Source organism: Strix aluco, chromosome 3 (genome assembly GCF_031877795.1).
Source record: "Strix aluco isolate bStrAlu1 chromosome 3, bStrAlu1.hap1, whole genome shotgun sequence".
NCBI classification, from domain to species: Eukaryota; Metazoa; Chordata; class Aves; order Strigiformes; family Strigidae; genus Strix; species Strix aluco.
The window spans coordinates 120,945,458-121,017,546 of record NC_133933.1 but is presented as its reverse complement, the minus strand read 5'-3'; positions in this window follow the sequence as shown (position 1 = coordinate 121,017,546).

The following is a 72,089-nucleotide window of genomic DNA, read 5'->3' as shown; positions in this document are numbered from 1 at the left end:
TAGCTTCTTGGATTTCCCTGTGTTTGCCCTCAAAGTAAAGAATTGCCTGCACTTCATGCCCATGGTACTTTGGGAAAAAAAAAAAAGGAATTCAGAATGGGAAACAGCAGCAAGAGCAAAGTCTTGCGAGGAGAGACTAAAGCAGAGTTTTCCAGAGCCATGTCTCAGGTCTGTGTCAGCACAGTTCAGGGTGGTGCAAGGTAACAGCAGTCGTCAGGCTCTGGGGGCCACCTGCGGTCTGAAGGTTTGCGGCAGAGCTGGGCACCCTACACAGAGTAGGTACTTCTAGGGTACCCTGTGGCTCATTTGGCAAGTAGCCGTTAAAAAGGGTCAGATTGTTCCCATCGTAACTGCACCTATTTTATCTCCATTGGCTATAAAGGACACCCAGAATGACTATCTCAGATGTAGGTGCCTACATTGTAAACAGAAAATTAGGAGAGGTTAGTTCCACACAAACTAGGAAATGCAAGCTAGGAAATGAGCTTGGATTTTTTTTACAAATTCCCAATAATACCTCTGTCTACTTACTTTTTTTTTTTTTTTTTTTTTTCCCCAAAACCACAGGCATTAAAAATGAAGCTAGAATACAGTGTGCTGTGCTGACATGTTTGCAAAAAGAACAAGGGTTCTGGTTTTGCTGCAGAAGAGCCATTTTGAGGAATTTCTGGACTGAGGAAGTTTCGTGAAATGGAAGGGGGGAAAAAAAGAACCAGAATGAAAATATAGAGGAACAGTAAACTGGACCACAAAGAACCATAACTAGGAAACTTTCAGACGCCCAACAACGTAGGTACAAGGCCCCGCCGCCCCCAGCGCCGCTCGCCCCGTGGCTCGCGGTGGCCCGGCCCCCGCAGGCGCAGCCGCCGCCACCAGGTGGCGCTGTCACGGCCCTGCCGCGCGGGCAGCCCCGCCACGCGCCGGCGGCGGGGGGACGGGCCGGTGCCCGGCGTCCCGCGTTCATCCCATGGAGCGGGCAGGATCCGGGACTCTTGAGGTTGTCTGGGTTTTTTCTTTTTATTTAATTTGTTTTCCCTTGGTCCTAGGAGTCCCACATTGATGTTTGGGTTGAAATTCTCGACGGCAAAGATTTGTGGCAGTGCTATTGGTGACGAGATCTTGTCAAGACTGATCTATATGGTAAAATTCAACAAACAACATTAAAAATAAACCCTGATGTGCCTTGCTAATTTCTTCTATGTAAGAAAAGATGTATTAAGGCCTGAAATCTGCTGCCTCTCAACAGACGGCCCACATTATCACAGCGCTCTCTTGTCATTAGATTTATGAACTTTCATGGGTTTGGAAACAGCCATTTCCAGGCGACATATATCTATATGGGAACAAAAAAATGGCTTCTCATTAAGTGCATAAAGATTGGAGACCAGTCAGAAGGTTACAAGGCTTAATACCTCAAATTTTAGAAGCTTATGAGTGAATCAGTGACATTAGCATATCTTGTGACAGCAACTTCTGTTAGGAAATCTTTGGGTATATTCTTCTGGTCATGGTTCAGTATGTTGAAGAAAACACTGCTGCAGACCATTTTAACCAGAATGAGGAGTAAAGAAAGAAAGAAAGACGGAAAGAAAGAAAACCTAAATAATTTCTTAACAACAAAATTCTTTCAAACCAAAGGTTTCTTTTAAATTTTCTAAAGTTCAAAGTGTTTGAGCCCCTGTCTACATTTTCAAATATAAAGCTGGAAAGAAATGGACTATTTCTCTGGAGGTGAAATTGTTTTTGCGGCATTTTCAATCATAGCAGTAGTATGTATTCTGTTGTTTATTTATACCAAGTCAGCCACGTAACTCTCAGGTACAGTATCCAGATGCTCCCATCTGCATTTCTAGACTTCTGCTCCAGTTCTTATGCCACCTGCTGAAAGAAAACGATCAGACTGTCTGAGGATTGAGCAGCCACTTCTTTGAAGCAGTTACCAGCGCAGCTTCTGACTCCAGTCCTCTGCCAGCACGCATTCAACCAGCCTGCAGACATCAGTAGCTGGCTTTCCCCCACTCTGAGGCTTCAAATTAAATTGCTGTTGAGACTCCATGACATAAATTAAGAACAGAAAAACCAGTTTTAAGCTTACGGCTCTGAAGAAATCACCAAACGAGTTCTATTTTGGCAGCCTGCTGCTCACAACTCAGAAAATACGACAGCAAAGCAAATCACATGTCCAGTGTGTGTTTTATAACCCTGCGCAGACTAAGCCATCTTGTAGGCACATGCTTGACTATTTTTAGTGGCTGTGCTCCCGCAAATATGGTAAAGTCCTTTAGCATTGGCGAGTCACTAGGGGCTACTTGAAAAGTAGCAAGAGATGTCAGTTGCTGGAATTTTGACTGAAAATAATAATACCTGGATTTCAGATTTGCTGCACAGATTTGCCAAAGTGCAAATGAAGTCAGCTCTGGCAGTGTGACGATTCACTGATTACTGCCTCCAGCCATGAAAGCACAGGATCTGCCTCTATTTTATTTTCATCACCATTGCTACAGCATCATTTCAAAGATACACGATTGCTCATGGGAATGTCAGTTTTCCAAGGTGTCCATCTGGGAATCAAACATTTCTTCTTCAGTTCCAAGCAGGCACTGTGGCATATCCAGAGGACCTATAACTGACACGGCCCATTAGTCATAGAAACATCCCACTAAAATTAGCGGCAGCTTTTCATCTTTATGGGCCTCATGCCTCGGTCCATATGTAGAACATACAGAATGGATTTTTCTTTTCTTGGCATGTAACCCCGTCTTTCCGGTACTTTGGTTCCAGACCTTCATGAGCAATGCAGGTGGCTTTTGTTGCTCCACAGCTCGTATTCTTGACAGTTACTGCATCTACACAATACTTCTGGATTCAGACAGGCTGAAACATTCTCACAAACAGTTACTTAAGATTACCAGCATTAGCACATAAATATAATAGTAATTAATAACATTTTGGCTTCTTGAAGATCCCTTGTGCTGCTCTGTTGGCTCTATTTCAACAGCACCTAAAAAAACAGCAGCAAGGGCTCCTCCCAGCTCCATCTTGTTTTTAAACTTTGCGTGGTTTGTTTTTAAGGTGTGCAGCAGAGGCACAGGGATAAACTACTGTGATTTTCACTGTCGGAGCCCAGAGTTTTCCTGATTCCCTCATACTTGGGACTGTATCTGTTTATTCATCTGTTGGGTCCCAGACAGAGACAGTTCAGACCTGATTTTCAGAGGTGTTGGGCAATTAACAGCTTCCATGAGAACCAAGGGGAACTGTGGCCATGCAGTACGGTGCTGGATGTCACTTCTGGTTTTTTGAAGAGAGCATGCATGAGAAGCCATTTCGACAGTGTTTACTCCGTGACTTCATTCTGAGTCTAAATTTATAGCAAATAGGGGCTTGAATTACTTCTGTGTCATTTACAGTGTTTATTAAATGAGTAAAGGATCCACACGTATTTTACATCATTAATATCTATCAAAAAGAAAATCCAAGACTTCTCAACCCTACCCTTCTACTTGAGTTTCATGCTTGCTTATAGGTCTTATAGGTCAAACACTGAATAAGACTCTACTTTTCTCATTAAATAGTTACTCTGAAGTAGGGGTCAGGCTGTCAGTGAGACCGTTGTGACACCATTGCTTTACCTGGCACACAGGATTTTATTTTCCAGCGCTGTTAATATACAAGTCATCCAAAGCATTTTACCTGTTCAGAAAAGACAAGAGTATGCCAGGTTGCCCCGTCTGAAGTGCCCAAATTTATATTTCCCATTTTGTAAAAATGAAATAAGTGAACTACCTGGATGAAACTCAGAAGAATACTCAGATCTGACTAATAGCATGGGTAGCACTTTTGTACCATACTGTGCAACGTATTGCAATGCAAACAATGGTTGTTCCAGTGCAGAAATAGAAAAGGTGATTCATTTTGGTTTGGCATGAAACAGCGGTGTGTCTTGGTGTTGCTAATAAAAGCCTTTAGGGTTTTGCTCCCTGCAGGCTTCATTGCAGTAATCAGCAGTGCTTCTGTTAGCTCATTATCAGCATTGCTGGAATTGCAGGAGGGAGAATTGGTTGCACATTTGGATTATTATTGTCATTGTAACACCTTATATTTTAAGACTTATTTAACAAAGGATTTACAAGCCACGTTAGAGAGAGTCCATCAATAGAAGCTGTTATAGAATTATACTGTTACTGTAAGGTCTGATTAGCCTTTCGTTGACACCCTGTGAAAAATTTACTAACTACCCATTAACTGTTTGTAAATGGAGCTGCAATATTTAGACACATGCATTTGAAAAACATGAGGGACCATTTTGAGGATTTAATCTGTTTTCCCACAGATTGCAGGTCACAACATCTTGCCAGAGGAGTCCTGCAGTGATCCAGCAGTTTCTGGATGAACTACTGCATCTTTCCTTGAAAGCCATCCATTTTGAACTTGAAGTTCTCAGGAATCCTTAATTACTCAATACTTATGCTTATAAAAAACAGTACTCATTTTGAACCTGAAGTTCTCAAGAATCTTTAATTACTCAATACTTAAGCTTGTAAAAAGGAGCACTCATGCAGTTCCAGATTTTAGTTATTGATTAGCCTGCTAGAGTAAAGATTCTTCCACTATTGCAACCTTCCCCCTTCTCTCTCATGCTTTCTTTCACTTCATTTACATTCTATGTTCTATATAAAGTAAAAATTCTTACTTAATATTTAGGTTTTGGTAGTATCTGAGCTCCATCCAAGCTAGGGATTAGTCATGCTGATGTTATATGAGCAAACACTAACCCATCCTTCCAAGAATTACATAGGCAGCACCTAACAGATGGATAAAAAATGTAATGACTCGGAGGCTGGCCACAGAGAACGGAGTAAAGAAGTAATGGGATACATGCAGCTCTTAGCCACTTAAATGCCGTGGTGAGATGTCTCCCCAGAGCTGCACCTGCAGGCGTATATGCCTTTGGAGACCCCTTTGGAAAAGTGCTCTCTCTCAGAGGGAGATGGTGGCCTCTTACAGGTAATTTGAGATAGTGAATTAAAAATAAAATTAAGCTAAAATAACAAAAACCAAAGAAAAATTCTCCCCATGCCATGTTACAGCACACACAGAATCACTGTATGTTAATGGAGTAGCAGATAATAAGGAGTGTGAGCTCTGCCCACACCACTGGTGTTCCTGTATTCATGAGCTCTGCGTCATAACCTCCATTTCTTATGAGACCACTCTGCCTTCCCCACTCTCTGCTAAGCTTCCCTTTAGCAAGCAGCCTTTGCTTAGCTTTTCAGAGCACACAGAGTGACCTGGCATAGAAAACCCAGCATCCTCCTCAGGTTCTCTCATAAAAGAACCTGGATCTCCTCTTGTTTTTCTTGAATAAATGCAACACATTCTGCCTATTTTTTTGCCAAGGTGTTTAGAAACGGTAAAGCTGGGAACTGGAGTGCTGGCAGGCGGGGTCGAGGCAGTGTGCTTACTGCAGCAGTATTCTCCCACCAGCTGGTTCTGCTTCCCTGTAATTTGTTCAGGATTTGTGTCAGGACCTCTAAGTTCACCTTCTGCAAAATATTTATTAATTTTTTTTCTCTCTCTCTGAGAGAAATGTTCCCCCCTCCCTCTTTTTTAGAATAATTTGCCACTGGATTGGAAACAAATTAGTACCATGTTGGCAGGGCAGGTCTGCCTGTTTCCTAGACACATCACTTGTATTTGCTAATTCTTTTCATCATGAAAATGGCTGAAAGGCGGAGGTGAAATCATATGTATTCAAGGAGCTCCTTTGATAGTTGTAGATCTAAAAAGAAATGAGGATTCATCCTCCATAGTTATAAATGCGGTTTATTCCCACTGGCTGCGGTACACTCCAGACATCCTAAGGTTGGTGACTCTTTGGAGGATTCACAATTTAAACCACCATTGACAGATTGGTTAAAAAATCTTCTTAATTGGAAGATATTGTTGGGTCTGCTTATTGCATACCAATTGCATATATCTGCCTAATTCTATCCCAGCCATCAGATTTAATTTTTGATATGTCCATAGGACATCAAGAGGTGTTAAAAGACTGTCCTGATGTGGGGAAGCTGCAGTGTAAGACTAATGATTCAAATCACAAATAAACCCTGTGGTTGAAATAAGAATTATTTTCACCCCTTTTTAGAAAAACAAAGTTCAGATTTTTCACTCTGACACATTTTGAGAGTAGGCCTACTTAATTCTAATGTAAAATTGAAATGCAGAAAAAAATAACTACGAGATAAATGAACTATTTCAAGTCAAGCAGTGTGTTTAATTTGTTCAGCACTGAAATATCTTTTCTTTCATTTTCATTTTGGCAAAACCAACAAAAAAGTAATTTTGGGTTGTCCTGAAGCAGTTTTTTTCTAAGTTTAGCCAGAGAGTAGGAAGGTTAGTTATTTAGACGGCACTACTCCTAAATTCAAATGCTGTGCCATTTCCAGCAGGCTATCCTTCCTGCCTTATATGAGCTTTTCATCCTTATATATATGGTTTTTATAACAACTGATGAGAGAAATATTGAGTAATCACATAGATCGCAGTCAAAGTTTCAAAATTCCTTTAACTATTTGACCTTCTTTTCTTGGAAGGGGATCCTATGTGTATGTAACTTATTCATCATTCCAGTTTATAATGAGATCTTTTTGTTGTTGATTGTGGCCATTTGTTGTTGTTTTAAAAATAAAATCTTTCTATATTAATTTGTTCCATCTCTTGCTTTGTGGGACATAATTTACAGTGATGTGCCTGGCCCTAAATTAATCCAGGTTAGCTTACAGTAGGAGGAACTATTGGAAAAAATACAATGAGTTGTCCCCAAAATAAACAAACTTTACTTTTCGATTTTGGTTCTGCCAATGGCTGTGTGATACTGAATATATAGGAGCAGGGTGTTTGCTGACCATCCTACAGATGTCTAATGTTTCAGTCATGTCGAATGAATCACTTTTGCTCTGTTGGCTCACAGAGAAGTAAATAGTCTTTTTCTGATTCATCTTCTGAAAAGATATTACTTTGGAGAAGCTATTTATGAACCTGAGTTCACCGAGCACTCTGTTTGTTCTTTTTAATTCCTTCCCCATTTTTCTATTATAACACCTTTTCTGACATAAGCATGTGGAGCATAAACCTTGTGTCATGTGTTATAGGGTAGAAAATCTAAAATGCTAAACACACTAGCGCTCTTTGGGTAACACCTACAATCATAATGAAGTGTTTCCTGGCACGCTGCACGCTGTACCTTAAATCACTTTTATATTGAGCTCTGTAAGTGTTAGGTCTTTTCCCAGTTTCACCTCTACATTAGTGCCTGAGGAAAGGGAGCCAGGCTGTGGTAGGCAGCCCCCTCCCGAGGCAGCGGGGCTGGTGGAGGTGGTTGCCACCATCAGCTTCAGCAGTTTGTGGTGTTGGGCTGAACTGTCCCCACAGGTGCTGCCCTATGTCAGGACAGGAGCATCAGCTCTGCCAGCAAAGCTGCACAGGTGGGAGCCTTCTGCCTGGAGCCAAGGAAGGAGGGGTGAGGAGCACTTGATGGCAGAAATATCTTTTACCAGCACGGCAGGCTCCAAGAAGAGGGGATTTGTCTAGAGCTTAGCACTAAAACCCCAGTTCAGCACCATATTTCAGTGCATGAGCCTTACATGCTCTGAGCATGTAAGGCACTCCTTAAACGTCAGTGGAATTCCTCACATTGTTAAAATGGGTATGCAGTCCAGAGGCTAGTTGGGAAGATTTGCAATTTTTTTAAGGACAGAGAATGCTGAGAGAGACTCAACAGAATAAAAGAGAAGAAAATTGAAAATAGAAAAAAAATCATAATGCAGGGAAGAAAATCACACAAATGTTGATAATTAACCAAAAATCCAACAATTCTGACAGAAACCTGGGAAAGATAATGGATATTAGATATAACATGAGTCTGAAATGTATTGGAAACACTGTGAGTGTCTAAAATATGTTAAAAGCACCTCAGCTGGGAAGATAATAATCTTTTTCCTTGATTATGTTGGAATTAAATGTGACAGCTGTGTATTTTAATTGGCCATGATGATCTTCATTTTCAAACTTTTTACATTTGCTGACTGCTAAACATTTTCCTAAACAGCCCAACCATCTGATATGCCTGACCGCCTACAGGCCATAGTTCCTGTTCAAACTAGATTGCATGTAATCTTGTCTTTATTTGAAAATTACCAAATTACAAGTTACCAGCCATAAGAGAAAGACAGAAAGACCTAAACTTGTGTCACAAGGCAATATGAGATGGGTAGATATTATTAGATATTATAGGTTTTATCAATGTGGTTTTCCATAGATATATGGCAAATTTATCAACAATTAATTGTATCTGCCATTTTATTTCTATTAAACTATTACTGTTATTATTCAGTAGTGCGAGAGCCATCCTGCAACTCTTTGCAGATAGTACTTGTTTTTGCTGCTCTGAATAATTCAGTAAGGCTGGAAAAGATTGTTTCACTAAAGCAACTCCAGGAACTACTTGTCTCTGCCTCCTCAACCTCATGTAACTGATTTAAAACAAATGGACTTTAGTATCAGGATTGCACTGCCAAGCAGCAGCAAACTAGCAAAAGCTAGAAGTTAATCAGGCTCACAGTCCTTTGTGCTGTGGACACAAAGCAAGTCTACAAGATTTCTCAAGAATCTGGGTGAAGAAAGGGACTATCTGTCCAGAGAAAAATTGTGTATAGTGGGACACATAGAAAATAACAATTATTTAATTGCTATTAATTATTAAATATTAAATATTGTTACTACATTAAAGGAAAAAATAAGCTGTGGCTAGAAGGAAAGTTATATGAATTTAGTTAAAATAGTTTTTAAAGCCTGTGAGTTAAGCAGGAGTATATACAAACATTTGATTGCTTCCTTTGGTTTCAGTGGCTTCCATTCATTTCTCACAGAAATGGGCTCAAGTCACTGGTGTAAGCTTCAGTGAGGTGAGCCAGGGTGTGGATTTCTGGAAGATCAGCCACTACTCCCCTGGATGCCCTCACTCCATAGATAATGTAGGTAATTTACTTGACGTAGGCAGGGCGTTGTATGTCAGCTGAAATGAATGAAAATCCAGGTCTACAGCTAAAAAAAGCAGTTACACAGGATTTGAAATTATTAGACTAAATCAGTTTATATTTACTGCAGATGCTACATTTTCGGGTAAACAAGCTGTTAGGATTAAGATCAGAAAAGAGCTTTGTCACTGATAAAAAGATTCTATAAACTTATTTATGGAATAGTCTCCAAAATAATATCCATTGTTGTGCACATTTCTTTGAAAGTTTTACCTACATAAAAATCAAAATAATAAGAGGCTAATCTGTGGATAAAAATCCAGCACAGGCCAGAAGATACACTAAATAGAGTAACATTTTTCTGTTATTTGTATCTGCTGTGACTATGAGTGAAACACTGAATATATCCTTCATCTACTTAAGAATGTCTGTCTTTTTTAGGGACTACTTCTAAAGTGAACCTTTCTCATTCTGCACATCTTCTGACTTACACTCATCTAAACCAGGGACATTCACAGACAGCTTGGCACAGATAACCAAATAATATTTTGCTATTTATTATCATTATGGCTTCAGTTTCTTCTCTGAAAGGGTTTGGATTTTTTTCTTTAAAATGATCATTTCTCACCTTATCCATTATCCATGCATAGTTCTTGTGTGAGCTCCAGTGAGGACACATATTTCTTCTCAAAGTTTTTAGAAATCTCCAGTTGAAGAATCCTGTATCTGGAGTCATTTTTATTACCTTAACACTCTCTTCTTCAAGCTGTAGCTCTCCAAAGAAAAGCCTAAGGCCATTCTAACAAACCAGAGGATCCTGACCCTTTAAAAATTATCTCTGATCTTGGAGCAGAGCTTCCATGTTTCACATGAATACGGCCTTCCCTCCCAATCTATTTTGGATTTTTTTACAATCCCCATGTTAGCCAGGAAGTCTCTGAAGCTCAGCTCCTACCAGAACAGTTTTATACCTTATACCTTTGACAGGAACTGCTGGCATTTGCCTGCAGGAAGCTGACATGTGATTTAGGAGGGGATAAAACATGTACATGTTTGTTACTTGAATTTTACAGCTCTGCAGGGAATGAAAATCTTTTTCACAAAGGATTTAAAACCTTGGCTTTCTTCCCCACTTGAAAATTTCAAAAATTCTCTGAAGGGAAATTGCAAGATGAAATTAATTTAGGGTCAATTGAAAGGTTTCAGTTTGACCAAAACCAAAATCCTTTTAATTTTGATTTTCATATTTATTTTTTACATTACATTATAATATACTGAACAGCATAAAATATGAGATGCTAGTCCTAATGCTTTGAAAGAAAGTCTTGAACATATGGCCCTAATGTAACTGATACATTGATGTCTAGCTGAGTTTATGGAAACCCTAAAACAACAACTGTGGGAGACGTGAAATGAGCTATTCATTCTGACTTGTGTCCAGGAGTGATACTTAATAACAATAATATTTAAAATAGTTTATCAAAAGGGATGAGAAAATAAATGAATAGGGGAAAAGGGTATGATACAGGAAGACCAGGTATTGTAAGAGACAGCATTGTTTCGTGCCAAAACCAAACTATATTTGCTAAAAAATATATTCTTACATAATTATAAATGTTCTTATATCCTTACACCCTTATATTCTTTCCAAGTCAAGACAAATCAAAACTTCAGCAGCAATGAAGTTCTGGTAAGGAGAAGTAGAGTCTCAGGAGCTGAATTATTTGGAATGACCAAAACCAGCATTGGTTTAATGTGCAGTCATACTTAAGCATTTGTACTGAGTGGTAAAACACTTTGTGTATCATTTGACTGAAATCTGTTTCATCAGAGGAGCTTTCCATCCCGTCCTCCACCATCACATTATCACTACTTCCACAAGCATGAAGGACAGGATCAGGAGCAGCCAACATCAGCAAATCACACACTCCACCAGTCCAACTGCTTTTGATGAAGAAATGAGTGTCTGTCCAGATAACATGTAATACACTCTGACTTCTGTAAAACTGTTAACACCATCCCACCCAGTGTTTTCATGCGTAGGCTGAGGAAATCTGGGCTCCATGAACTGTCTTCAACATGGGTTGAAAACTGGCCAGAGCACCTCATTCTACTTAGTGGTTCAACATCAAATTGACAGCCAGCAACAAGCAACCAGTCCAGGAGATGATACTAGGACTGGCACTGTTCAGTATCTTTATCGATGACCTGGGTAATGAGACAGAATCCACCCTTGTCAAATGTGTGGACAATACTTAATTAAACAGAGAAGGCAGGGCTTGATACACTCTACAAGAGTAGAGTTTCAATCCAAAGAGACCCCAAGAAATTTTAGCATTAGGCTGACAGAAGTCTCACAAAGTTCAGCAAGGATAAATGCAAAGGTTTATACCTAGAGCAGAGGAAAGACAAGTCAGGGAGTCAATTGTCTGAACAGCTGAAAAGGACCTTGGGCATCTAGGGATCACCAGTTAGGCTAATAACTACCAGGGTGCTCTTATCACAGGTACAGGAAACTGCATTAAGGGCTATGTTAGGAGGAGTGTGGCCAGAGGATGGAGGGAAATAAGCCCTCTGTTAAGCAGTGATGTGGAGGCAAAGGGGTGATTTAACAGCGGCCTACAGCCCTTAGAAGGATAATTATAAAGACAATGGAGCCAAACTACTCTCAGGAGTAGCAGATGATTTAACAAAGGGCAAGAGCAAAGTGTTGCAGCTTGAGAAGTTCACCTTGGACATTAGGAATTCTTCAGTAGGAGGGTAGTCCAACACTGGAACCCACATCCAGGTGGAATGTCTGTCTTTGGAGGGTTTCAAGATTCAGCTAGACTTAGCCTCAGGTGGTCTGATCTACTCTTGTTATAGTCCTCTAATCAGGGTATTGTACTAGATGACCTCTAGAGATCCCTTCTAGTTTCCTTGTTTCTTTGATTCTGTAATTTACTATATTCCCTTCCCTTCCACATTTTAGAAAGGTCAAATTAAAGTTCAGAAAAATTTCTCTCAGAATATGAAGCCATGTAAAATGACTTCAGTATACTCCTTAATATAGGCAAGGATCTTTGAAAGTGTAATTTGAAAATAGCAGGACTATACAGGAGTGTGTAGTTAATTGCCACTCATCAGTGCAGTATGCAAAGACTGGGAATCACCAAGACTTATTGGGAACTATTTCAGCTAACTGAAGTCCTTCAGGCACTTTCTGGCTTGTGAGAGAAGATGGTGGAGTACACAGTCTGGCCACAATCTGGAACTTAGGTGCCAATATCCTAACTCAATCCCATTTTATACAGAATTTGGGCATGATTACAGACAGACTACACTGTCCTTTTCTCTGATTGTAGATGCATTTAAATTCTCCATTAAGAAAAAAAAAAGAGAAAAAAGTTATGACAATCCTGCTGAGATAACATCTTGCCATCTCAGAGTCACAGAATCACAGAATCATTCAGGTTGGAAAAGACCCTTGGGATCATCGAGTCCAACCATCAGCCCTACTCTACAAAGTTCTCCCCTACACCATATCCCCCAACATCTCATCTAAATGTTCCTTAAACACATCCAGGGATGGTGACTCCACCACCTCCCTGGGCAGCTTATTCCACTGTCCAAGTGGAATCTCAATTCAATTCAGCTCACTTCTAGTGAAACTCTGCTGACTGAACAAACATGACCAAGACATTTACCCAGAAATCCGTAACTTCCCAGAAACTCAACTTCACATAACCTTGTTTCTCAGACTCAGGGAGCAGATCAGTGTTACTTTTTAAGATACATGTAAGATAAAGTTAATATGGTGGGAAACACTACCTACATATGATTTCCCAAGTAGACAGATAATAAACAATACAGTGAAACAGGAGCCACCAGAGAAGTTTGCTCAAACAGGGAATTGGAAGTTGTTAACACAGAGATTCTGAAAATGGGCAGTTCTGGCCTCTGGAGAGACTTTTTTCAGTCTGTGTGGCCCTTGGAATATTTTCATCCAAGAGGAGTTCCCTTGGATGAGATCCTTGGAAAATATTTCCCTTTGATCTCTGGTGTATTACTCTTCTTTTGCAGCCAGCCAAAGTTTAAAACTGACTTGACTCCCCTTTGACTGATACAACTTCTACAGTCAGATACGGAATTAATGTAGCAGTGATCAGAAAGACCCCAAGGAACACTGTAAATAATCAAATGTTGCTTGTGTTGGGAACTGGTTAGATGAAAATTTTGGAGATGTCCGGAAGAGGCTTGTCTCATCAGCACCAGATGCTTAGACAGACATGGACTATGGAGAGAATCATCAACCAGTGAAAAACTCACAGTTGCACAGAAGACAATGCAACTGGATCAACCCATACCACCTGGGAATCTGGGCCCTACAGACTGAAATTATAACAATAGCCCTAAAAATAAGTTCCCACAAACTGGCCTACTCGTCAGCACTGTTTCTTGCCTTAGTGAAGCTGGAGATCTGCTACTAATACAGGCTTTTCTGCCCTAAATCATTTATTTTGGCAGCTCATAAAATATGGAAACTCTAACACTCAATATTCCCCACTCTCTCATGATTACTGTTCAGGGACAGACTCTTTATATCAAACAGAAACTTAAAGATTGTGGCATGTTATCAAAACCATAATGAAATCTTGTGCAAGCACAGTAATCAGAGAGGGCTATATGTCAAGACATACTGTAGAGAAAAACAAAATCCCACAGTAGAAACAGCAGTGCATGCTCTGCTGAGAGATACTGTGAAAATGAAATGAGGGTCTTTTTTTCCTCCTCTTTAATCAAAACTCAGTATGAAAACAAAAACGTTACCAAATAACTTTTGCTGATAAAAAAAAAAAAAAAAAAGGTTGGCTGGAAAGGAGCAGTGAATAATTTATACAGAAATAACATTAAAAGGGGAATTGTTCACAAAGATATTTCTGAGTGTGTGATCAGAAATTTTGGCCTTGGGGGGAGCTCATGTTACTGCCACTACTGGGTTGAGGCTGGATTTGACTCTCTCTGTGAGACAGTCAAAACCTGGGAAGTTGCACAGGGAATGAAGGTGCGGGCAGATCTGATATTACTTAGGAGGTCCCTGGTGAGGGCATGCCTGTATTTTGACCCCACCTGCTGCTGGAGGTTACCAGTTCTATCCACAAAATATCTGTAGAGGTTTAAACTTGACTCATTGCTTAATGATGAGAGCACTGGAGGGGGAGTTACATGCACTGGGATCTCCTTCTGGCTGTGCCATTGATTTGTGAGCAAAAGGCCTACTCAGTAAATCAGGGATAACATTATTAAGTTACTTAAATGGACTGTTGGGATGTTAATTACCCAGCACATTTGTGGTCAGTTTGCCCTTCTGAAAATTAAGCCACTTTGCTGTCTAAATGATGCTTAACTCCGGGTGCAAAGATCAAACACTTCAGCTTAAATGTCCCCATTCTCAGCTCTACAGGCTTTCATAGTACCATCATATTTTCAAATACCATCCCGCTTCAAGAAGAGGAGGGCAATGTTAGGTCAGGATTAAGTTTCAACCAGAGATCTGTAAGGAAGATCTTAAAAGAAACAGTGCTATCTAGTGTTATTGGTTGCACAGTTTCACAAGCACTAAATTACTGAATGTGTATGTAAATACTGATGAGTAAAGGGCAGAAAGGGTGGGTGGCTACAGGTATATAAAAGGATACTTTATTTTTGATCATAAGTACGATCTATTACTGAGGCAGAGCAACAGAAGGTTAGTACCTGTCAGCAAGACAGCTGGAGGTCTCTTTTTTGCTGATAAATGTTGAGTGCAGCTGTGCTTGGCACATACTTTTGCTGTAAACAGAAGCCATGGCTTTAAACATCATTCTAATTTTTCCACTCCTGCTAATTGCTGCTTCCACTTCATCAGGGGTGGCACCCAGGCCACATCCTGAAATCTATTCAAAACCAGAGAATAAATTAGTTCCTAGAGCTGCCTGGTCTTGTAGGCACCTGAATTCATTAATTCATCTGTACCAGATGAAAGAAATATAAGTCTTTAATTGTAATTACACTTAGACACTCAGAAGTTGCTTTTGTTGGTGGATAACCATAGACAGAGCTAGGCTGTTCTTCATGTTCTCCACAGTAACATGTAACTCTTGCAGTGACCCATACTCAAGCGAGGGAGTGAATATGATTGCCTAGGATGGTGTGATGCTCTCACAGTCAGTACACTTGCCAGAAGTGCAGTTTCACTATCTTTAAGCTAAATAGTTCATGACTGCAGGGCTCCTATTTCTTGGATTTCAGGGTGTTATGGAAGAGGTAACAGCTGGAACTAAACCTTTCCAATTCCAGGAGCTGTGCATCATAAGAAGAAAGCTATCACAACTAGAATTAAGTATTTAGTATTTTCTATTTTTAATAGGGTCCCTGACCCATGGTATTCCTGTAGTTTTGCCAAATGTAACTTCATGTGTAGGAATAGTCTGAAATATTTACGTGAAAGGAGAAAGATGTTAGAATAAAATTAAGAGAACATTTGGCAGAAGGTAGCAGACAGCAGCTGCCGCCTTAGTTCAGAGCACTGTGGCCAGGAAATCCATCAATAGAAAAGGTCTTTACCTTCACTTATCTATCTCAAAATGTAAAGATTAATAGGTTGCAAAAAGGAGCAGAAGAAAAGGATAGGAAGACAAAACCTCCTGTATTTATGAGGGTTCACCAGCCTGTTGCCTGTGGGTTAGAGGACTGCAGTGCTATAGCATGTTTCAGGCAAACCTCTCTGTTATGGGAAGTTCATCTGCACCTTGTCTGTTGCCAGAGCACCATATCCTTTTCCAACTGAAAATCTATTGTATTCTCCTTACAATGTGTTCACAAAATATCTTTACCAGATTGTAATATTTTTCAATTTCATCTACTTTGAGCTCTTTCTCTTTGACACCCCAAAGACACTTGACTTCCCTACAGAATCTTCAAAATGAGACAGCTAGGATCATCCTCCTCACTTATTGTCCTAAATCCATACCTGCTTTTCTTTCTTTGAAAAATCTTTAATTTGTTTTACTTTTCTCCACACTAAACTCTATGACCAGCAATGCTGCTTCTTCATATCAGCTTCTGATTCTACCTTTCTGCCAGTTGTACAAGCCTTAACTACCCTTTTCCATGTCTTAGTCTCCATCTATCACTCTGGATGCCTTACCAAAGAGCAATACTTCTTTAAGTCAAAATTCTGAAGACAGTTTATCCACAATGACCAAATTAGAGACTAGGCTGAAAAGCAAACAGATCTTTACTGATTTTTTAAAAGCATGTGATTTAGGTATGCTATACTTATCAAAGCTGTAAGCCTTAGTTATAATGCTCTCCTCAGATATCCCAGGGATGCGACTAGGAGGCCTTTGAAGTAAGTTGTGAACGCACTCTGCCTGAGACCTATACCAGCTCAAAGTGAATCAGGTCCAGATTCAGTGTGCAACCACAACTAATGCTGCTGATTTGAAGCTGACTACTGTTCAGCTGGCTTGAATCACAGGCAGAGGCACCCCATAAGACTTGTTTGATCCAGTGTAGGTATCTACAGCACAAATGTCAGTATCTGAGCCAGTCGTCTAGGCTGTCTTTATAATCAGTGGAGAGATAGAGCTGCTGCTAGGGTGCAGTTCAGCTCATCCTGAAGTTGCTACCTTAAAAATCAGTTAAAATTAGTTAAGCCTTATTCATGCCTATTTGTCTCCATTAACTACGAAAGGATCTTATGGTAGTTTAACTCAGATGCAGATGTCTGAATTATCTGCCTGAAAATTAATAAATAAATTAATAACCTGAACTCAGTTTGAATATTAATAGCTTTTTGGAGATCCTTTGCTTCATGACTGTATGCATAGGAAGCCTGTGCAAACCTATGTCAAATTTTCCAGGTTCAGATAACAGTTTCCTGAATGTGAATATGTCTGGCATCAAATGGTTACACAGCTGGATCTTCATTTATAAACCATTCACTCAGAGACATTATCTGTTGATGGTATACTAGAATCCTTACAAGGATTTTCTTCACCATGATAACTAGTAAATTTTAAATGTACAGCAAATCAAAATGACATGACTCTTGCTGCAGCTGCAATAGCAAAGTGGCAGTTTCCATCACCCTTGGTGGTTACTATACAATTCCTAGAAAAATGGTGCACTATTCCTGTTGTGTGGTGACTTGACATTGTATCACCACTTTATTAAAAATATGTGATACACATGAAAGTTACTTAATACTTAGGTATATTAAAACTACACTTAAATTTCCATACTATTTAGTAACTCATCACAGAAACTATTTTAAAAGATGTACAGGTTTATCTCTGCAAATAATCAAATTATTTCCTCCAGTGGTGCCCAATTAAATATTACACATAAATCTGGAAGCATTATTTCCTTTAAAATTTTCCTTCATAGTGTTTTATTGATCTCTTTCTTGTCATTGCACCACTATGAAACATCTGTGTTTTTCCTTCAGCTCACCATCAGTTCCCATTTGAAAAGTCTGTAAATTTTGTGCTCCTCTAAAATCTATAGATAATTGATTCCAGGACTGTGTGTCCACAGAAAACTGTGTAGCTGCAGTTCCACTTCATTTAACAATATACAGTTCTTTGTTAGATAGAGATCAAAGAATATAATTTTATTAAGTTTTATTTGCCAGATTGGAAAAGAATGGGCTTGCTTTATTTAAAAAAAGACCAAAAAAAAGAGGCAGGCCAACCATTTTTCTTATAGAATATAGAGTGCAAAGAGAGGTAAAACAAAACCAAAAGCAATTCATAAGTATCTTGAAGTAGTTTTCAATCAACAGCCTTAATGTCTACTGCATTCAAAATATTTTTACCATTAGTATAGAAAAGCATCATTACCAAACAATAGTGAGGAAGAAAAACGTCTTGGGAAATTCAGAAGTAAGCAATTATTTGCTACAATTTGTAGCTTAGAAAAAAAGGAATTGGATAGAAAAGAGACGTTATTTTTAATTCTGTGTTATGTTTCCATTCTTCTGGACTTATGCATTTGAGCAACTTTGTGTTAACCTATGACGATCAGAATTAGATATTAGCATGTGTAAATGTTTGCAGGATCAGGTCTTGCATGTGTAGCAAATGATAATGTTTAATTGTCACTCCACTGTGTCGACTCCTGAAGCAATGAAAGACCTAAGTGAATGCCTAAAGCATCTTTTAACAAAATTGCCTAAGGCAATCATTTAACAAAACTATGTACTCGTAGGCCTATGTGAGGAAGGAGCCTCAGTGGCATGGGTTTTGGAATGGTCTGAACCATGCAAAGGGCTTCTTTCCTGGCTACAATGTCCCCTTTTTTTTTTTTTTTAGAAATTAAGAAAAAACACGTCCATGTTGGTTTTGAGTTAAATTCTTTACTGAAAGTGTTTGAAAAACAGTGGCAGAACAATTTCACTTCAAATAAAACAGAAAATGGTGAGAGAGAGGTGAATTAAGCATGGCAAGGAAGGATGAAGATGCTTCAGATCGGGCTGGAAAAGAGACGAAAAATAGATGAAATAGAAAAATGAAAACAGGATGTCCTGGAAAGTAGCTGCCAATAGCAGCAAGATTTTATTTTGGAATGGAGAAGTTCTCATCTTTTCTTTGGTACTTTATTACTTCTGTTTTAGGTTTTGGGGGTACTGTGTATTTGTTTCTTCTTGAAAGCCTGGTGAAGATAGAAAGCAGAGTTCAGTCTTCCTTCACTGTAAATTAAGTGGTTTTGGAATGTGTAATCATCTAAAAAAAATGACAGTGATGGGTACCATAGAACAGCTTAAATAGTTTTGAATACTTGACTATTGATGGATAGTTGTTTATTATTCTATGTGACAAAACAGCACAGTCCCTGATACTTATTTATTTTATAAGGTAAATTTTGTACCTCTGGTTTCCTTAAGATGAGGTTCATGTTCAGAGTATGTAGAGTTAAAAAATGGCCCTAATTACTGTACAATGGGGCATTATAATTAGAGCAGATTATAGCTTCTTGCCCAAGAGTTTTAAAACAAACAAACAAACAAAAAATCCCAACAAATAAATCCTGAAAGTGCAAATGTTTGGAAAACAAATTGTTTTTTTGCAATTTTGTGTTGAAAATTCTAAACAAGATGAAGAGAGTACACACTTTGAAATGAAAATTTTGATATTTTACATTTCTTTGTGTTGAAATGACTTCTTAAAATATTTTTCAAATAGTTCAAGATCTGAATGTTTCTCAATTTTATCTAACCAAAGTGTTCAAAGTTAAATATGAGAGAAGGATTAATCTTTTTTTTTTTTTTCAATTTAAGAAATATTCTCTTTTCAGATGTTAAAATTTCCAAGTAGTGGAATTTCCTTGAATTTGTTTCATAAACTTCATGAAATTCTTTTCAATAACTTCATGAAATGCAAAATAAACATCGAAAGCAAGACCAAGATATTGCTTTACAAAATGTTCTATGAAAATACCCAGATAACTTTATCATTAATAACACTGTGCCAGGATGAAAACTATTACATTTAATGCACAGTAAAAATAGGTGTTTGGTTTTTCCCCTAAGGTTATCCAGAAAAAAACAGATTTTGTTGTCTTTTGTTTAATTTTTTTTTTCTGATTTGTTTTTGTTAATCAGGAAGTTAAGGTATCTGGTTTTGGAGGCACATTTAACATCTCCATCTAATGCTGGTATTTTCCATGTACCTTGCCTCTATTTTTCTCAATAAAAATGGTAGAAGAATTGGATAATTGTGCCAAAACTCGAGATAATCACACTCTTAAATTTTTCTAAGTCAAGTATGGCTACTTAATGTAAATAATCATATTTGACATGGTCCTATTACAATTCTGTTTGCATGTCTCCCAAGCTAATTTTCATAGTATCCTTTGGTGTTTATGCACAACAAACTGAGAAATCGAAGTCTGGAATAATTCCTCCTCATTTTAGAAATTTAAATCAGGGTGTTTATGGTGTGTATGCCTTAGGAAAGCAGTTTCCCTGAGTTCTGTCTATAGCCAAAGAAGACAAACAGGAGCCACCAGAGGGAGGTTGAGCCCATAGAAGGTATATAAATCAGAAAACACTTCTGGAAAGGAATAGAGGAGAAAGGAAAGGAAGGAAAGGAAGGAAAGGAAGGAAGGAAGGAAGGAAGGAAGGAAGGAAGGAAGGAAGGAAGGAAGGAAGGAAGGAAGGAAGGAAGGAAGGAAGGAAGGAAGGAAGGAAGGAAGGAAGGAAGGAAGGAAGGAAAGAAAAAGAAAGAAAGAAAGAAAGAAAGAAAGAAAGAAAGAAAGAAAGAAAGAAAGAAAGAAAGAAAGAAAGAAAGAAAGAAAGAAAGAAAGAAAGAAAGAAAGAAAGAAAGAAAGAAAGAAAGAAAGAAAGAAAAGAAACAACACAGAAACTGTCATTATGTCATGATACAAATCTTTGGTGCATGTGCAGCTTGAACATTGTGTTCTCATCCCCTCATCTCTAAAAGGTTATAGCAACCTAACAAAAGAGAGAGAAGGAAGATAGAGATGGTTACTGATGTGGAACTACTTCTACCGAAGAAACAAGTAATTTGGCTTAGAGTCTTCAGCCTGGGGAAGATCTTGTAGAGGTATGTTACAATTATGTCCCTCAAAGAAGCTGAACTGGAATCAGATGGTCACTGTCTCTTATTTTTTTCAAGAGTGGGTTTCACCAAATGAGATAAACCCATGGTGGTTTCGAAAGAAACGTGGAGGGTACAGTGAGAAATTAAATGGCAGAACTCATTGCCCTGGGATGTAGGAATGGGTTCAAGGAGATCAGGCGCATTCATGGCATAAAAGTATTTCAAAGCCTGCTGTTAGATATGGAACTGTGGATAGTGTGGATGTTTAGTCTGACCCAGTCTTATGCTCCTTTTTTTGTTCTTCTGACTGGGTCTCCATGAGCCATCACTAGAGGGTCATAGGAAGCTTGAACTCTGGCCAGTCATGCCAGTAATTTTTCTAAAGGTGATGTTAAGGTCTTAAAGCATTGCCTAGCCTCATTCAGGAAATCTGTGGTGCAGCAGGGCAACTCAATACAAGTCTACAGCTAGCGACCAAAGTCATCCATCATGTCTAAACAACATTTTTTTGACTTACACAGCTTTTCCCTGGAGTTCAAACAATTATTCTCAGACTGAAAACAGGACATCTGCAGTCACTTGTAGGATTTGGTCTCCTGCATGGCCATATGAGACACTTCAGTCAACTTATGTGCACAAATATAATTTCTGAATTGCATGTGTATATATCTATGTTATCATATTCTTTCACTGTGAAAGCAGTAACTACTGTATGTGGTAAAATGATATATTGTTGTCCGCAAAATGTCTTTGGCAACAGGATGTTCACTAGCCTTGGAATTTTGCCTTGTATAAATATTTTTAATCTACTCCATGTAGGCATATTTTGGCTGCAAAATAAAGGGTTTTGGAGATTAATATATCCAAGCTAAGTTCTGCTTATACATCCTACATACATCAAGGTTTTATTGAACTCTGCATCTAGAAACTTTGCGTAGCAGCTGTTTTGGGGGCTTTTTTTTCTTTTGCCTGTTTTACTCAAAGGAGGATTATGACTATATCCTATTTTTATACTCTACAAATGTAGTAATTTAATCTACAGATATATTTTCATTCTTCAGATGTAACCTATATAAAGCATGTTCAAATTTATGGTCATTGCTTTTCCTGTAAAGAATATTACTGGCCTCTTTTCAAATGTCCACATTTTCCCAAGGAATGTCCAAATAGCTATTTATCAATGAATAACAAATATAACAATTATTTGACAGTATCAAGTACCTTTCAGCTGAGTATCTCAAAGCTTTTTCAACTATTTATTAATCCTCACTGTGCTCTTGGGAGATATCTTTCACTAGTCTGTTTTATTGGCACAGCAACTGGGTCTCAGAGAAGTTGCATGCCTGGTTTCAAGCCTTAGAGTCCATCAGTCACAAGCAAAAGCACAGCCTAGAGTTTCTGCCTAGCACTGCTTGGTGGAGGAGTGGGCTCTCTTGCTTGTTAAAACTTCTGCAAGACAAAATTTAAAGGAAGGCTGAGATGGTTATTCTGCCCAGGTGTACTTTGCCAGATCTTTTCCAAGAGAAAGTTATACATATACGTAAGTATGCACATGTTTTTCATGTAAGCATTTAACCCAGTTTTGTAGGTTACATTTCTTCTGCACTGAGCATGATGTTGGTTTTCCCAGATTTTCAGTCTCATGGTGGAGAAGGTGACAAGTAATGGGTGGGTCCCCCCACAGCTCAGCCCTTGCTCACTGAGCACAGGCAGCCCAAAAGAGAGGCTTACAACAGGAAAACAAAATTGCTGCTGGTGGAGGAGTGAAACAACATACCAGAGAGCGGGAGTGTTTCTCTAATTCAAGTATCAACAGTTCTACTGTGAATACAGGAATAGCTTTCAGATGGACCATGGACATTCACATCTTTGTCCAATATCTGCCTCAATCTGGATGTGATAAGATGTCTGCAAATGCCAGTTCAGAATACAATTTAGCAGCTGCCCAAAGTGCCTTTAGTTAAAGTCAAACCCCATTTGAGCAAAAAATGTGTTTCCTGCTTCTTACAGAGCTGGAAGTTGTTGCTCGCACCAGTTGTATGTGCTTTTCTTCATGTGGCACTGTATACATTTCATGTGCAATATGAGTAATATTAATTGAAAGAGACTGTGAGATCTTTTATTTATGCTCACTACCACATGATTTTTTTCAGAACTTTGCTGGCACAATTAGTCTAGTATTCGCGTAAGTTTATATCTCATTACGGAGGACCAGACTGTCCTCCATAACACAGACACACATATTAGCTCTTTAATTGGAAACGAAAGGCTGACACCGGCACCAGCCTTTGCACCTTCCAGACCAGCTCAATGGCCTTTGCAACGTGTAAGTGCGAGAATGCAGGGGTGGAGGTGATGCCTCCTACTCTTCTGCCCTAGAAATCAGCAGTGAAAGCACCTATTTCATGCTTTCAGCAAACATTTGGCTGAGATCAGGACCATGAAAATGACTAGATGCAGGTTTCTAGAAATGCAGTGTAATGCAGAATGAGAAATATGGCAGAGTCATTGCTTAGCAGCTGATGGGGCTGGTTGGAAATATAATGGCAACCAAAAGATGCTGTGTCTCAGAGATGGCATCTGTCGTCAATTTGACATTGCCATTATGCTGTCGGGCATTACTCAAAATCTGTCGTTGTCCATAGACTCATGACCTAACATGTCCACTAACCTGGAAAAAGGATCAAGTGTAATCCAGGTCACACTGGAGTGACAGATGTTGTGCTTACACTGTAACTGGAGCCTCCAGTGGAAAGAGCCTCACCTAGGTATCTTTACCAAACAAATCATGGGTAGTTGTACTGAATTACTCATCATTGTTGTAGAGCTGCTTCTATTCTGTCTGAATGTGGAAAACAGTTCACTGCTTTCCTTTCCAAAACTTCCTGTATTACAGACAGGAACACTGCATAATACACTGCATTTTCTTTCCTATGATAGAGAAAATAAACTCAATTCTTTCAACTTTTCTTCAGAAATCACATTTTTTAAATCTTCTTTCACCGTGTTTAACTTTCTCTGTATTGAGCTTACCTATGTCTTCCACGAAACCCAGACCTCATCACACCACTTTATCTGAGACCTCATCACTTCCAACTAAATTACCTACCACATCTTATAAATTACTTTCTGCTTAACTTCTCCTGGAGTGAGACTTGCAAGAACATCAGGTTGCTGATTGATAAGAGGCACAAAAATTCACTCTAGCCCCAGAGTTACCTTCTGCTGTACTGCTGTGATGCAGAATCATGAGGGTTTTTTTATTTTGGATCCTATGACAATCTTGCAGGTATACCAGCTCTCAGGTTCAAATGAGCTGTTTGTTATGGGCCAGAGAAATATTATCTCCCCTTAAGGAATGCTCTTGAAAATTTTCACATTCCCCAGAGACTCACCCTTCTCTTCTGCATGGTTTCCCACAAGAAGGGAGTGATCTGGCCCATGAAATGGATGCTATTTTATGAATAGTTAGCTTCACGTGTTTACAATGTGTTAATGATAGTAAAGCATAGGAAATCTTTAACCTAATGCTATTGCAGACTGAGCCACTGTATACATAGAGACTTTTTTCTTCTTGCCACTGCTTTTTTAGAAAGTGATTTTCCCTCTAACTATTTTGTACCTTAACTTCACCACCAATAAGAGCTAACTGCAAGCCTCTGCAACAGACATGGACCATTTCCAAACACAGAGACCCGTCTCTAGCAAGTCTTGCCACAGAATAGTTTCTCTTCCCAAAAGAGAGGTTATAACAATATCATATAACCTCATGTGACCACTGCTGGCTTTTTAGAGATGGCCACTGTTATACACTACAGACATGGAAAGTGTTGGTGGTAGCTCTCCTCCTTGATATCTGTGTTCCTCCCCACCTCTGTTTTACCACCAGAGATGATGGAACTAATGCCCTCACACTCCCATGGTGTGATAATCTGAAATGAGATCCTTGGTCTTGCCTCACAGGTTTTTCTGGATACATTCCTCTTTAGCTTGACTTCACTTACTTCACCCTTCAGGATATTATAACATTTGATCTTCCACAGTTTTATTTATTATGTGACAGTGCTGGCTTTGCTCCTTTGGCTGCACAGGAGACACAGTTTGCGTCCCAGGAGTCACCAAGGATCGTGTGAATGTCCCAGTAACAGAGAATGCAAAAAGTCCAAGATTTAAGTACAGAAATGGGGATTATACTCATAAAGAGCCTGTTTTATACTCAGAATCCTTCAGCTAACATATCAGTGCTCCTGGCTGGAGTCTAGTAGTAAACATTTCTGGTATTTTGTTCAACAGGAAAGATTCAGAATAATACTGTCTTTTTGGATATACATGTGTAATTGAATGGTGCATATTTCTGTGGTTTAGGTAGTCATGTTTGACATGATCTGTAATAATTAACAAAGACTTGTTGACCTATAGCACTCTTAGCTGCAAAGCAGAGTGTGTGAATTGGTCCTTGAGGAAAATTCACTCTTAATGTAATTCCATTAACTTCATGCCCTTGAGATTTATACTGGTATCTACCACTAACATCAAAGGGTTTGGCTAATTAAAGTGGAGAATAAAAATTACCCTTTTCCATCCCTTAAAATTCCACCCAGGCCAGAAGGGAAATCCCCTGTGGTTTTTATTGTCCCTTCCCATAAGGATAAACAACCTTCTCTGAGAGCTCTTGTCTTTACCCACTGTGACAGTTAAATGGACACTGCTGGGTTGAAAGTAATGCTCCCAATTCTGACTCTTATTTGCACTAGTATAAATCACTAGTAGCTCCACTGCAACAAAGGGAATTACAATGGTAAAAAAATCAGTATAGGTGAGAAGAAAAACAGACCCTCATATTTACAGCAAATGAAACAGCACTATTTATATGTTATCTATAACCTGTCAGACTCCCAGAACTGTACTTGTTCTTAAAATCCAATTTAGTTATCAGTCTTACGGTGTTTTACTCAGTGTTTCCATAAACTTACAAAGTTTACATGCTTCAATTATATTTTGTTTTCACCACGTACAATAAAAAGTATTTTCCACTAGTTCTATAGTATAATGAATAACACTGTTATAAACAGTAATATCAGGTAAGTTTTGTACTATGACATTAAGTATTCTGCTGCTTTAAACAGTGAAATACTGCTACATGTTCCTGTCCCAAATAACATGTTGGTGTCAAAATCTGAGTAGTTTATGTAAAACTTTGGAAAGTCCGTGTGTAGCATCTCAATAAATTTCTATACCATCAATTATATGAGATTGAGATTTTCCTTTCATGGGAAAATACCTTTACTTAAAATAATTGTAAACCACAACACTGCCTTTTAGAAAACTAGAAATATGAAAATGCCCCATTGAAAAGAAAATTAATGTAAAAAAGTTGTTTTGTCATAATGGAGATATTGTTTTGAAATTTTCATAATTAAATAATTCTTGGAAGCTCACTCTCCAAACCTCAGTCAAGGTTTCCATACTGCCCAGCCTCACCAGCGCTAGGGAGGGTCAGGACCTGTGGAGGTTGGGGCAGCCCTATCAACATGAACCTTAGAAGAATAAGCAATTTCTGGTCCAACAACAACGTGTGCACAGGTTGGCAGGAACGTGGTAGACTTCCATCAGAACTCTGTTTGTATTTCATCAAAACTTCATCAGACCTGACACATTCCTAGAACTACTTCTGTTTCCCCACACTAGCTTTTTCCAACAAAAGAAGCGTTTGATCGCTGGCTCCCAACCAACTCTGCCCTAAAGTGCTCTGTACAACCTGGTCCATAAACAGTAACAGGTTATTTCCAGCAGTTTACACCTGACTGGCACATACTCAGCTCTCTTCCACTATCCAAACTATTCTTCCAGGCACTTTTGTTTACATGCATATCCTTTGGATAAGAGCATAATTTAGTCTCAGTAAGAAAATATATCAGTGGTCACTGATCAATGTAATATACTTTAGAGACTAAACCAGATTAAAGTGAGTCTATTAATACCAGAAAATACCAATCAATATTTGAACTGTTTATCTATATATATGCTAAAAGTGCATTAGCAAAATAGCAGCTTATATACAAAGCAGCCCATTGTACCCACGTTGGTCCATTTTTCTTCAGTCTACAGCTGTGCACGTAGCCCCAGTGGTTGTAAAATGCCAAAACACTGCTCCTGACAGATCACACCTGCTTCAAATAACACATCTCACCCCACACTAATCTACAGCTATAGGCTGGTTTTAATGATTTTAAAATGCTGGTATTAACTCTTAATGCTCAACTGGTTTTTATGGAAGCAGCAGAGTCCATTTTGTCTAGTTTTAATACAATCCCAATAAAACAGCTGGGAAATTGCAGTGCCAGGGAAAAGACATTCAAATCCACCATTTCCCCTATTGTAATAATAATCAGCTTGACAAAGTCAGATAGTAAAGCAGATTGTAGCACTTTGGGGCTTTTTATACATATATTTAATTATATTGTTAAGTTCCCCATTTGAAAGCAATTAAAAAAATACTTTCAGTTCAAGATTATAAAACTACCCACTTCTGATTTCAGCCTGACATTTTTATTGGTAATCTGAGTTATAACATGCTCAGGTTCATTCCTCATTGATTGGCTGCTGAGCTTTCTGCCAGAGTTTTATAGCTTTATGGGAAAGTACAGTATTTAAAACTCCTTTAAATTCATGGGCTACTCCTGCTTCTGAAAAAGCTTCTTTTGACTTCTCAGAAATGCATAACAAGAGCCCATGTTTACTTAAAAACATCTGCTTCATCCTTTTCGGTGTAACATAAAAGTGGGCTGATGTTTTCCATGCTTTCCCTTTACCCTCGTGTCAAACCATGAGATGATTTCTTTGGGGCCAGACCTGGCTCCCCTTCTATCCCAACAAAAATAGTGGAGTTGTGTGGTGAAGTGGGGTGCAAAATGGGCATCGCAGGGGAAGGGCTGACATACCAATATACTATATACCACAGTCCTGTAGGACTTTGACCTAGCTCTTAGCTACAACTTGAGAAGGAGAGGATGTGAACAAACAGTGGGAAGGAGATCTCATTGCCTGGGTTTGTTGTTGGTTTCCAAGCTGAGAATAAAAGGAGCATAAAGATCACTGGAAAAAACATAGAAATCAGAAAAGTTCTTTTTGTAGTCTTATAGGAAAACTCAGATCAGGTACTGCTAGTAAGTGCGAAGGACTGCTCTTTACACTGGAGATAGAGATTAAAAAGTACATTGAAATGGCTCAATATTCGTTATTGTTCTGTGGCATTTCAGTTCTGTTATTCTATTCTGAGCTATTTCTGAGTTAGTTTTTTCTTTATTCAGCATGTAGGTGGCTATCTCACTGGAGGCAGGGGTTACTGTGTGTGGAAGGGAAAGATGATGCAGGGCTGCTGGCCCACCTTGCTGGGGACAGGAGACGGGGCCCAAAGGCTCTGGTGGCCATGGAGCAGCTCAGTAGGGAGCCACCAGCATGAGCCCAAGTTGCTCCTTCTGTCATGCCCTGCCCGTACAAGCCTACTTCAGCATCTGCAGTGGTTTGCATGAGCGGCTTGAAATTGGGATGGGTGAAGCTTTGGCCCAAGACAGTACAGTCATTCCTACTCTATAGCAGAGGATGCCCAGATAATGTTGTAGTCATGTTATTCTCAGAAGAATGAATTGAGTACCATCTGTACTGAGGCCATCTCAATGTCAGGCACCTGGCTCTGTTTCTGGTAAATACATGAGTGGCTACTGATGATAGACAATGCTGCAGTTTGGTGAGTAGAGCAAGTGCGTTTTGTAGTTGCTAAGCCGCTGTCAACAAATGAGGATTGTCGCACCAGACTTTCAAAACATGCTTTTGATGCCTGTTAGCCAGAGACTGCTACTTCATACTTGCCCACACTGATGCAGGCTGAACGTTGGCAATGATTTTTATGCCACATAAATGCAAGTTTGTTTTTCCAGAGCCCTTTCTAAGAAAGCAATGATTCGCAGCTAAGTCTCTCCCAAACTTAACACTGTACTTAGTGAAGGAACACAGGGTGTATGAAAGCATAACAGTAAGAAGCTGTTTATACCCTTTAATATTATAACTCAGCTTTCGTCATAAATCTCTCTCCTTGATTGCACATACCTCCCGCATGAACTCATGCTCCTTTTGATTTTCCTCTTTATTACCCTTAGCCAACTGAGTGATGTGTGAGTTCCTGTCATGGTGCTGACTCTATTACAAAGTGCAAAGGTAATTTACATCACGGGGCTGGCAGGGCAACCAATAGCACTGTGCCTGGGAGGTGTGCAGCTCCAACAAGCCTCTCTCTTTTATGGATGATGGAGAGCAATATTTTTTTAAAAAACAAACTATAAATTTCTGTGCATGGTCAGAGGCAAGTCCTTGAGTTGGGAAAGTGGATTTACACTCAACCCACTAGCAGCATCATGAGGAGTCAGCATCTTCTTTCCAGTGAAAAGCCCCAAGAGCAGAGCCTGAGGTGCCCCCTCCCTGGCTGAATTCCTCTGTCTCATCATGGAGGGATCAGAGAAGTGGGGCAAAAAAGAAAATTCATGTTTCTTTTCTGAAGTAGTTCACTGTAAACCAAGACTCCCTGGAGTCAGATCTGCAGTTTTCACACAGCTCTATACCCTGAACTATTTGGACATTTTCATTCATTTTGGATATAAACAAACCTTCACTCTGTCTGAGTTCAGGCAGGGGCAAAAGCTCTCCCAGGAGCACAGCCTGAGTGAACAGGGTCAGTCTTTAGAGGGTTAGGAGGAAGCAAATCCTTTCCAGGTGGCACTCAGCAGATACTCACAATACCAATGGAAGCAACTAATTTTGGAGGCCAGCCACCCTACACTCTCTTTATGGTCATTAAGGAGAGATAGCCACCTCAAAAAGTTCTTTGGAGAATCCTAGTTAGGCTCTTGGTGTGATCTGTGCTTTGAAGAAAACTCGCCTTTCCCAGTAGTGTATAAGCTTTACTCCTACCTGAGATAAGAGCCCACAGTTAGCCTGCATGAATGCACTCATCTGCTGCTCTGTGCAATTCCAAGACTGGAAAATCCCAAACCTCCCTGTGGCTGGGGACACAGGGACAGGATCAACCCCATCCTAGGCCCTCAGACAAACAGGAATGGTAACATGCACTCTGTTGCCTGTCAATTTTGGTTCAGAATACTGCAGGATACACCACAATGCCCCAAATTTTATAAGCACTAAAAGATATGTATTTTCTGGTGGAAAAGTAATTTTTAGAAACACCCCTACAACTCCATTCCAGGCCCTCTTCTGACAAAACCCTCCTTCTGAGCCTAAACTTTGCACTCAGACAAATTTGTTATTGCTCTTTTCATGCAGAGCAACGGGAAGGGAGGAAACTTCCTCACCTCCACACACATCACACATTTACATGTGGTAGTCCTATGTTACTTTTTAAGAAGGTCAACAATAAGACAGGCAACAATGACACATGGGAGCCCTCATGTCACTTCTGTACCACATAGTGAAAAGGTTTTTTCTGCATCTTCCTGGGGTAGCCCATGGGCACACTGTTTTCAGGCTCCAGTAGAAATTATGAAATAATTGTTGTTAAACATCCATGTGAAGAGCTCTTTCTCTGGTGTTTGACAACATTATAATATTATAAATATGCTTGGAGATATGATGAAGTTTGATAGATATAAAATTTGGGTCTATCTGATCAAATTTATTCAAGGCAACCAGAGTTCCTATTTCAATTACATGGGAGTTAGGGGCCCAGATAACTTTGGGAAATAGGCTTCAGCAGCCATCAAACTCAAATTCTGATGTTCACTGAAGTTCAGAGGAAATATTCTGTGGTGACTTATCTTTACTCATGGATGTGTTACACAGTGTTACCAGCTCAATTTCCTAATAGCTTGCATTATATGCTCAAGATGATTCAATCTAAAGTTTCCTCTACTGGCTTTCAGTGCACAGTGCATTCAAGTCCTTTCATAAAGGGGCTTAGTTTAAGCTGGGGATATTAGGATTGTGGATCTTTCCATAAAAGTATAACTTTTCAACCCTCTCTAAGCAAAAATGGAAAAGAATTATGCTCAGCATAACTTTAAGAGCCTCAGCATTAATATGAAAGGAACCAGCGTAGCCTCTCTGTAAATAATCTCACACCAAACATTTCTACGGGACTTGTTTTTGCAGCAGTAGCTTAATTCCAAAGACATATAAATCTACCTTGTTTGTAAAACTACTGTAGGGCAATACAACACAGGCCAAATCTTCATCCACTGACATCCAAGAGACCGATAGCAGCAGAAGAAACCAACACTCCCATATGTTTATTATATCGTATTTTATATGGCTGTCATGCTCCACTAGCTTTTCTTCGAGCTGAAGTCTGACCTTCAGCTTAGTACTAAAATGCAGGGCAAAGTGACTGTACATAGACTGCTTTATTTACCAGCCATAGCTGGGTGTTGCATTATCTCCCCCTGGGGCATGTTCTACATCTGCTTTAAGGATGTGTTTACACTGGAGTGAGTGTAGTGTGAGTAGACATTCCTGAGCAAGCATTTTAAGGAATATCTGAAGACTGTTTGCAGCACAGCTGTGATAGCACAGACTTCAGCACAGACTGGGTACCCCCATATTTGCTTAGTTTTAGACCTGGCCTGCCTGAGCCCAAAACTGCTAGCCAGAACAATCTCCCCAAAGTCCAAGGAACTCAAAGACATTGTAGGTTCACTTCTGCTCTCGTTCTCTGATCCTGTGCACAACACAAGATGGTGAGACTGCAGAAGCCAGAGCAATGGTCGATCAGCATATCCAGCACCCCACTGTCAGCAGACACCAGGTACTAAACATACTTATTAAATCTATCATGTCCTAGACAGCTAGGAGAAAAATGTATAAACATGCACTCATCCCTAGGCTTCCTGGACTAAGACAATGGTCTCTTTGCCTTTATCACTGAGATCAGCCTGAGCCCTTAAACTTGTCTTTGGGAGTGTTGTAATGTTAAAGTATCATAAGGTCATACTTTAAAAATGCGTGACCTCAGCATGTATATCTACTGATTAACTTATGGTTGCTTTGACTGTTATGCATGTCCGTTCTATTCCTTTGGCACCTGGTGCATCCCTCAACCCAGGCAGAGTGAAGCAAACAAAATCAAGGGTGTTTAATAAGAAGCAGAGAGCAGACTTAGATGCTAAACTGACAGGAGGAAAGACCATGAGCACACTTCTCTGCATTGTACTGCTTTCCTCTTTCTTTTAATTTGCTGTTCTGGTAAAATAACTTTTGTGCCCTCTTCTCCATAACTCATACATCCCTGTGGTTGGTCACTGTCCATTAAGTCAATGAGCTGTGACTGTGACTGAATCTGTGACTTAGAGACTGCATAATTTTTTCTGACCTTCTTATCCATGTTTAAGTAATTGTACACAGGAGGAGAGTATTTTCATGTATGTGATAGGGTCTGCCTGTTGTCCTACAAGTCTCCTCAAGGTCAGCCAGGCCTCCCAGATTGAATTGTAGATGCTATTTGAAATGATGTTCGTTGTTCTGAGAAAAATGCACAGAAGGCATCACTGCAATCTGATTTGAGGACACTGTCCCTCTAAAAGACATCTCTCTAAACAGAAAGTGTCAAGTGTACATTCAACCGCTTGCATCAAGTATAACCAATGCAATCAGTGCTATCATGATCCTGTAAACACAGTATTGAATTGGACCTGAGACATCTGGGGTCTGACTAGTTGGATGGTGCTGAATAAGCTGTTTTACTTATGACTACCTCGATTACTTCATCAGCAAAACAGTGATAAAATGACTTTCCCCTGTAAGTCCTTTGAGATCCATTAATGAATAAAGATATCTATAGAAGGAAAGTTTTATGAGTGATTATATTTAATATCTTTATACCCTTTTGGCAAGTCCACTTGTGTTCAAGATCTGCCGTACTGGTGAAATTAACATCGTTGTGGTTCAAGTGATTGTATAGATTTTACAAAAGATTTGTTCAATGCTTATATCTTCATTTTCCTTAAAATGGAAGATTTCTTATCTGAACTTTGATTGTTCAGCAAGCCTTTGAATAACTATTTGGATAAGTGACAGTGAAGCTTGCACAGAGGAGAGTTCTGTCTATACCTTCAATATTTGTAATGACTTCTTTTTATGTATCGTAACAGCTCCAAACAGTAAGCAGCTTATTGCTATAACTGGCTATTTATTACACCTACTGTAGAAAAGAAAGCAAGTCCTTTTTACTTTTTTATTCATATAGATGTTCCTATAAACCAGATAGTTAAATGATGTATTTATTTTGGTTGAAAGCCAAGCAGAAATATTTAAATCCTGCTTTTGGAAGCAAGAATTATCTAATCACTCACTAGCTTTTATAATAAAACGTTTATCATGGAACATTAATCCATTAGTACTTATTTTCCATCCCATCCTTTCACTAGCACCTTGCTTTGAACAAGGTTGAGTTTGGCTGTGATTTTTCCTTTTATCATATATCATAGTTACATGATGGGACACACCAACATTGAATTCAGAAAAAACCCTTGCACTTTGCTTGAACTTGGCACCCAGATGTTCTGCTTGTGCTTCCACTGCTAACAAAATAGTGCATGTGTGAGTTCTGAAATTAGTCTTTCATCGTTATGTAGCAGGGTTTCATGGCTGTAAGGAGGCATGTGGAAACAGCTAAGAATAATTACCTGCTAAAGAAAAACTTGTGTTTAACTAGCTTTGTTTTTTCACAGCTTTAATTTGCATAGCACATCACCAAACTGCCATGCTTAAGCTCTCTGGCATTAAAGGCAAAAATGAAATGCTTCAGGGGGATTTCTGCTTTGTTTTGTTTTGTTTTGCCAAATTAGAGATTAAAGGTAACCCCTGACTAAAAAGTGCAGTCCCTGACTCTGTGATGCCACATCACCTATGGTGCTGTGTGACTGATCAAAGGTTTGCCTTCCTCGGGCTCTTGCCGGACCTGGGTTTACAAAGCCACTGCTCAAACCAATGTCAGTTGAGGACCAGAGGATGACATGTCTTTTTATAGCACAAAACTAAAGAGAGGAAGGGGAGCACTCAGGGAACTCCACAGTCTCACTGCATTTTCTTCAGCTTCCTCTGAAAAGAGAGGAAAAACAAAGAAAAGGAAGCTGAGAAAACCAAGAAAAACCAGGAGGGAAGGTCCTCAAGGAACCAAAATCTCCCACAGGATGTCTGTGCAACTGGGAAGTCTCAGCTGATCTATGGCCCTTGTGTGCTGCTCTGCCCAGCAGCAGTTAGATGCCCTGGTAGATATCTCTGGAGACATTGCAACAGCTGGATCTCTTCTCCATTCCCTGGTGTGTGCTGGGACTGGGAACAGGGACTCAGGCTACAAGACTAACGGACTTGGAATCTCTCTGAACCCAAGATCATTCCCCTTCATGCATCTCAAACATTGCAAAACATTGATAACATGTGCCTCAAAATGGGGTTCTGCAGCCTGGTGTCAAAGGGAGGCTGCTGCATTTGTTTCCCATTTCTGTGAAGAAATTTCCCATTTCTGAGCCAATAAAACACCCCTTTTGTAGCATGCATTACAGAATGTATGAAACATCTGAACCAAATCCTGCAAACTCTGGGTGTAATATTTACTGCTGGAGTAGACCCCTTGCTATCCATAGGTGTAATAAATACTATGTCAAGTTTCTACAGGACAAGAGCCAAACTGTTATTAATTGTAACACTGGAAGACCCTGATTCACCCCACCTCTCTTTGCAGATTTAACTCAGGTGCCTGTGTCAAGTGCTCGCTTTAGGCAGGCTACAACTTGGGAAGATTAGTGACTGTAGTCACCAGAGTGATTAGTGAGGCTGGGATAAGACAAATAAGATGCATGCAGAGACAAAAAACTGACCACTAAAGCAAATGACTTCTGGGAAACAGGGAATAAAGAAGGAGATTATTTTGAAGGCCATACATTGTTTCAGTAGTTAGATACTTATTTTCCTTGTTTGCTGATAATAGATCAATGAGAGCATTGTGGTCTTTGTGATCCCCAGAGGAAAGTCCCTATCACCCTATGGGTGCTTTACATGGCAAAAAGCAGCTGGATACAGAGACAGGAGTAGTTCTTTATACGTTTCAGACTTGATGATTAATTAGAAGTGTCCTCTATGATTTTTGAAGGGAGGTACTTTCTGTCTTCTCCTGACTGTAGGTTTTTAATTCTCAGACAATTACTGTGCATCCTACACCTGTACTTCTTATAAAGCTTCTTTGGACATTAGAAGATATTTTGTGTGCAGAGGAAGATGAGGTGTGGGTTCAAAGAAAGCAAGCTAGTCATTAAGCAAAACCCCCTTAAAATATAATTTTAAAAATTCTTTTTACTGTCCAAATATTTAAAAGAAGACCACAATATGTTAATCGTCGAAACATGAAAAGTAGACTATTTAATTAAGCTACATTTTCTCTAGTTATTTGAGTAATTTCTTTCTACTAATTTATGTGGAGGATTTATCTTTGCAAGATAGGACACATATGTACAAGACTGTATCGCTATATTTCTAAAAATAGGCCTGTCCTTTCATAGTCATATGTATTTTCAGTAAACTAATCTAAGATTTATATTTAAAGACACCCTTTCATATTTTTCATGCATGCTTCCACTTTTTTATTAAAAATAGCTCTTAAGATTTTTTTAACATAGGTAATTCAAAGTTATGGCAAAAAATTTATCTGGATTGAATATCCAGATATTGCAATTAATGGAAAAAAACTATTTTCTTTCTTCACATTGGGAAAGCATTAGCTGCATTCTCAGAACCAATTTATCAGCAGAAGAATCTGAGGATTTCTTGTCATGAAATGGTATGACCTCATCCTTTAAGTTCATTAAGCTGTCAGTGCAGGTGTGTTTAAGGGATCTGATGGAATTCCCTCAGCACCTACTGAGCCAAAGATTAGTTCAGCACTTGTGTCAAACAGAGTAGCATCAAGACAACTCTAACTTTGGAAGCTGGGGGCTGTTCCAATGGGCTGCTCCAGAAGCCAGAAAGATGTAATGAAGAATCATATGCATATCACCTTTCCTCTTCTAGAATCAGATTTACTTGATAAATAATAACATGTAATATAATAACATGTAGTGTAATATAATACAATGTAAAACAATAGAATACAATATAATAATAATTAAATCTAACATTGTTGAACAGTTATGAAATCAGACACTGAACTTTCTATCAGTTTCTGATATGAGGGGACTATTAAGACAGCCTCTTTTGACAGAGTCATCATATCTTCTGATGAGCCCTCTGTACCTCCTCATTTGTTGGGAGACATTCTGCATCATACGTGTCTCATCCAGTATGGTTGTTTGCACAATTGTTCTTATAGAGGCTTCTAACATATCTGTGCATTGGAGAAATAGACTTCTTTACAGTTGACCTCCACGAAGTACAAAGGTGAGATTTACGAGCATGCAAGATGGGCCTCCTGCTAATTTTCTTATGACAGAGAAAGTTAGGGGCATATAAGCACAGTGACAGACCTCAGTGTCCTCTGAATAACAATTCAAATACATGTATTTGACTAGCCTTTTGCACTTATTACCTACATAATTAAAGAAAACTTTACAGATAGGCAGATGTTTTTGAAAAAAACCCTTATTGTGTCCTCCTTATCATAGGGACGGATATGGTGGCAAGGCAAAAACTGATAGGTAAGGTATTTCTGTCTTCCGAGAAAATTTAAATATATTTTACTTCTGTGGTTTCCCCTACAGGAAAGGCAACTTCTTCAGTATTTACCCTTTATTAGACTACCTAATATGACTACAATGATGGGGAATACTGCATACTTTTGATTGTATGTACATAAAGACATCATAGGAGTTCTTATATGGGGGTTTTTGCTAGCACTGGTAAAATATGAAAAAAAATCGTTCCACTTAGAAAAAAGCTGCATAGAAAAAAACAATCAAAATTGCCTAAGCAATACTATCACATAATTAGATTGCCTGGCATAAGCTTAATACATGAAATGTCTTCAGTTCTCATACCATTCTGTCTTGATTGAGGAAGGAACTAAAAGACCAGACTTTTTCCATTGCTAAATTTTCCATTGTGAAATCTGACATGTTCATGACTGCAGAACCTCTGTTAATCAATAAATCACTAGACAACTTTGATTAATTAACTAGTCAACAGCTCATAAGACAGTTCAGTCAGAACATCTGCATTTCCTTTTGTCCTGTGTGATTTTTCAGTGAAGTAAAATGCGGCTGTTTCTGTTCCCAGACTGTTTGCTTTAAATGTTCTATGGAAGAATTATGGATTATTTTTATTTGTACTTCAGTAGCAACTAACGGCCTCCTCTAAGCTCCAGGCTCAATTTGTGCTAGTTTTTACATGATCCCATTTTAACAGGCAAGGCTCGGGGGGAAGAAGAGATGCACAGTAATTCCAGGGATGCTTGCCCATACCCCCACACAAGCCTGGAGGCAAAGCCAGCACCAGAGCTCGGATGTCTGGAGTCCTCACCCAGTGCCTTGCCAGCCACACTGCCTTTCCTGCAAGAAAATACAGAATGCTCTGGTCTAAGCAAACAGCATTGTTTTCAAAGACAATTTGCCAGCATGAGGTTTCCCGTAAAAGGAACCATTTTATTAGTGCTCTGGGTGGGATGTCATCCTCCAACGGGATGTCTCCCATGGAGCCATCTAACCTGCACTTAAACATTCGGTGCTGCATGCAGCCGTTCCTACACAGTACGTGCCCCAGCCCCCTTTGGCAGGGGACATGGTGTAGGGGAGGGGGGAGGCAGTGGCAAGCAATGCAGAAGCACATGTGGTACGTGACAGCATTTTCACCTCTGGAGAAAAATAAAATTTACATGTGTCTTAGTCAACACAAAATAATTATGACTGTGAACGTGGCTGGGTTGGTGCCACTTGGATGCCTGTCACAGGAAACGGCTTCTGCATAACGAGACAAATTTAAACATAATCTGACTTCTCACTTTGATGTTCCTATTAAGTTACCTCAGATTTTGAATCTCTTCAAGGTTGCAGCAAGGAAACCCTGCATTTACTATTACTGACAGATATTGTTTACTATGGCAATCAGGCTCATCAGTTACTTAGTGTTTCTTGCTTTATTTCAGATTTAATGCTCTCTTTCACCCAGCTGACATTTCCAGACTCTCCTGATCAAGGAAGTGTTCAAAACCTTCCTCCTGCTCCCAAGCCCAGCAGAGGCCTGTGAGCCATCCTCAGCTGCCCATGCATGGAGCATTCATGGTCCCATAACCTCTGTACTTAAGATTGCACCATGTTCTGGTTTATTTAAATATGAAAGTTGCTGCCTCTGCTCTTATTTCCTTAGAGTGGTTCCACTTTGTCTGTATCCTCTCCACTGTTTTCATCACTGTTGCTCATGATAAACCCTCTCCTCCATTTCTGTAATTCTCCCTCACAATCCTTGTTGCAAATATGAAACGTTGGGATTACCTACTAGACAGAAATTCCAGTACTTCAGGCAGATCTGTTGCTGATCTTCTCAATTCCGACACAGGCATGAGTTTTCCTATCATTTTCCAGAACACATGAGAAACAAAGTGGAGACTAGGGTGACTTCCCCCAGGGCACAAAGTAGTAACACAAGTTGGTAGTCATTAGCCAGAACACCATTTGAGACTTTGATTTCAAATACACGATAGCTCAGTTTCCATCTGAAGCAGCCAACAAACAAGAAAACCAGAAAACATTACCCATGATGCTTTATCTTAATACTTTTTTTTTTTTTTTTTTTTTAACTTGCCTCAGAAACAAAAAACAGAGGCCATGGAGCAATATATTGAAAAAGTTGAACCATACCAACCTTTGAAGAATCACATACAAAATACTACTTTAAATCAAAAAGTATGTGTGTTGCACTTTGGACCAGGTTGCCAGCTGATGTAAAACAGTTCAGCTCCTTTAATCATATGGGGCTATGCCAATTTACATCAGCTGAGGATCTGTCTAATAATAATATGTGAAGCAGGGCTTCACCACATACTGTACTGAATGTTGGAAAACATCCTGTACTTAAATGCATGCAGCTCTTTAACTCAGAGTATGAGACTGGCCACATTGTTTGACATAAGGGTTAGTTTTCAGATAGTGAAATTTCAGTTGCCAGGTGCCAGAGGCAATTTATCAGACACTCATAAAATAAAGATCAAAAAGCCCATCAGTCTCCCACTGCATCTGGGATCTAGGAAGGAACACTTACAGCCCCCTATCCTTTAAACAGCTCTCACTTAAAGAGCTCACTGTTTATAATAACAAGAAAAGGAGAAAGGGGTCAGGTCAAAACCAGCAGAACAGCAGGTGGTGTTATAAAGTTTTTTTCTGCAGTTAAAACTTTTGTGAAATAGTAGTTCAAATGTACTCATACAAGCCTGTTTCATATTTTTAATTCGTATTTTTAGATAATTTTTGGCTATTAGAATACAAGTCACAAATGACTTGGCCTCTTTTTCTCTGCTGTTTATTCCAATATGTTACAAAAATAATCCTGAATTATTTCCTTTCATGCTTCCCTTTTGACTGAAAGCTCTTGTTACACACTACTGAACTCAGGTTTTAGATCCAGAACCAAAATTCCTCCAAAGTTCAAAGGGGTTTCAGAGCAGTGTTCCTGTTCATAACCAGCTTAACTGGAATGGTGCAAGATGAGAAGTTTGGATTCAGATCTGAACCATACTATTATTTAATATTTAATGAGCACTCACGCTTGGTCTTTGCTGAAGTCAGAGATGTGAAGCTTGCCTTCTGAAATATTTCAGTGTCAAGGTTCTGGTGTTGCCCTCAGGTGTCCTTGGTGGGAGGGGAGAAGCATCTCCCCACATTCATGGAATGCGTCACATTCTGGTTTGAGTACATCTCTTACGACGTCCTTCTTCAGAGTCAAAATAGCCAGTCTCCGTCAGGTAACAATTAGCCACACATGTTGAAAGTTGTCATCAAAAAGTCACATAAGAAAATCCCTCAAATGAGATAAAGATAAGATATTCCAGAAGAGTCGATGTGTGTCCCATGAAAGCCTCATCTCTAGTCTGCCACTGACAGTGACAAGCTGATTAATTTGATCTACTAATTAAAATATAGCATTACCACTGAGGACACAAGATCAGAGGAGATCTCCCCCGATGTACTAAATACCTCTATGAAGTATGGAGCATACACAGCTCCCAGAGACCTCAGCAGTTCATGGCACTGACACACTGGAGCAGAGGGAACGGAATTTGTCTTGACTAACTCTAATCCCTTAATTTAAGGACCTGCCCAGACTCTGTGTGTAGTAAATGGAAAGAAGAAGGTATATAAATTGATATCTTAATTACAGTCCAACTCAGATATCCTGCATCATCCTCTACAGGCACTTGCCTCCATCAGTCAGCCTTGGGAGCCCTGGCTCCCACATGAAACACCTAATTACATCCTTACTAGAGGCAATGTGCGTGACCTCCCTGATACAAACAAAATCTGCTGTAGTTTTGCTGTTTGCAGTCATGCTGTTTGCTCATGCATCCTTTCAGAAGTGTTCTCTGTTGCTCTTACCTCCACTGAGTCTAACAGTTTCTTCACCACAGTATTGATTAATGACCAATTGTTGGGAACAGAAATGCCGCCAGGTTCACAGAGTGCTCATCGTTTTTCAAAAGTGTACATATTTGTCAGCAGTTACTGCACAGAGGTACTGAAAATCCATGGGAAAGAAGTGGTGTGTCTTGGATACAAAAGTAAAATGATTGTTTGCTGGCAAATGTGACTTTTTTAATAGTGACCACAATATTGTTACTATACATCAGCATTCACTGAGGCTAGTACCTCTTAATTTTCTGACTGCTATCAAGCTTCCCAAACACCTTGTCCCAGAAATCATTTTTCTATTCCAAAGCATGAGTCAGGTCTCCCATCTGCTTTGGACATCCATTCAAAAAAGCTTACTTGGCCTTAATCCCAGTCACTGAATTCTGTGTGGTATCCAGTATAGTGTATGCATTATTTTGAAGTGCTGTAATATTGACTATGTTATCTTTGCTTTATAACTGTTATCCCATAGAGCTTTTCTTTGTATTTCCAGCATTCATTTCCCAGGCAGTTTTATAAAAATGTAATGAGGTGCTATTATTAAAGCCTATTAACTTATACAGGCTTGTTGCCTGATGAGAACTCAATTTTATTTTCCTTAAGCAGCAGGCCAGATTGCAATCAAGTAGTTTCTCCAGTGAGTATCCCAACAAATTCATCACCCTATTTCTTATTCTGAGATAATGCCACAGTAGACAACAGGCCAAAACTTTCTTTTTTCAAAGTTCCAACAAAGACATATTTACTCTTTTCACACTAATTGGCTATAGTAAGGTATTTTTTTCCTTCATTTTATTGTTTCTTCTCCTGTTTTTCAACTTTAGTCCCAGAAATAACACTGAGATATTTATGGATTGTGCTGAGCTCATGGGTTTTGATTAAGATTTCTACATAACTGAATAATTTCTTTAATTTATCTTTTCTAGCAAGACTAGCATTAGGCTCGTGCAGCATGTATAGGCATGAGACCACACAAAGGAGGAGGCTTTGCATTCCAGGTCACCATCTCCAGAGGCCAGAGCAGAGCAAGGGCTGCCAAATTGGTTAGATGGGCCCCAGCTCCGCCCTGCAGCTGTCAAAGCCCTCCCACGCACTGACAAAGCGAGATTTTCCCACCCTTCTCTGACCTCCAGAGATGTGTCGAGTATGGAAACCTGCCCAAAGCATCAAGGTGTTAGGCATTTTTACTATAAAGGGCTGGAGGAGGAGAAAGACCTTGCAATGAAAGCACAAGGTTGTCTGGCTTCACTTCCTAGTCCTGTTGCACATTGCTTGTCTGACCTTACAGTTTACTCCCTCTATTTCTATTCTGTTTTGACTTTGTGTTTCATAAAGCATGAGAAAAGAACATTTAGCTGTGATTAGTGGAGAAATACGGCAATCAAACTGTGCTCAGGTCATCAGCAAACTTTGTAAAAGTAGTGCAAAATTAAAAAAAAGAGGGGAGCTTTTCAGTATAGACTAGGGAATGCAGACAGCAGATTTGTTATGAGATAATACTACACATTCTGCAAATATTAATAATTCAGCAACTGGGATATGTGATTCTGCTCTTACTCACCAAAAATGATATTTCATACATTCTGGGCTCCTGAGAAAATATCATCAGCCTGAATCGCAAAGAACAACATCTTCTGGCACTGTAAATATCTCATGAGATTCCTTAATTGATATACTTGTGAGTGTCCAAAATGTACAGATTTTTGGAAAGCTACTTTCGTTGAACTGGAATTCATCTTAAATTTCTTTGGCACCCATCTAATGATATCTGAGGTGATTTAGCAAGTATTTCACAAATATCAGACCTAAGAGAAAAATGCTACTTCAAGTTGTCTCAGTGGATGGGACATTAATAGGATGGCTGAGAAACCCTTTCATGGCAGCCCTTTCAGCCAAAGATCCAGTGAACTTAATGTGGGCATCTAGTCTACAACATTAGATTCCTAATGGGGCAGTCACTCTAGAGGAGGTTTCTAAATTTCCCATGCGGTCAATGGGGAAAAATTAGTGCCTGTGAAGGTCTCTATTGAGAGCCTCAAGCTCCCTAGTTTTAGGCACAATAGAATGGCAAATGGGACTCCCTCTAGAGCCGGCACAGGTTACCCAGGCAGGTGAGACCCAGCTTCAATTACCAAATGAAATCTGACCTAGTTTTATGTAAGGCCTTTCTGTGATACCAAAGAGTACTGCTTCACATATGAGTCTCTCATATCTATTTTTAAACTTGGGTTTGCCCATGCATCTCCTTAAACCAGCTAAGATGCCAGTCCTGAACAAAACAACAAAACCTTCAGTGTATCAAATTTAGATCTCTATCTATGATTTTTCTACATACTAAAGACAGAAGAGACCATTATGGTCACCTGATCTGCTGTGTAACACACTACCTACATTTTCTCTCATAATATTTTTTATGATAATATACTGGATTTTTAAGCAATTCATTTTTAATTATACACTTTAAAACTCCATGTTTCCTTAGCTTAGCTGCTCCAAACTTTTATTAATTATAGCACAGATCAAGTTTCACATGTCATTAACTTGGAGGAGTATGATTTAAAACAGAAACTGTGAGATTACCACCTGTATGGTCATTGGTGCAAAAAATATAGCAAAATAAAGATAGCAAAAAATATGTCTCTATATAAAAATTGACGTATCTATTTCTGATGTGAATCTTGTCATTAAATAAAGGCAATTATTCTTTTTTGTTATTCAAAATGCTACCAATTCCTCCCAGTACAAGCCAGGTTCAGGTCTTGGCTACTTCTTTACGCTGGCTCTGTGATTTTCTCATCTCTATCTTTTCCACTCATTAAAGTCATAGCTAAATTATCCTTTCCCTCCTGCCCCTCTCTGCTTCTAAATCCCTTCACCAGCATGTCTGACATGTCATATCATGTCAGAAACAAGCTCCCTACTCATATCAACCAAAGCTCTGGAATACAGTTCCCACCTACCTCTGAAGCCTTCTCTCTGCCCATTCCCACGGTCTCTCTCCAAGCACCTCCCAACCCTTTAGCCTATCTGCTCCAGTTGGCTCTTTTCCTGCTCCCTGTGGTCCTCAGGAACTGCCAGCTGGCCTGCTCTCTCTTCCTCAGAAAATTAGATACTCTTGCTGTCCCCACTACCTATTGCAGAGTCAGGTTCATGTAACTCCATCTCAGAAGGAGAGCTCTAAACTCATCTTTTTGCTCTTGTTTTGCTGTTGACACTATTTCTGGGGCCAGAGTCTGGCAAAAAGAAATCAGAAAGTTGTGCACAGTTCTGATTTAAAGGCATAATGAACTGGCTCGTGAATATCAGCTGGTGGATGGACTCAAGTTCCTTGATGCTTTTATGAACACATCACCAAACACTGATTTGCCTGCAACTCCAAGTCTTCAGTTTCTTGTTTGGGAGGCAGAAGCATCTTAGTTCTACACAAAGCTAGTGAAAAGAATTCTAGAGTTGTCATTAAAAAAAAATGGAAGATTTTTCTAAGAATGTTGTCATAAAAACATTTAATTTAGAAATAAAGCTGCCTTTCTCCCTCCACAGTACCTGAAAGTCAAAACTGGCCATGCAGTTTGGTTGTAATGTCTTAAGTAGCCATTGATTTTTTGTTTCAGAGTGTTAATATCTAGTTTACAAATTGCCAAGTGTTGAACTTCTAATGATATGGTTATTTAATGTTTCTAGACAAAAGGAATTACTTTTCTCATATGTTATGAGAACTAATCATCATGGGAACAAAAGGAAAAGTTGGCTACTGAACTAGAGGAACTAACAGATCCATTACTTTCCTGGAAATGTTTCCTTTTAGTTGGCTAATGTGCATTATGAGCTAATGATAATGCTGCACATGCCTATATGGAAAGGATGACCTCTTTCTGTCTATTCTCTGAGCAGGCAGACAAAATCTATCTCCATTTCAGACACCACACAGCACATTAGGATGTTTTAGCGTATATTTACACTAGAACTGGGTGCTAGGACAGCTCTGTGATTTTCAAATTGCAGATGGTTCATGTCTGGGCCATTCAGTGTACAGCCTGCACCCATTTATATGGACATACCCACACATAAAAAGCTCTGTTCTTTGAATATCTTTCTCATCGTTTTTGATTATCTACACAGGAAAGTTGTCCTCTTAGAAGACTTATTTTCAAACCTTCTTCTGGGAGTAAACTTCATTTCATTTGGCAGATGTAAATGAAAAGCAATTTAATATCCAGTTCCCTCTGTGCCTTTCTCCCAGATGGTGTTCTGAGCCTGTGTTGCATTTATTTCCCCCATTCTGACAGAGGCAGCTCATTATTACTTGTCCCAGAATCCTCTTATTTTTGACACCCGTGATATGTTGAAGAGTTCAGAGAACTCAGTTCAGTCTGGTTTTGTTCCCAATCAGTGGGGAAAATTTGTCTCATTCTACAACTGCTTTGTCTCCTTTCTTTCACTCCCTCCCAGCACAAGCACAAACAGAGGAGAGGACAAATATCTGGTAACAACTCAGGACAGGATGGGGAATTTGCTATATGATTATTACCATTACCTGCAAGGTTTAAATGGCACTACGTGTCCTGCATACTTAAAAGAATCTTTACACCTCTACACCTCCTAGTTTGAAGTATCAGTGTGCTTTCTGAGGATAAAGGGAGAATTTTTTTTAAAAAATACTTAAGAATTATTATGGTGCTGAAATTCCGCCCTCATCACACAAATCACACAAATATGCTGTGATGCAGATCCTGATGATTTTTGAAAATGTGCTTTGTCCTTCAGGCTGCTAACCATCTTTTAGAGCTGGATCTCTGGAAACTGAGGCTGAAGCAGCATCACACCTTTTGTAAAGAAAAAAATTTTAGAGAAGATATTATACAGGAGGACAGTTAAACACAGGCTTCTGTATTTCTCTGTGTGTGGGAGGGCTGCACTTGTCATTGTATGCCAGCAAATATCGAAGATGAAGCATAGGACAGTTAGTTTTTTGGTTATGTCAAATTCTGTATAGAAACAAGAGATTAGGGTAAGGTACTATGTGAAAAGCTGCAGGCTTTACTTTCTCATTTGTTCCCTGCTTTAAAGCACTTGTGAGTCAATTTTTTTCTGGAAAACACAGAAAGAAAATTTTATTCTGCTTGTTGATTGACCACCTCTGGCCCAAGACAGTAAATGAAATACAGCTACTCTTGGATTATACCCAGTTTCACCATTACTGATTGATCTTCCACTAAAAAATCAGCACAAAAGGCTTGTCGTCTGCTACTGCTTGGCAGAGAGGAGATAGCAGTGTCAGGATGGGACCATTATGTCAGGAAGGCAAAAATAGACTTCTGAGAGCAACTCAGATTTAATGTTAGTTTTGTAATTCACCCATGGTGTTACATCCTTTATAGTTGCAAATGCTTCATGAAATACCATGCATTGTTTAAAAAGCAGTTTGCCAACTTTTTTTCCCTTTTCTTTTAAGTCTAGAGCCAGCAAAGTAACTGCTTTCTAGACAACACAGATAGATTAACTTCACAAATGTACTAATGCTGATAGCGTCAAAGAAGAAACACATCTCTGACAAGCACTGAGCAGAGGGTGCACAGCAGATAAGGAAATTATTTTTTTTAAATTAAGCCAGAGGAAAATGGAATAAAGATAAAAAGAGTAATCAAGCACTTTATAGTTGGGGTTTTTTTGGTTTGTTTTTTTTTTTTTTTTCCAAGTGATAGAAATCCACTGGATTAATACAAAATCAACAGGACTGCCCCACTAAGGAACAAAGTTATCTTGAGACTTCTTTATCAAATGAAGCATTCTAAGAATCTGGTTTAATTAAAAGCATTACTTCTATCTTTTACCAAATGCAATCTTCTATTTGGCACAGCTTTAATAACAAATGGCAGGTATTTAAACAAATGGGTTTTTAGCTGTGGAAGAGGGATGATATCTATCCATTTCGTTTGTCTAGAGTCCATTCACACCTTGACTGATGTCTGTAGGTCTTGCACAGATGTCCCAAGGGAACTGCATGCTTTGTTTTGTGTTGTTTGTTCTCTCCTACATAGTAGTGACTAGATATCGCACTAGCAGAAACCTGCTTACACAATGCCACTCTCTCCCCCTTCTGGTAGGTAAAGCAAGGCTGGATGCAGCCCCACAGTGATGAACAGCTGCAGAATTGTCCCGTCTCATATGACACAAGCCCCACGTTCTGAGTTAATGAGGAGTTAGTTCCTTTTAATTCTTCTTTCTTTTTCTTCCCCACCTTCCTTCCTCTCACTGGCAGGTTTGCCCCAGCCAGGCACACCTGGGGAGTCTCACGTCTCTTACCAGCTTTGTACTGCTGAAGCAAAAGAGTCCTGGAGTCCTCTACTCCAGAAAGGTAGAAGTTTAGCTGTGCCATTCCAAACATACATTCTCATTTAGAGTAGCTATCTAGTTACTTCAGTAGTTAGACTTCAAGTACTATTTTGGAGAAAAGTGTGAGAATTGAGATTTGCTAGATGTGCCCCAAAGGAGAATTTGTCTGGTTTTAGACTGTGAAAAACTCCAGCTTCTGGTATTGTTGTTCCTTTTTATTTCACAGAATAAACACATATTGCTACTCTGACATGCCTGGTCCTTCAAATGTTAACACACAAGAGTAAACTTTTATGGTTACACAGATCAAAGGGTTGCACAAAATTAAGAACATGCATTAAGTGTTTGCAAGATCAGGAATGTAATCTACTGTGCCCAAAATAAAAATTCAGAGAACTTAGAGAATACTTTGTAGAGATTTTCTTCATCTTGAATTCAAATGAATATGTTAGAATGGCCTGAAGCTGAATACGAAACCTTTGAGTTCCATTCTGCTTCATGAGATTTCTAAGACAAAGAATAAACAACTTATAGAAAATGAAATTTTGGTTCTGGCTCTGCAAAGTGAATGTCTGTACTTAGTTTTATGAACAAAACCTTTGATGTCTGTGGGTTTACTGTATAATGGTTTGTCACACACTGGATCTGTGTGACTTACTTATGGCTTGGCATACTTAAATGTACTTTTTTGCAGAGCACTAAAAGCAGTCATTGGTCTTATATGTGTAAGCTTTCCTTCTAAGGGATTTTTTAAATACCTGGATTTTGTTAAGCAATCCATAATATAGCAGTTCTCCCTTGCAGTTGAAAAACATAGCTTCTCCAACACTAGCTGCTGTACTTCACATGCATATAATATTGCTATCAGCTGCCTATTGACTTAAAAATGTTTGATTTCTCTCTCTCTCTCCTACTTAGCAAGATTAAAGGCTTTAATGTTCTGTTAAACCATACCATACCATATGTTAAGAGCAAAGACTCATTTTGGCTGCCTACAACATTCCAAGCCCTATTTAAATAATATTAGCTAAAAGCTCAACTTGTATAAATGCTTAAATCTGCAGATGTAAAGCTTTGACTAACAAAGTCCTTTAAGGACCAAAATCTGCAATTTACTGCTCTTGAAAGGTCTGCCATGCTCCAGGGAGATGTACTATTTCTTGGTGGAGTCCTGGCAGGGCTTAGTGATGTATTCAGGGGATCCATTCACACCCACTGAATTTCACTTAGGAAGAGATCTATGCAACTCCCCTAACCACATCATTGTGATGGTTAAAAAACTCACAATTAAAGCCAATTCCTGATTTTCACTTGCTTAGCTCACAGACAAGTACAAGTAAATGCTTCCATTCTTTCTGTATTTTGTTTCTCTTGCTATTAAACAGGGCCTTCATGAAGGTTTTCTGTCTGCTGGGTGAGCTATCATGCCATGCAAGCGCATGGGTGAGAGATGAGAACTGCCAACATAAGCCTTCTGTCAAACACTCACATCTATCCAGAGCTGGAAGGTCAAATTAGACAAATCAGCCCTGTTATAAGAGGAGACATTCTCTGTGTGAGGACAATTAAACAGTATAGATACTAAGGGGAGATGATCACATCCTCATCAATTGGAAAATTTCAGTACCTTTTTACAGTGTGTTTTCAGGCAGCTGCTGGGATTAAGGTTATAGGCATTAAATTAAGGGTTTATCGTTCTCTTCTGGGTGCAGATTCAGTAAATCTCCACTCTGACAGAGTTAGGGGTGTGTGGGCTGCTGCAGCAGGCAGAGTCTCAACTGCTCTTGGGCTCAGACAGTGGCTGAGTCTCATGCTTCAGCTTGTTGCCTGAAGAAATCAGAAAAATATTTTTTCCATCCCAATGAACAACTTCAAGAGCTCTTCTGTTTATTTGCTCATTTTCTGTTTAGCTGGCGGGTTGTTATTTTGGGTTGTTTGGTTTGGTGCATTTCTCCTCTCTCTACGACATTACACATTGGCTGCTGCTGGAGATGTGGCAGCCTGAGGACAGAACAGCACTCTGCAAGGATACAGAGGATTCCCTCGGCCATCTGGGTCTTCTGCGTAATAGTTAATGCACTGGAATACACAGAGTCAGACTGAGTGATACAATCATCCCATCTAGCATTAAGCCTTGTGAGATATATATAGATAAAAATTCACATTTATATTGGTATTGTAAATTATGAATATGCCATTAAACAATGATTTTTTATAATTATTATTTTAAAAAAAGAAAGAAAAATATAAAACCTATGAACTTTATAGCACATCCATTTTTTCTATCCAGTGAAGTCATTATGCTTACTTATGTACTCCTCTTTCCATACAGATTCACTTGCCATTCCTTCCATATCTTAACTAGATGTTGTATCTGCCCTGCTGGATGACTGATCCACATCTATCTCATGTGCATGTAAGCTACCATCATTAGTTACGGGTGAGATCACGTCAACGATCACAGGAAGCCCATTAATTACTCTGAAATTGCTTCAGTCTTTCACTAGAAGTTGATCTAAAGCTCTGCTTTGGAACATAAATACATCCTTATGGATTTTTCTCTTAAATCTTATGTCTTGCTTACAATGAAATTCTGAGAGTAAGCAGCAGCCAATTGAGTTTTAATGTGGCACTGCAAATATATGTGTTCCACTATGTCTTGTAAGCACGAAGCCCTCCAGCTGATGATCTACATCAGACTGTACATATGGCAAGCATCAAGAAGCTATTAAAGCTGCTGCCTTGAAGAAAACAACACCAGCAAACCCTGATTGTATTAGGTGTTGCATACAAATATCTATTTTCATTTTGGTATACAGTGTATTGACTCTCCTCTCAAATCTGGACTTCTTGGCCATTCCACCTTCCAGCCCAGCCCCAGACACATATGGTGGGTGACTCTTTAAATCCCACCTGTCTGGACCAGTCCGTTTGTATACTTTATTGTATAGCCAGAAAGCTACTATCGGGCGTGTTGTCAGGCTACCTGAGATGGCTCCCAGGAAGATGGGAGATGTGTTGATGAGAGAAAACACATGTTTCTGGCCACTCTTGAGAATCTTCATTACAATTCACAGACACAATCACAAATGCTGGCTTCTTACGGAAACAATCACTACAGGCTACTGGAGAACAGAGAAAGATACAATCACGCCTTACATTACATATTAGCATCGTACTACATGTTGAACAATTCTACCCAGTCAGTCTGTGTTTGAAATTTCTGTGTGTAGTGCTTTCCAGCTTTCTTACAAGTACTGAAACAGATCTAGGCACCCACTGATTATTATATTTTTTTAATTAATTGCATATGGTGGGTTTTGAGTGATCTGCAAGAAGACCAATAACTTTGTTTCCCATTTAAATTAATGATTTTAAAGGACCATATTTGTACTCAAACCTGTACCTTAACTATTCATTATTGGATATCTTATCAATTGCTTACTTGCTTTTCTGGATTTTCTTCAAATTCTTCATACCTGGTCCCCTAAATCATGTAGTACTTGGTTTAGTAATTAATTTTTTTTCTTTGTTTAAAAAAACAAAGGATATCTACAGTCATGTTATGGTGACCATGCTTGAATAATACTGCCAAGTGAAAAGATAGTACTGGAATCTTGAAAGATCTCTCATATTTCAAATACTTAGATGTATTACATTCCCAAAAAGATTAGGAGTTCAATGAGGTAAAAAACCTCATCTACTGATTCAGCTAGGCATGATGTGCACAGCAGAGGCTGAGCAGAACAGGTTCAGCATTACTGTAGCAGCAGATGCTGTTGCCAGAGAAGAAAAGCTGGACAGGGGAAGGGAAGCTGATCAGTACCACTTCTCATGGAAAATGTTTATGTGCTTCCTTACAAAGCCCAAATGTGTATTCTGTGTGGAGCCTCAGAAGGACATTTCTACACTGCTCACATCCACTGATGATCTATCTGAAGGGTCCAAACAGGGCTTGCTTCTTTTCTATCTAGGGAGAAGCTTCACCCTGAGGGAAGAAGCACCAAAGGCTTATGTTTGTTTTATGCTGAGTTCTTTCTTTGCATATGGCAAAGATATAAGTTTATCTAACAACGGTCTATTATGATATGTCAAAGTCATAAGATTATCATAGGCTGGGCTGTTAGGATATGTTGTGCTGATCTACGTCAGTATCGTGTTAACTTGCTGTCAATTTTAGAGGTGCTTTGGACTCTGATAGCAAGACACAGGATGGGGGATAGACAAACTGAGAACAAAGATGGGGTTGTTTTAAAGGAGTAAAAGGCAATCAATAGCAAAACAGATATTTCTGGTGATAAAAAAGTCTTTGGAAGCCAGCCATTCTTATTCTAAAGTATGTGTAAGAGGGAGAACCTCAGAGTGGTTCCACTTCATCTATATACCTCCCACTGTTTTCATCACTGTAGCTCATGATAAGCCCTCTCCTCCATTTCTGTCAGTGTCCCTCACAAACCCTTATGATCTTTCTTTCTTTTATGGTTTTATGCTTTTAAATTGCTCTAAGTCTGCTGGTAAAAGAGAACGCCAAAATATATAACAGATACACCCATTCACCTTGGGATGAATGTTTTATCCGTTTGGATGTCATCATATTCCTCACAATCACATGTTCCTCCCTCCAACACATATGGCAAGCAGCTGTATCATATGGGCACTACTACAGTTTAAACCTGGGAGACTCAGAAGTTCAAAATTAAAACAACAAAATAAAAACTCTGACGTCTTCTTAGAGTGTGCTACTTTTAATCAATGCAGAAGCAAAGACATCAATGAGAAAACAGAAATTAAGCAAGGAATAGTATTTTGCCTGTCTTCAGTAGATGCTATTCCAAAGAAAAGGGCCCTATTAACTCCAGATCTGTGTCCAAAGATGCTCAAGAAATGGCCCAAGTTTCTGATCCCATCTTCTCCAATTTTTGTGGAAGGAAGAGGAGTGAATAGTGAATATTTGCATCTGACATAATCACGCAGCAGAGTGCTCTAAAAAAAATATCCAGTATGTAAGTAGCACTTTTCATTCAGATATCTTAAAGCCTTTACAGGGATGGGTAAGATTTATTATCCTCATTTTACAAGACAGAAAATATCAAGATACTGTTGAGTTAATTCACCTGCCCAAAGATAACCCTTAATTTCACCTAAGGGACAGGATCAGATTTATGACAATCCTTCTCTGGCATTTCCCCACTGAGGCACATTTCATGTTACACAATGAGGTTGAGGCCTGAGCACTGTCCAGGGCAGCCTTCTGCCATTCACACCACAGCTGCATCTGGCCCTGTGGACTAATAATGCCCCATGAGCAAGGGCATTAGTGAATAAATGCAGAACTGCTGAACACTTAGCCTGCAGGAAAGCTTTAAAGTCAGATGTTCACCTAAACTTTCTCCTTTAAAGACCATGAGCAGAGATTGCTAAGGCTGCAGAGATTGCAGAGACTGAAACAAAGCCTTTACCTACTGCAAGCTCTTCACACAAATTACTCAATACAAGGGGAAATAATACACAGCAATGCATAGCAGTGTAGCGCCTGCTTGCAAAAAGCTTGCCTCCCACTCACATGGCCATCAGGACAAAAGCCTTTCAGCATGACTGCACAGCACATAGCAATCAGTCAATGCTATATTTAGACTGAGAAGCCTTCTTTCAGTCCTGCTGCATTGAAAGACTGGAAATTGCATTGCATACAAACCCCAGAATTAGCTCCTTGACTTGATTCACCCTACTAACATACCACTTGCTTTCTCCTTCCCTCCTAACACCCTGACTTTTGTCAGCCACAACATAAAACTTTTTCTCTAGTTGAAAACGGGGCGTGGTAGGTGGGTACTTTCTTGGCACATCTATCCATTCACGCTGGGGCATTACTGACACATCACATTTACTGACAGGTTTTTTTCCTTTCTCCTTTTTAAACTTTAAACCTCTGTCAGTTCCAAGATGCTACACCTTCTGTTAAAGCAATGCCCTAGCCATGGAAATGCAACCTTTGTTTATTTTTTTCTCACAAAAAAAAAAAAAAATCATGTCTTTTCCCTATTTTGTTTCAGTTAATAGGAAAAAGAGCCCCAAGAGATACTGAAGACTAGTGAGCATCAGTCAGAACCAGTCATGTCCATCACTTTTCAGGGTAAGCACAGAAATGGCTTTAATCAGAACATTTTCTCTCTTCCCAAAGCTTCCCTGCTACCATTTCCAATGGGACTGTTCAATGCAGTCTACAGCAATCATTATTAAGAAAAGAACATGCTATTCCAGCTCACAATACCATGGGATATGTCATAGCTGAGCTGTTTGCTCTGCTGCTCACATTGGTGCTGTTTGTCATTTAACATTGTCTTGCTATAGCGTCAGCAATTGCCCAGTGTCAAAAGCTCTTTGGAGACAGCTTAAATAGACCTTCAGTTATGAGTTTGGTTTGGCAGGTTTCATTCCTGAAAATGAAAACGCTGTGAAGCTACACTGATGATTTCACACATGTAGCCTCCATAATATAAGAGATCATCTTCCTCGTAGGGCTAAAATGAAGGGATGTCAGGTGTCAGAGGCCATGATCCATATCAGTAACCAGCAGACATGGTCCCAGCACATGGCAGGAGGCTTCTTGGTGGATGTCAGCATAGGAAAGGGAATAAAAATCCAAAAGAGTTGTGAACCAGTAGGATAACCAGCAGAAGTGCTCAAACTGGGAATTGGCCAGGACATGGAGACTAACAAGATAAATGTGCAGAATATGCTCACTTTATTGCTAACTCATCTCTGTATTTCCCTTTCTCCTCCGCACATTTATTGCTGTTTGATGGTGTTTTCCAACAGTGCTGTAACTTTTCAGTGTGCAGGCCAATGGGCCACAGTGTACAAATAAGAGACCAGTGAAGCCTGGTTTTTGAATACTTCCAGATTTCTGGGTGTATCCTTCAATTGTTCATCTTAATAAGTATGTAATCCCGGGATGACAGAATGGAGCAAGGGCTGGGAGATGCCGAAGGGCAGTGTAGCCACCCAGCGGTCATTCAGCGCGAAGTTACAGAGCAAGTGCTGCATGGAGCCCAAAGGATTTACTGTGACTGTTCCTTAAAACTGTGACTGTTCCTTAAAACTGTGAAAGAGTCCATCTGCAGCAACAACGCAGGACACAAAATCACTTTACACTTTAGTGACTATATTTTTGCTTCCATGAGATGAAAGGAAAGACTTCAAAACTTTAACACAAGTCATCCTATTAGTCAACTCCTCTGAGTAGGAAAATTACTGTACAAGAGAAATATATAATATTCCTATCATGTTATTTCAAATTTGCATTGTAGTAGTATCAAGCCCAAGCTGAGATCAAAGCCTGATGATCAGGGATGATATAGTGATTTCTAATGAATGTCAGCTTTGTCCTCAAAGATTTTAAAATCAGACAAAGAAGAAATGAAAAATCAGAAGTTCCACTAGTCCTCTAAACCAACAGAGATACCTACCCACAAAAAGTTTATGTGACTTACAAGGTCACCCCAAGAAGCTGCGGTTAATCAATGAAGTGAATCTCGGTGTCCTGTGTTTTAATCTAGTGCCATCGTCCCATAGCTTTATTTCCTACACTGTGCATTCTGTATTGAGAATCTCATTAATTTAAATTCACACTGCCTTACATTTTCCAAGTGGCTATTAGGGAAATCACAGGAGCTTGAAAAACTGCAAAAAAACCCCTTATTAGCAACTCAACTATTGTGAAAAAACTTTTTTCAGGTCACAGAAATAGAGTGGCTAGATTTCAGGTTTTTTTCTTAGGTGCAACAGACAAGCTTTCTATTTTGGGTTCCAGATGTCTTCGGGCACTGAACTGTCCATAAAGAATATGATATCAACTACGTATTTCACAGATATGTCATAAGTTATTTTTATAAAGTGCTTTCAGATGATTACAAAAGAGAGATCATAAAAGACCAGAGAATTAACATTATGTTAGGACATTTGGCCTCAAAGGACCATGACTGATAAAACTATATATTGTGATAAAGAAAGTCCATTTTTTATTAGGAATGGGCTGATAGCGTCCAGAGCTAGGTTAGAGTTGTAACTTAGGTTTGAGGGCAAATTGGACAAATGCTCAGACATATTAATAGTAATATCCTGAGACTGATTTCATGAGATTCAGGAATGTCTGAAACAGAATAGGCCCCTTCCAGTATTGGATCCATCTGCTGTTTTGATGCTAAACATAGATATATAAAATAAAGTACAGAGAGGTAGGATTCAAAATTCTATTCAGTTCATCTTTATTTTCCAGCTTTAATTAAAAAAACTATTCCAGTTCATTGGAGGTTGAATACTCTGCAGTGTTTCCAACAAATCCTGGAACCTTAATGAAATCTCAGTAGATAGCAATGAGTAGGCATGTTGAGTGTTAGACTGTCTGGGGTGAAGTCTTCAAAAAGCTGGATCATTCTTATTTTGATTCTACTATTGCCTAATTGACTCAGTCTAGATAATCATCAGGTCAGCATTAACCCCTTTAAAAAATCCCTCTCTTCCTTTGCACAGAATTAGTTTGTATAATTGACATATTAAACCTCATTATTCTGGGCACAAACCTGTCTCTAATTATTACGTTAAAACAGATCTATGCTGGGAGATCTTGAGGAAAGAGGAGATGAACCATAATTTCCCTTGAAGCATCTCCTTATGGTCATTGATCACTGTTGGGTACCAGCTGCTGGGCTATATAGACAATGGATCTGATCCATTGTGTGAACAATCTTACAGACTTCATAGAATCATAGATGGTTTGGGTTGGAAGGGACTTTAAAGATCATCCAGTTCCAACCCCCCTGCCACGGGCAGGGACACCTTCCACTAGACCAGGTTGCTCAAAGCTCCGTCCAGCCTGGCCTTGAACACTTCCAGGGAGGGGGCAGCCACAGCTTCTCTGGGCAACCTGTTCCAGTGTCTCACCACCCTCACAGTGAAGAATTTCTTCCTTATGTCCAATCTAAGTCTACCCTCTTCCAGTTTAAAACCATTATCCCTTGTCCTATCCCTACACTCCCTGATCAAAAGTCCCTCCCCATCTTTCCTGTAGCCCCCTTTAAGTACTGGAAGGCCACTCTAAGGTCTCTCTGGAGCCTTCTCTTCTCCAGGATGAACAACCCCAACTCTCTCGGCCTGTACTCATAAGTTCCACAGACCAGCCCCCTGATCATCTTCATGACCTCCTCAGGGGCCCCTCTGGACATGCTACAGCAGGTCCATGTCCTTCTAGTGTTGGGGACCCTAGAGCTGAACACAGTACTCCAGGTAGGGAGAGTTTTCAAATTAAAAAAATCTCCTCTGAGAAGGAAGAGATAAAATATGTTTGCAATTAATTAAAGCATACTGCCTTTAATTTTTTTTTTTTTTTTCTCCTATGGTATTCCTAGTAGGTAAGATAGTACTGTTTGCTTCGCAAAACTCAGAGGTCCTCCCACAAGTTGAATCCCCTTTCCGATTCCCACTCACATGAGTGAATTCTCCTTCCCCAAACAGCTGAATGAATTAAAGCAGTTGTTCTTGAAAAAGCTTATACATATATCTGTAAATGAATCAAGTAACATCATCATTCTCAGAAACAAGTTCAGAGTCTTAGGAACCTGTTCACAAATATTTATCTTCCTTACTCAATCAGCTTCTGCTCTGTTGTGAACCCACCTAAGAAGTGGACTTCACTGTACAGCTTTAGGAGTTTTTTCGCAGTGAAAATGTCATCGGAACCTTGAGAGGTGCTAAGAATAAGGTTCAAAATAGACCATAATAGTTACATAAATCTTAAAAAAAAAAAAAAAAAAAGAAGTCCTCAAAACAGCAAAACTCATTTACTCTTATTTCCTGTGGCTTGGGATTTCGGGGATAGATTCTCCAGTACCTCAGAAAGGGTTAACAATGACTGATACTTTCTTTTATTCATCATGGTTTTACTCATAAGACAAATCCTTTAATAATCACATTCCAGCCTTCTCCTTAGAGAGGACTCTTAAGCAACCCCTACCTGAAACCTGTAGGAACCTGGTTTCTTTAGTAAGTCTATCTGAAATCAGCCAAGAATTTCAAAAGCTTTCAGAGATACAAACATGTCATCCCATAACCTTTGCTTCCACTGGAAACAGATAGAAAACCAATGCAATTTTTTTTAATAAAAAGCAAATAATAACTTTTCAAAGAATTTTTTAAACAATGTTTGGTGGAAAACAGACTCATAGCAAACTATTTTCTCATAGTCAAAGTAAGTCCATGACAAGTGATGTCCTTTTGACTGCTTGTAGAAACCATAATCTGGTAACCTTAAAGATTCAATTTTGCATCCTGCAGAGCTGTAAGCAGTTTCCACTCATGGCCAAATCAGGTCTGGCTGCAATCGCTACATTTGCTTCCAATTGCGTAAAGTGAAACTTTTGTGCAAGTATACTTATACAGAGTTCCTGAATGATGTGCATTAGCGATCAGTGCTTCCTCAGTTGAGACAATAATTAGAAGTGGGATCTGAATCAAGATTCTTGGAAGCAAATAACCCCATTCTTGCATTAATTTCTAACCCAAACCCAGATGCAACTCTGAATTTCACAAATGAGATCCCCCTCAACAATGAGCAGAACTAAAGCTTCAGACCAGATCCCCCAAATTCAAGGATTTTAAAATCCATCTCTGTATTTTGTGGTTTGGACTCCAGTCTCTTTCCAGAGATATTTTCAAATTTAAAACCTAGTAACGGGCAAGCAGTTTCTAGTGTTTTTCTCCTCAGAAAATATTTCTATATATCTTTCAGCTGGTCAAATTATCCTATTTGAAACGCATTTGTAATTTGCTGTGACTGAGTGACCTTCTTGTGAGGCTGTATCTGATCATTTGCAGACCCTGTTAAATAACAGCTTGTGCATGACTTTAGCAGATGGTTTAGCTAACATATAATTTCTATAGGTATATAAAATAACATTTGGAATAAGAAAGCATAATGGCCTCAAGATTCTGTCTTCATTTTTGCAAAGTCATTTGCTTCTAGCTTTTACAGCAGAGCAGCAAAGGACCATACAGTGAAAATTATGATAGGGGTAAACTAAGCTGAAAAATAACACTATTTAAGTAATACTCCAGAAACTCTACTAATGTGTGTATAGAAACAAGCATTTCACAGACAGCTACAAAGGGGGAGGTCGAATATTTCCAGATCAAGAAAAACAGTTTGATCAGCACTGATTCGGTCATGGTTTTAAATATCTGCAGTCTCCAGAGAAGGTTTATTTTGACATAGTCATCATTAAAGCTGGTCTTTAAAAAGCATCAGCACACAATTCCGTAATTTACTTTCAGGAGATAACATTTTAAAGGATATGCATTGTCAAAATGAAGAGGCAAGACTTTGCTCAACAGCACTTATATTTCATTCCAGATGATAAAGAAACAATGACTGGGTTCACAGTTTATGTTTTTCAGAGTTTGGAAGGAGAGAAATTCCAGAGCCTAACTTCAGAAGTAAGTAGTTATTCACCCTACACTTCATCTGTAGCTGATTGAGGGAGTTAGAGGTCCTGGAGAGCAAGAGGTTACTCTGCAATACTGTGAGGGCACTCCATGGTGCCCCTTGCAATCCTGATCCCAGGATGTGCACCCCAGGTGCATCCATACAGAAGGAAAGATATGCTCTGCAGTTTTCCCCACAATTTTTCCCATCAGGGAATAAGCTGGAATGGTATGTGATATTCTCTCTACCTGTGGACCTGCACTGCCTTTGTAAGGAAATCCTGATGCACAAGCGAATGAAACACAACCCTGTCTACTTCCCTCACAGAGCTGGAATGAGGCCACGGTGCCGCACGAACCGAGCCTGCAAGGTTTTGCTGTAGGACCTGTGAGTCCTATCATGTTGGCTCAGCCAAAGAGCCCCTATGGGAAGTTTCTGCTTTGAATCACCCCCTAGAAGAATCCACCGGCCTCTGCCAACCATGAAGGAAATTTAAGAAGGCCAGTTTGCTGTGACCAGAGTCAGCCTTTGTTACCACGGAGTTAGCCTTTGTTATCACATTTGTTAATCATTTATCCTCTATTAATTACATGGCACTTTGTTCAGCTAATATTAATTCTGCTGTGAACATCAGAGAATGTCTTGCATGCAGACTTGTGGGTGTTCTGCACATGTATTAATGAGAGAATATGTCATCCTCCAGAGCAAAATGAATATATATCAGAAAGTTCTGCCAAAATGTCTCCTCAGATGTGCTTTTCTTAAATATTGCAAGCCACAAAAAGGGGATACAACTTCACAAAAATGTTTACAGTTCCCATTCCCATTTTTATTTCCAAACTTAACCCTACCTCCTTAAATTTTTCTCTTAGTATTTAGGATGTTGTAATTGTCCAGTTCAAACCTAAAGCCAATCCAAAATCATTAATAAGTAGTAGGAATAGCTCTGCTCGTTGATGTCTGAGTGTGGCAGAAAGAATCCCCAATACTGTCAGAAAATAAAAAATAACAATCAACTCTAGCAAATGAAGACAGAGCTTATAAAACTATCAAAACATACAAAACTATCCCTGCCAGTCCTGCAGCACCCACATACATGAGTCTAATTTATATGAATTGTTCCAAGCCTCATTTACCAAGGAAAATTGCTGTCATTGTGGATACATCAGTGAGTTGGTCAGGAACATTTTTGTTCTACTTTTCAAATTCGAATATATTGATTACTTCATACAATATTTTTTCAAGGGGAAATGTTGGTTTTGGGAAATGGATTGAAAAATATTTCCAAATGTTTTTTGAACTGAGACTTTGTCTCCAGAAATGACCATTCGATGGCTCAAGATTACTTTTCATAGAGAAAGATAAGCAACTTAAATCACAAAGTATATACTGAAAACAACCAAAAGGTTTCCAAACTGCCCAAACAAAATGTTACAGCTGATCTGAACCAAAACCATATCTTCAGGATTTATAGCCCATGATGTTTTTAGGTTTTGACTTCTTTGTCCTGATTCAGGACATAAACATTTTTCCATACTGTTACATTTGGCCAGAATGTGAAACCTATTTCCTGCCTGTTTCTTTTTTACTACCATACTGATGGCAGTTCTCCTAGCACAGTCACAGCTGTAAGATATTGGCTCTACTGCAACTGTAAGACTGCTTTTGCTGAGATACTTTATGTCAGTTCCACAGACCCAAAAGATAACTGTTCTGCAAAACCAATGTTTTTACTTGCTAGGATAACTGTAGATATATAGTTTTACACACACACACACAAATCCCTCAGATCTAGCTTGTATTATGGTGTTAGCCATAAATTTGAGAGTAGATTTTCCCCTGTTTGCATCAATGAATGTACTTCACTGAAAGCATTCCTGTAATTCACCAAAGTGCAAAGGGTCTCTTGGGTCCCATGCGGGCAATTTTAATGTTAGCTATAATCCATATTTTAATACTTGAATATAGTGATGGGAGATGCACTAATACCATGGAAATGGTCTTAAATATCCCCTGTTCCAAACAGTGCCAGAATTATTAGATGTTAATAGACTTGCTGTATTCACTCTGCTAATTTTGTGTCCTATTTCTAGTCCCTTTGTGACTTCTTCATTCCTGCCCACTTGCTGTCTCAGAGCACAGATGAGACTGCTTGAATTTCTTTTCTGCTCCAGCACTTGGATGTGGGAAGAGCTGAAGAGGAACCATGTACTGTATTCCTTTCCCCCAGCTGGGTGTGATTCTCTCTTTCCCAAGCACAATGCTACAGCAGAGGAGAGTAGCCTTCAGTGGGATTTTATGGCATATCTACAATAAAAAACAGTTTGAGGGCTGTTCTTGTATTCTGAGGACAGCTAGCATAGCACAAGTCATGTCCATGAGGGTAAAATTTCTTCTCTCCAAAAACAGAGTGGCTGTGTTGAAATAGTTTACTGGAAGCCACATCTGCCGCATAAAATCCCCACAGCAGGACTGGGCATGGTTGGCATGGCTCCATTGTGCCCAGGAGAATGCTGACAGCAAAGCACTACAGGCAGTCATGGGATGGTGCCTGACTCCTTCCCCAACCTGGTATTATTTACTAGTGTGGACCTACCTGCCCAGCCCAGCATCCTAGCAAGAGTGGGAAGAAAGAAAATTTTGCAGATGCCAGCCTGGAGGTTAAGCCCTGGAGACAACTCCCTGACCAACTGGAGGATGGGGGAACCACCTCTACCCTTATCAGCAGCCCCCTTGAAAGCTCACTAAGCCCTCATTTACAATGTATAACAAAGCTTGATGGTGGCATGCTATTTTGTTGGCACTGGTATCACGGAAGACTTGAATGGAATTATTTCACATACTTCCTAAAGTATTAGCACTGTAATGAATTTTAGTCTGTTTGAATGTATACTGGGATTTTTTCTATTGGCTGAGACTTTTTCTTAAGTCTATAAATACGTAAGAGTAAAAATAATGTGTGTGTTTGTTTGTTTACCACAGAGAACTTGCTAATAAAGAGACGACAGGGAGCATGAAAGATGGAAGAGAGAGGTTCAGCATTTTTAATTTTGACCTTAGCATTGCCCCTGGACAAACCACTAAACAGTTGAGTTTGCACATGATATAAGTTTCTTAGCCCCTTGTGGCTAATGAGAGCTGCAGGATAATGAATCACATCATCACTTCAAAAGATAATATGTACAACCCTAATGTTTTCAAATTTCATAAAGATGACATGAGGGCAGTTGGAAACCTGCCAAACTTCAGAACAGTTATTGAGTTATATGCACAGTATCAAGGCACGACACGTATGGAGGAAAAAACAATGTTTTGTAGAAAGAGACAGAAACAAAAATAATATGTTAATGGATAAACAGACATACAGAGGTCCATTTTTTTGTTCTGTGATCTTTCACAGGCTGGCTGTGTCTTGTGTATGATTAATTAGTCTCCTCCATGTTATGACCCCCACAATGTTTCTGAGATGGTAGACAATTCCATTTTATTTGCTTTTCCTGTGTGTGTTTCAAACCTCTTGCAACTGCAAAAAAATACCGGTGATCTTACATATAAGATCAACAGTTTCACACATTTGTTAACAGCTAGCAAGCTCTCTGCATAAAGTAAGCGTATGACCTAATAAAGTTGTGTAAACATACTGTCATTAAATATATGTAATAGCTATTATAATGCGATATATTCTGAGCTGTCAACAGGTTTCAGACTGGGCTCTGGGTGTTCCTACGTGGCAGTTCAAGTGGAGGTGGCGGCCAGCAGATCCCTGGAAGGCGCACTGCCAAGCTCTCTGAGTGCTGGCTGCTGATAGAAGAGGGAGCTTTTCAGAAGTGAAGTGAGTGATGCCCTGAGCATGCCTTCTGGGGATGCCAGCATAGCCATGCGAATGAATGAACTGCTGTGTTTGGGCTTGCTGCACGTGAAGGTATCTCCGCTTTGCTGTGTGGCCGACACCAGCACTGAGGAGTCCAAAATGCCATCAGAGGCAAACACTGTGGTTACAAGGAATGCAAATTGTCATAAGAATTTTCTTTTTTGCTGAAAGACATGGGGTTTGTGTTTGTCTGGCTTTATGTTAATACTACACAATTCTGCTTGTGCAAAACCAACAATAATATTTTAGGACTTTGTTTCAAAGTGAACCATTGGGAATGAGATTGGCCAACTCCACTAGCCAGGACAGGCCCCATTTCTATATATCCCAGCTTTGCATTTTTACTCAAGAAAAAACTATGATGAGAGCTGGAAAATAAATCATTAGGTTTTAAGTGTAGAAAGGGACAGGCTTCTTTTTCAGAGCTGGTGCCAGAATTACTTCCAGGTCTGACCAGAAATTGGGAACTTGCAGCTAAATCCTGGGATTTCATTTCGTTCTTCCTCATTTGCCATCAACATGGTGAAGGACTCAAAGAATGCTTTGAGGTAGAAGGATTGCAATGAGGACAATGAGGATTGCAAGCACCCTTTAAAATGTAAAGCAGCTACATTAAAAAAAAGCAAAAATTGGCAAAAAATGCAGGGCTCTTTTTCATCTGCCCTTACTTCATCACCACTCTGAATGGGTTTGTGATGAAATTGATATATTTGATGAAATTGAATAAATGAATTACTGTTTATGTGATATTATACTCTAAGTACTAAGGAAGAAAAATTTGGCCAAAACTCGTAACAAGTCCTCTGTTTTGTCAGTGTGAAATACTTGATAGTTTGTAATGCATTTAGCCATTAATCATTTTAAAGGACTTTTAAATGGGCATGAAGTCCTTTGAGTCTTTTCCATATACAGACATTGGATCAGGGACCTTTGCTACAAATTACTTTTGTCTGGACTTCTAATACAAAATCAACTTGAGAACAAGGGAAATACATCACTGTTAAATTTTATTATAAGACAGAGCCATTATAACACATCATGGGAAACATTTTTGAGCTGTTCTATTAATAACAGCAGTGCCTGATTTCTTCGGTTTAAACTTACCTTTTTCACATTTTCATGTGACATTTTCCAGAAATAAATTGTTATGATGAAGAGTCATTCAAAGCAAGGGAAAAAGCTGTAATTATGTTTCTCTTTTCTAAAAGAGAGTGGGGCAGGAGTGGGATTATTTTACATAGATCAGTGAAGGACACCCTAATAAAGATTGGTCTGGAACATTTCTTTTTATGACAATTGACTTATCAGCAAGAGCCATTGTAGCAAATCTGGAAATTACATAATTGCCAGAAACTGTAGATATTTGACTTGGCAAGAACCTTAGGTGTCTCTGATTTATTATTGTAAGAATTTGGCTCTGTAAAGATGAAGAAATGTTTAATGAAAGAACAGTAGAATACAAATGAAACAGGCAGAGATCCTGTTTTCAGAGGCTATATTTAACTACATTGTCACTACTACTGTAACACAAATAAACTAAACTGAAAATGTCCGGGGTGGCAAACTGGCACAAAGATCAATCTGCATGAAAATACCAATTTCAACAGCTAAACATTCATCTTTTCCTCTCCATTTTGTACTACCCTTTGGGCAAGTTATTTGTGGGTCGTTCATTTTATTAGATGTTATCCCTTTTAGCACAGACACAACAATAAAACTGTAAAGCTGAAAGAAACTTGTTAATGGGGATTTGCATTTTTTAATCTGTCCTTCACAAGGCAGTGAAGTCCTTTCAAGTAGCAAAGTCTAAAGGCATTAGATATTATTAAATTCAAGAGAAAAGTAGATGACTTTAATATCAGAGTGGTGAAGTGGGAACACTAAAAGTACTTATTTTAAATTTGGAGGATTTGCAGACTGCAGCAATTCTGAAAACACTCATAATTATTCTCCGTATCAGAAGACCAGGTCACTGCACAGTGGATTAAGGTGAATGTCTTTGCTTAAACCATTTGCATCAAAGAGATTTACTTTGGCAAGTCCTCCAGGAGAAGTTTTCCCTCTGATAAAGTTCAGCCTGTTTTGCGGGAGAAATGCTGTTTCCTGAAAATGGATTATCATCTACTCTTTAATATCTCATGTTTCATGTGTTTATCTTACTACCTCATGGAGGAGCTGCTAAGAACATCCCACAATTTATCTGTCTTGGCATTCAGCTGGGCGGCAGCAGCTGGAATCAATGCCACCGCTGCCGCTCCTCACAGCCGCTGTAAAGGGAAAGAAATCCTGCTGCAGTGTGAGATTGACATTCCTATCTCCCGGAAGACACGCGTGCTGGCACCACCATCATCCATTAGACCAGAATTTTTGAGTCTGCTATCAGGTTGGAGCTTCTCTGCTGGCACTTGGACAGACCACTGCCCTGCCAGGACTCTGATCATCTCAGTGTTACGGAGGAGTAAAACACCCTGATAGAAAAAATGTTTCTGTTGAAGTGGAAAACTCAGATGATATATTTCATTGTCAGGAGATTAGGAAGAAATACAGCAAAAAGTCACATAAAACCACCTTGTTATCTCCATAATTTTTTCCAGGAGTAAATACTGAATAGATGTTGGTAAAGGGGACATATGTCAAAGAGTCTGAGGCTACTTTTGCTAAATAATGGAGATATCATTAACAATAAATTAATAATGCTCCCTATTGCTCCTGTTCCATAGCCACCCTGATATTGTTAACTACTGAGGCCACATAGGCAAAGGTGTCTTCAGAGACCGGAATGCAGAAATCTTCTGCCCAAAAGCCTTGATCCTGGCATGAGTAGACTATTCCAATTAAGCGTTTTAGCAAATAGCAGTAAATTAGTATTCCTGTGGCTATCAGCAGTAAAATACGTAAGCATCAGAAAATGGAGCATCTCCAAACTGTTTGGTTTGGGCTTTATCACCCAGTCAATGTAAGCAGAAGTAGTGTGGCTTGTGCTGTATGTCATGTGCTACAAAAGCATTTCTTAATGGACAGGTTTATGAAGGCTTTACTTTCCTCTCCTCTCTTTTCTCATTAGCACTCACTGCAAGATCATTCTCTCATTATATTAACATGACTTTGGCCTCGCAGACTTGTATGCAGGTCTGCGCTTGGACTCCTTTCATCAGTTTACCTTCTTTTCACAGTTATATTCCAGCTATTTCATGTCTACATTTGAAAACCAATGGGAAAAAAAGCACCCAAAGGCAGAATTCTACATTAATGATCCAGTGTATGCATTCTTTTCTTCTGAATGTGAGCAAGCCATTTTAATGTATATGCCTTCCTTAATAGATTTGTCTGTATTTTCTAACTCTACATTTTTTCTACAGAAACAATAATCATTCATCTCATCTTCATAATTTATATCACACATCGTATTTTACACATTTATTACTTCATAACACATTTTTTTCTTTTCCTTAAGTATGTTGCAACCTTTCAAAATAAATACAAAGTAAAAGGCCAAGCCAGTCTTAGAATAGTGGGAAAGTCACTGGCAAGAAATTTGAAACTAAAAATATTATATAATTATTATTTTAGCAGTGGTTGGGTGTAGAAAAACACACTTTAAAAGGTCTTAGATGTCTTTTTTCATTCATTCTCCATAAGGTCATGCAATATGATTCTAAAATCCAATGGCAAGAGTGAAGAGGAATTTCAGTCTCACCCCTAATGGAAAGGAGCTCTACTTCAAAGGAGCTGCAGCACCAGAAGCTTTCTAGTGTTCTTACTCAATACATACACATTACCTTGCACTCAATATGCCTCCCCAAAAACTGAGAGCAGCCACTGCATTGCAAACAGTTACAAAAGCTGGAATCAGGTGTCCTGGAGGTCCTGATGCCAGGGTCCTGGTGGTATCATGGGATGAGGAGCTGCTATCCCAGCACAGCATGGGTGCTTCGGAGTCAGTGCCCCTGGCAGCTGCAGAGGGAGAAACAGAGACTTGAAGCATCTCTGTGATTTTAGTGGAAGATAGTGAGGATCCTATGCAAGAAATCATTACTGTTCTGTGCTAATTGAATAAAAGACTTCATCTGTAGACCCTCAACAGAATTATGAACTGAATGGGGTAGCTTATTTGCTGGGGAAAATACCATTTGATGCTGCCCTGAAACGCTACATCAAGAATCAAACCTGTAGTTGTGTCATTTCAGGTGCATCTGGACTATTGGGGGGGGTGGGGTGTATGTTGGTTTGTTTGGGTTTTTTTAAAAAAAGAAGGACTTTTAGGACAAACTGAAAAAGTCTGTTTGGGATAACAAGAAATATTTATCTTTTTCTTTTTTGTTGTTTTTTAATAGCCAAATCTATGAGGAATTTTTACGACATCAGTGTCATTATAACAGATTGAAAGAGGAAGAAGTGTTTTGAAATGGTAACAGGATTTGAACTCTCTACTGATGCAACACACCATGAGACCATCTCACAAAAAATGCCTCAGACTGGCTTATAGGAAAACATGTGCCTATTATAGCTTATTGTTTCTTGTAAGACATTGGAATGTCAAACTGCTGCTTTTTTCACATATTTTTGCAATATTGCCTATCTTTATTGGGAGATATTATGAAAGTGGTGTCCAAATCCTCCGAAAGATTATTTTATCTATGTTTTTGTACTATAATTTAATTGACTACTTACCTTCTTTTGCATTTCATCAGAATCATATGTGGTGCATGGTCTGCTATTTAGTCTTTTTCTTGGCACTAAATAAAACCCAAGAATGTGGCTACCAGCTATTTCACAGCTTTTTATTCAGCTGCAAAGAGTTCTCCCATTTTGGAGTGAATACATTGCTGGCAGAATATGTATGAATATCTATGGTTTAAGCTGACTAATATTTTCCACTTTGCCAAACTTTAATTATTTGCAAATTTTTTTTATTATTATTATTCTAAATTCAACCTGGACTGAGAAAAGTTATTTCAGCAAAATTTGTTCTTCTGCCTCCTATAATTCAGTTTGGGAACAATGTATTGTTTGGATCACATTAATAATTTAAAGTCAGTTTTGCCATACTTGTGAAAATCAACTTAAATTTGCCAAGTTCTAAGGCTTTGGAAAATCTGTTTACACATACTCAGGAGAGATATACTTGAGTTAGCAAGAACCTGCTGAAGATATCATCTGCACTGAGCATATTCCTTTCTCACCTGGATGCCCAAAAACCTCCTGCCAACATGCTGTAACTCACAGAGAAGGAAAAAAAAAAAAAAAAAAAAAAAAAGGCAAAATCTATTCCAGAGCTTTTTGACCAATGCTTTTGTACTACCCAGAAGTTATTATGGTGAGGGAAACTACAAAAACAATACAGGACTTATTTTTTAACCCCTGCTCTCAGTGGTACTTTTTTGACATTAGGCTGGTGAGGATTAATAATCTGATGAAATTCAGCTGAACTGGAGATCTAAGGCACTTATACACAGGGTTTCTAACTTAGACAATTCTTACAGAACCAGAAGAAATCTATTGCCCAGATATAGTGCAACTTTTCCCTTTCAAAAGAATTTGTAGCCAACAGAACAAACCCAGGTATTCCTATGCTATTTTCCCTTTCTGAGGTGGTCTATTAAGTGTTAAAGATTTAACTTCTGTGGGGGCTGTATGCAACACTTGTACCTGAATGTCTGTTGTGGCTCATCTGAGCCTCTTCCAGGACAGAGAAGCTAGTTTCTGGAAGAGTGAAATTCTTCTGATGAAAACATCTCACTACCAGCAGGAAAGACAGAATTTTGACCATAGACCTTAATTGGAAGATGTCACGTGGAAGAGGGTCATGCATAAGGAGGAATACTATAAAACTGATTATAGAAGACAGTGAGAAATACCATATCCAAATATCTGTGATATTATTAGACATGTAAGTATCACCAAGAACTGTTTCATTTTGGTAGGAATTAATGGATACAGACTGGAGAACAAATGGTACCAGTAACAATAAGCACTAATTACTTCTGGATCTGATTTCATCACACACCTCCTTGCTGGATAAGTAATGTTATTTTTACTTGATTAGTATAAATGGTGAGAATATTAGAGAAGTAATATCTACAGAGATAACTATAGATAGCTTTTTATCAAACAACTATTAATTGAGTCAGCTGAAAATAAGTTGAAAATACTAAGTAGTATTCACAGCTTTAAATCAAAACTAGAACGAAAGAAAAATCACATTCATTTACATAACAAAAGTAGGTCATGCACAAGTAAACATTTTTATCATTAATATCTGACTTAATATCTGAAGTACTTCAAAAGTAATCTTGAGGGTCTATAGAAAGCTGATTTTGGTTATGTGATATGACACCACATTTTATGACTTATTACAGAATAGTTTTCATATTATATATAAAAACAGATGTTACTAAAAGAATTTTAGGGTGAGGAAGGAACTACTAAATGGGACATGTGGAAACTCATTACTGTTAATTACTCCTGAGTCATTCATTAATCTGATTTTACTTAATTTTTGTTAATGACCTTAGTTGTTAGTCAAAATCTTTCCTGATTTTGAGAAATTATCAAATTTTATCAGGTTTGTTTTTGTTTAGTAAGGTTAAATGACCTTGAAAACTAGCAGATTAAAACTAAGATGAAATTTATTGTTACAAGGTACAAGATCAGGATCTTAAGAAAAAGAACAAGAAATCTAGCATCCAAGTGGTTAACAAAAGCTGTTAATAAACAATGATAATTAGTAAATATGGCTAAAATACAATGAGTATATACTGAGTGACACACAAGTCAAGGCTTTGAAGGAGCCCGAATTTCTTATTTCTGTTGAATTGCTTTCTGGCAGCTTTTTGAGGCACAATATTTGGCTTATGTCTGTTTGTACAGAGCCTTGAAGAATGGGTGGTTCATAACGACCTGCAGCAATCCAAATAACATGTCCAGTATTCTGCTAAATGTAATCCCAAGAAGGCATGGTAAAACTGGTATACTCAATGAAATTTGGGGTTTCTTAGTTTGTGGAAGGCTTATTGGAATTGGAACAGATGCAGAGAAGGGCAACTGGAGTCATTGGAGAAAACACCTCACCAAAATAAAGGCTGTAAAGATACATCACCATGGAGACAAAGGTAACATCGTGAAAAGCTCTGGTATGATAGACATATTCATTAGCTTCAGTCTGGAAAGTAGAGAAAATATGTCTGAGTAAGACTCTAGAACAGTTTTCTGACTTCAACAGAGCACAAAAGAAATCTAATTAGTTTTAATTTATACATCGGTGGATATATTCACATTACTGTGAATTCAAGGAAATAGTCTAGGGAAATTTTTTCTTACTCTTCGTTGCTTTTTCTACTTTCTATGTAGTTTATTATAATATCGAGTTACCCAAATCAAAATTTAGCCAGGCACTGGATTTTCAAGCTCAAATTTGTGACTAGTGCCTAGCAGTGGGTACGGCAATAATGTTGTTAGAGGGTGAGTTCAGGACCAGCTCAGCCTTCTGACTCAACAGCCGCACCCCAGCATCATGTAAGTCCTGATTTATAATAATCTTTTCAGCCTCTGTGATCAGACAGGGCAGTATGAAAGGACATTGCCGCAGGTCACAAAAACACTCAATGCAATTTAATTAAAACCAAACACAGGAAGTGGTAGGCACTATCACCAGAGAACTGGCAAATCTGAACAGGCCATTGGGAACTGTCAGAGCCCTGCTCTTTCCACATTCACAGTATCTCAGTCCAAGTCCCTCCAAACACTCCGCTCGTTTCCATCTCACAGCTATTCACCGAATTTAAACATATAAACAACCCTTCCTATAAACTTGTATAACCTCCCTCTTGCCACACACCACTGAATTTCACACAGTAATATACATACAAGCCCAACAAAAACACACGATATGTATTTCAGAAGAACAAAAACTACTTCTTAAGGTATGTTCACACAGCAGGACGTTGTGACTGCAACCCATGAGGACAAACCTGAATTATCTGATACTGATAGGGACAGACACAGCAGCATTGGGACAACCTAGGTTATAAAAACACTTGCTAGTTGTGCTGTGCTCTTTACTGCCGGTACATTCACCCACCAGTACCCAACACAGCTACTTTGAAGATCCTCGGATGAAGATCCTTGGGCTACTTTTGACTGCAGTTCTCACAGACTCTCCATCATTTGGTAGGCCTGTAGCTTCTAGCTTTTGAGTCCTACACAGGACTTGCCAGTCAGGTTAAAAAGCCTGCAGTACCTTTGGAGAGACTAAACATGATCTTGTTTAAATGTCTTGGATTCAGAGGTCTGGATTCATTCACTCCCGCTGTGCCAGCATTACACACACATTTACCCAAGGCATTGACCTCAGCAATACAGTCAGCATAGGCTCTCCATCTGAAAGAGAAGGGCATCCAGGGTGCAAGTTAAACCTTCAGTGAAATAAACTGTCTTCTACACATGCCTTTTTCTCTACAGAGAAAGACCATAATGACTGCATCCAACCTGGAAATTTCTGTGCAGGAAGGAAAATAGGATAAAAGCAGGACAGTTTATGTGTTTTGTTCAAAGTCGGGAGCTGAAGCTGATAATATAACTCAGATCACCCAGTTATATGATCCATGGCCTACTGAAATCCCACTGAGTTTATCTTTTTGTTCTGTTATTTTACAGCACCACATAGAATAAGGGTTGGATTTTGTGATGTAGACACTTAATGGAACTATACATCATAAAAGTCTACTGGAAACACTGCTTTTATGTTATTACTGTTGTTACTCTTGTCATTGCTGCTTGTATTGTTATCTTTCCATGCCCTTAAGAAAAATATTGAAAACAGAGAAATGTAAATACTTCTTTGATGTAAATAATACAATTTGAAAGTCACTTTCAAGCAAACTAAAAGCAGACAGCTATTTTCTACCCCATGTATGCATAGTGTGAACTGATGAACATGTCTAAGTAATGTTTAAGTTCATTGACAAAAGGAGAAGCCACAGCACAAGGAGCTTTTGAGTGTGGGTCTCACTCAGCTGCAGCTGAGTCTCACAGCCTTGTCTCATGACCCTCTGCACCAGGCAATTCCCATGAGCAGTCACACTAACTCAGTCAGCCCAATTTTCTTGGCTGTGTGGGGGCCAAATGCAGAAGAGGGATTAAAGCACTGCATTGCAAATGCATGAGATGGCAGCCCAGCTGTTGGAAAGTGCACAGAGAAAGGCAACTGTGCGAGCCTCACGCTTAATGATCGAGCTTGGAGAGGTCTGCAAAAATAATCCTCCTTCTACTGAGAGGACTCAAGAAGGGAGGAGGGATGTCGCACGAGGACCACCTTCCTGTGTGTTCCTACAGCATCAAACACAACAGCTCCCCAGTGCTTTTTGAGGACCTTGGAAACTAGCATAACACCAACAATAATACATTATCATCACTTTTAGTCCTTACTCGTTTTCTCCCAAACACTTAACTCGCTAAAAGGAGGGAGGGGACCTGAATCAGAAATGGGATACACATTCCTTGCAAAAGAGAATCACGTCGTAACTTAAATAACAGAGATGTTGTGTGCAGGTTGCTGACAGGTTTGAAGTCATAGCTTAGAGAAGCCTTAAATCTCCTCTTGTATTTACACTTCTAGCTTTCCCCCTCAGGAGCGCTGCACTAATCACTTACAATCCTCTTCTTGGAACTGGGTGGTAACTCTGTGCAGCCAAAAGCACTCTCTCTGCAATTAAAGCTTGTCTCCTTTATTAATAGGTATAATCACACTGTCCCACACCCCTTGCATGGAGCAACTTGTACATTTTCTGACTATATCCCTGTCCTTCATTGCCTAGGACTGTGTAGAAAGTGGGTTTTTTTTCACGTACTCATAAGAAACAAACAAAAAGGCTTTGTCCTCAAGGATAGTAGCAGGAGGGCTGTCTATGTAAACAAAAACCCTGTCTGCCAGTCTGCTGTGTAGGTCCCATCATTTGTGAGTTACACCACGGAGTAAGGCTAGAATGAGACTTGCTATGTATGTAAAGGGAAAAGGCAGATGTTATGTTTTAGGGCAGCAGTGGATCTGCTTTTCCCAATGTATGTGTGAAAGGCAGTCACTGCCATAACACAATCAGTAGATGTTTTTGCTCTGATGGTTCTGCTTTGCCATTGCTCCTGTTGCCCAAAGCCCATGGGACCACTCTGCTGTCA